Here is a 72089-nt window from a genome sequence, read left to right on the forward strand (position 1 = left end):
AGCAATCAGGCAAGAAAAAGAAATAAAGTGTATTCACTTAGGAAAGGAGGAAGTCAAATTGTCTCTATTTGCAGATGACATGATTGTATATTTACAAGACCCCATTGTCTCAGCCCAAAATCTCCTGAAACTGATAAGCAACTTTAGCAAAGTGTCAGGATACAAAATCAACGTGCAGAAATCACAAGCATTCCTATACACCAATAACAGACTTAAAGAGAGCCAAATCAAGAATGAACTGCCATTCACAATTGCTACAAAGAGAATAAAATACCTAGGAATACAACTAACAAAGGATGTAAAGGACCTCTTCAAGGAGAACTACAAACCACTGCTCAAGGAAATAAGAGAGGACATAAATAGATGGAGAAACATTCCATGCTCATGATTAGGAAGAATCAATATTGAAAAAATGGCCATACTGCCCAAAGTAATTTATAGATTCAATGCTATCCCCATCAAGCTATCTATGACCCTCTTCTCAGAACTGGAAAAAACCAAACCACCTTAAACTTCATATGGAACCAAAAGAGAGCCCACATAGCCAAGTCAATTCTAAGCAAAAAGGACAAAGCAGGAGGCATCATGCTACCAGACATCAAACTCTACTACAAGGCTACAGTTATCAAAACAGCATGGTATTGGTACCAAAACAGAGATATAGACCAACGAAACAGAACAGAAGCAACACCACACATCTGCAACCATCTGATCTTTGACAAACATGACAAAACAAGCAGTGGGGAAAGGATTCCCTGTTTAATAAATGGTGTTGGGAAAACTGGCTAGTCATGTGGAGAAAGCAGAAACTGAACCCCTTCCTGACACCTTACACTAAAATTAACTCCAGATGGATTAAAGACTTAAACATAAGACCTAACACCATAAAAACCCTAGAAGAAAACCTAGGCAAAACCATTCAGGACATAGGCATAGGCAAGGTCTTCATGACTAAAACACCAAAAGCATTGGCAAAAAAAAAGCCAAAATAGACAAATGGGATCTAATTAAACTCCAGAGCTTCTGCACAGCAAAAGAAACAATTGTTAGAGTGAATCGGCAACCAACAGAATGGGAAAAAAATTTTGCAATCTACCCATCTGACAAAGGGCTAATATCCAGAATCTACAAAGAACTAAAACAGATTTATAAGAAAAAAAAAATTCAAAAATGGGCAAAGGATATGAACCAACACTTTTTAAAAGAAGACATATATGAGGCCAACAAACATATGAAAAAATGCTCATCATAACAATGGTTAGAGAAATGCAAATCAAAACCACATTGAGATACCATCTCACGCCAGTTAAAATGCAATCATTAAAAAAACTGGGGACAACAGATGCTGGAGAAGATGTGGAGAAATAGGAACACTTTTACACTGTTGGTAGGAGTGTAAATTAGTTCAACCATTGCGGAAGACAGTGTGGCAATTCCTCAAGGATCTAGAAATAGAAATTCCATTTGACCCAGCAGTCCCATTACTGGATATATATTCAAAGGAATATAAATCGTTCTATTATAAAGACACAAACAGAAACTGGCCCCTGTGTGGCCCCTCTTTCCTGACCAATTCCTGCTCTCTGAGCCCCATCATCTTTATGAGGCTGAATGCCAGTGCTGCCATGCTGCCAGCTAAGAACTGGGGTGGGCATGGGTTTCTCCTTTTCCTGGCTGAGAATGAATATGTCCAACATCCCAAATCTTCCCTCACCCTGTGCCCTTTACTGACACATAGGGACTCAAAGCCACTTTGTCTCTGGACAACTCCTACCTACAGGGAGATTTTCATAAGCTAGTGACCATAGAGCAATACTGGAGTCACTCCCAGTCCAAATCACCACGCAGAGATACAAGCCAACTCCTTCTCTCACACAAAGGAAGTTTCAACTCATTGAGATACTCAAAATGGATGCCCTGGGCTTATCAAAACTTTGATGCAATACTCAATTTTGTTTAAAAGTCATACATACAGATATGCATGCATGTATATACTGTATACAAAGATAGGGTTTGAAAAAGTTGTTGAGAGAACATACACTAGAACATATGTTTGAGCAATAGTAGGTTTACAAGTGATTTTTAATGTCTTGTTTTATCCAATTTTGGTACAATAAATATGCAACAGTTTTAGAATCAGAAAAGACATGATATAAAAGTTGCTCATCAGACTAGAACAAATAGAAGAAAGAATTTCAGAGCTTGAAGACAAGGCTTTAGAATGAATCCAATCAGAAAAGACAAAGAATGAAAATAAATGAAGTCTTCAAGAAATATGGGATTATGTAAAACAGCCAACTCTAATTGGTGTTCCTGAGGGAGAAAGAAGTCTATAAGTTTGGAAAACATAATTTGAGGGAATAATTAAGGAAAACTTCCCTGGTCTTTGATACTTCCTTGGTCTTAGAGATATAGATATCCAAATATAAGAAGCTCAAAGAACTTCTGGGAAATGCATTGCAAAAAGATCATCACAAAGGCATATAGCCACCAGGTTGTCTAAAGTCAACATGAAGGAAAGAATTGTAAGAGCTATGAGACAAAAGCATCAGGTAACCTATAAAGGAAAATCTATCAGTCTAACAGCAGGTTTCTCAGCAGAAATCTTACAAGCCAGAAGAGATCCAGGACATATCTTTGGCTTTCTTAAACAAAATAATTGTCAGCCAAGAATTGTGTATTCAACAAAACTAAGCTTTATGAATGAAGGAAAGATAAAGATAAATTGTCTCTCAGACAAATGCTGAGGGAATTTGCCACTACCAAACCAACACTACAAAAAATGCTAGAAGGAGTTCTAAACCTTGAAACAAAAGCTCAATACCAAATAAGATAGAAGCTCCTTAAAGCATAAATCTTAAAGGGCCTATAAAACAATAACACAATGAAAAAACAAAGTATTTAGGTAACAACTTACAGAATAAATAGAACAGTACCTCATATCTCAGTATTAAAGTTGAATGTAAATGGACTAAATGCTCCACTTAAAAGATACAGAATGACACAATGGCTAAAAAAATCACCAACCAAATAGCTGCTGACTTCAAGAGACTCGCCTAACACATAAGGATTCATATAAACTTAAGATAAAGGGGTGGGAAAAGATATTCCATGCAAATACAAACTAAAAGCAAGCAGGAGTAGCTATTCTCATATCAGATTAAACAGACTTTAAAGCCACAACAATAAAAAAAGAAAAGAAAGACAAAGAAGGGCATTATATAATGATAAAAGGATTAGTCCAACAGGAAGATATTGCAATCCTAAGTTAATATGCACCCAACACAGGCACTCCCAGATTTACAAGGCAATTACTACTAGACTTAAGAAATAAGATATACAGCAACACACTAATAGTGGGGGACTTCAATTGTCCACTGATAGCACTAGACAGATCATCAAGACAGAAGGTCAATAAAGAAACAATGTACTTAGTCTATACCCTAGAACAAATGGACTTAACAGCTATTTACAGAACATTCTATAAAACAACTGTGGAATATACATTCTTCTCATCAGCACATGAAACATTCTCCAAGATAGACCATATGATAGACCACGAAACAAGTCTCAATAAATTTAAGAAAGTATAAATCATATAAGTATCTTCTCAGACCACAGTGGAATAAAACTGGAAATCAACTCCAAAGGGAACCCTCAAAACTATACAAATACATGGAAATTAAATAATCTGCTCTTGAATAATTTTTGGGTTAACAATGAAATCAAGATGGAAATTATTTGAAATGAATGATAGTAGTAACACAACTTACAAAAACCTGTGGGATACAGCAAAAGTGGTGCTAAGAATAAAGTTCATAGCATTCAATGCTGACATCAAAACATCTGAAAGTGCACAAATAGACAATCTAAGGTCACACCACAATGAACTACAGAAACAAGAACAAACTAAACCCAAACCCAGCAGAAGAAAAGAAATAACAAAGACCAGAATTAAAAGAAATTGAAAGAAAACAAAAACAATAAAAAAAATACGATGGCTGGGTGCAGTAGATGAAGAAAATGTGATATATACGTAACATAGAATGCTTCTCAGCCATACAAAGGAATGAAATAATGTCTTTTGCAGCAACTTAGGTGGAGCTGGAGGCCATTATTCTAAGTGAAGTAACTCAGGGATGGAAAACCAAATATCATATTTCTTGCTTATAAGTAGGAGCTGAGCTATGAGGACTCAAAGACACAAGAATGATATAATGGACTTGGGAACTCACGGGGGAAGGTTGGAAGGGGATAAGCAATAAAAGACTACATACTGGGTACAGTGTACACTGCTCAGGTGACAGGTGCCCTAAAATCTAAGAAATCACCACCAAAGAACTTAATGTAACCAAGAAGTACCTGTGCCCCAAAAACTATTGAAATAAAATTGTTTTTAATGGCTCATCATTTTAATTTAATTTAAAAGAAAATCATGTTGCATTTTAAAGTTTATTTTAGGGAAAACGTTGACCATGACTTTATCTTCATTCCATGAAGGTTCAATGAGAGGGTAATGATCATAAAAATAGTGGCTATGTCCAAATAATGTCTCGATGATTGGTATCACAAGCTGGTACTTTTCCAAAATATTTCTGAAAACTGGGCTAAGGCCCACAGCTTGGTGAAAACAAACAAAAAAATGTTGACCTTTTAGAGGACTTTGATTCCAAATAAGGGCTTTGATTTATAAGAAGGGTATTGCAAAAATTTATATTATCTTGAACAGTAGTTAGCTTCTCAATGAATATGTTCATATTTTCTGGGAGAAAAGAGTTTTGCCTTATAATCAACTTTAAAACAAATACTTCTTGAAAGAAACCTGCAAAAATACTTTGAGTCACATGAAAACCTCAGTGATAAACAGGGAAACGGTACAATGATGTGGTTTACATTCTCCTGGTAAACATGCTAGGGATGGGCCAAGGGCATTAAAATGTATAAATATTCACAATGAGCTCACTCCTCCCACCCAGGAATTCTTGGACCACTGTGTACAACTTCAGGAAATACATGGAAACTGATCCCAGAGCCTGGTGAAACTGCTTCTAAGGTCAATCTCTTCTGAGCCTATACACATAACTCCAGACCATGTTCCTTCACAGTAAATGGGCTCTGGGGTCTGCAGACAGATGCTTGCACCAGTGACATTCCCTGTTTCCTCTTTTTCCTGTCCCTGTTCTTTTTCTAACCCTCTTTCTTTCCAATTCTTTTGCCTCTTACTATTCAGTATCTGCTGAGACAAAATATTGTCGTGATTTTCTTGCAGTGGCCGGGGCAAGTACCTGAATTAGTCAAATAACGGAGCCATTAGCAGGTTGTTTGGACTTATATTATCCAGATCATTGCCTCAGGGATTCACCTGTAGATAGCCACAGGCTTCATAGCTCAGAGGTTTAGAACCACAACTTCTAAGTTGTAGTTTCTTCCTCAGTGCTTCACCAAAATCTTTCTCCAGTAAACAATGCGTTTTTCTCCAGTAAAGTGGTCTCAAAGTATGGTCCAGGGACCTGGGGGGTCTCCAAGATCCTTTCAAGGGATTCATGAAGTCAAAACTATTTTCATGATAACACTGAGACATTATTCGTCTCATCCCCTTATGAGTCGAGGATGGAATTTTCCAGAGGCTACATGATGAGTGATGTCATGACAGATTAAGTACAGAGCCAGCTATGAGAATCCAGCTGCCTTTTATTAAGGTATGCATTAAAGATATCTTAAAAATGTACAACAATGCCACTCTTCTCCCTAAATAGCCTTTATCTGGAAACTGTGTTTATATTAACATGTAATGGTTTGTTATTCTTATTTTTAAATAAATTAATAAGTTAATTTTTAGATTTATTTGTTTTAATTTCTAAAATGATAAATATCAATAGCTATGATCCACATAAACAAAAGCTGTTTGGGATTCTCAATTATTTTTCAGAACGTCAAAGAGGCATGACACCAGAAAAACTGATTACTGCTTTTCTAGTACAATTTAAAACAAACAATGTTATTAAATAGGCTCATTTTATTTTGGCCTTGTCCGATAGAATCTCTTTGGGGCTAGATGTGGCAGCTTTGTAAGGTGTCCACTTGGCCAGGCTGAACTACATTCCCACAGTTGCCTTTCTCGTGTGTTGCTGGCCAGAGGCAGCCAAAGAAAGGCTCTAGTGCAGTATTTGAAGCTGAGACATGAAGCAGCCACCACCGTGTAACTCACCATGTAATATCTGCTTCCAAGAAGTAGCCACTTCAAGTCATTCACATGCCGTTGGCTTTCACCCTTCATCTGTGGATGCACCTCCTTGGTATGAGGCACAGCCAGGCCTCCTGCTGCTCCACCTTCCCCGCAGTCCTCCTTCGGATACACTGACTGCTGAGCCAGCTGCGTGTGATGAAACCTGGCTTCTGCAGGACATGCGCACCATCAAGGGCAAAGAGAACACAGGAAAGGGCCTGAGTTTCCATCTGTTCTCCCGGGCTCCAACTGGTGCACTTCAGCATCTTCTTGCTCTCCCCATTTTATATCCATCTTATTTTCCAGGTACCCTTTCTATGGGTACCTTCAAGCTCCATCACCAAATATGAAGGCAACTGCCTTCACCAGCTCCCACACCTACATGAGGTCAAATCCTTGAATGGCACGTAACACACTAGAGCAATGAAGAGGATCTAACTAAAGATGGGGAAGGAAAAGTGTGTGTACAGAAACAAGAAATCATAGACATAGTTATATTGAAAGATACAATAACCTTCTCCTTCTCATTGTGATATTATCACACCTTTCCACACTTAGGCTTCTGAGGTTGTTACGCTGAAAGTCTCCCCTAACTACAGAGTCACACATAGAACTGCATCCACAAAGAGGTAGATTGATTGTGGGATGGTTTCATGGGTGTGTATTTATCTCCAAATTCATCAGATTGTCTATATTAACTAAACACAGTTTTTTTGTGTTACAATTATACCTCAATAAAGTGACAGCTTTTTTAAAAAGAGAGGGGAAGAAGGCTGAGCTCATTTGAAACAATGGCTCAGTCTGTCACACCTGGAAGCACATTTGTTATCAGGCCAAGGAAGTTGGAGAAAAGACCTTCATGGCATCATTCTGGCCATCTGTGCCAGATGAACAGCCAGCATCCTAGCTGGGAATAAATGGCAAGTGTGCCTGCATACATTCTGCCTCCCTGTCATTCTTCCCTTTAATTTCACTTTTGTTTTTCAAGTATTTGTTGAATTGCATGCCCTCCATGTGACCAGCACTGGGTTGGATTCCATGAGCAAATACATATATTTTTGTACTTGGGGAATTTGTTAGTAACCTATTGCTGCATAACAAATTACCCCCAAAACTTAGCAGCTGAAAGCGACAAATTTCTATTAACTCACAAAGTTCCTGAGAGTCAAAAATCTTGGACTGACTTATCTGGGTCTTTCTAACTCAGGATTTCTTATGAGGTTTCAGTCAATTTGTTGGCCAAGACTGCAGTTATACCTAGGTTTGACTAGGGCTGGAAGATCTGCTTCCAAGAAAGAGCCAGTTCAAGTCATTCACATGCCATTGACAAAAGGCTCAGTTTCTCATTATGTAGGCTCCTCCACAGGTGATACGGTTTGGATGTGCATCCCCTCCAAATCTCATGTTGAAATATGATCCCCAATATCAGAGGTGGACCTGGTGGAAGGTGTTTGGGTCAGGGAGATGGATCCCTCATGAATGGTTTAGTGCCTTTCTTGCAGTAATGAGTGAGTTCTCACTGATTTCACACAAGATCTAGTCATTTAAGAGAGCCAGGCAGTTCTCTCCTCCCTTTATCTTGCTCCCTCCCTCACCGTGTGACATGCTGCTCCCTCCCTCACAGTGTGACATGCTGCTCCCTCTTGTTTCACTGCCATTAGAAGCTCACTGAGGTCCTCACCAGAAGCAGTTGCCAGCACTACGCTTCCTGTACATTCTGCAGAATCATGAGCCAAAATAAACCTCTTTTTCTAAATTGCATTTTAGGTTTTGGGGTACATGTGAAGAACATGCAAGATTGTTGCATAGGTACACACATGGCAGTGTGATGTGCTGCCTTCCTTCCCATCACCTATATCTGGCATTACCTCTTTTCTTTATAAACTACCCAGCTTCTGGTATTTCTTTATAGCAACACAAGTAAACTAACACAGAAAATCGTTACCAAGGAGTGGGATGTTGCTATAAAGATACTTGAAGATGTAGAAGCAGCTTTGAAGCTGGGTAACAGACGGACACTGGAAGAGTTTGGAGGGCTCTGAAGAAGACAGGAAGACAAGGGAAAGTTTGGAACTTCTTTGAGACTGGTTAATTGGTTGTGATCAAGGTGCTGATAGAAATATAGACAGCGTTTTTCCAAGAAGCTATAAGAACAAACAAAATTTTTTAAAACCAGAAAGAAAGAAATATAGACAGTGAAGGCCAAGCTGATAAGGTCCTAGACAAAAATGAAGAAGTTATTGGGAACTAGAGCAAAGGTCACCCTTATTATACCCTAGCAAAGAACTTTGCTTCACTATGTCCATGTCTACAGTTTTATGAAAGGCTGAACTTAAGAGTGATAACTTAGCATATCTGACAGAAGAAATTTCTAAGAAGCAAAGCATTCAAGATGTAATCTGACTTCTTCTAACAATCTAAGACCAAATATGGAAGCAGAGGAATAACTTAAAGTTAGAACTTGTCATTAAAAGGGAAGCATAGTATAAAAATTTGGAAAATCTGCAGCCTGGCTATGTGGCAGAGAAGAAAAGAGCATTTTCAGGGGAAGAAGGCTAAGGAACAACCACTTGTTAGAGAGACCAACATAACTAAAAGGGAGCCAAGTGCTAATCATCAAGACAACAGAAAAAGTGCTTGGCGTTTCAGAAGTCTCGGAGGTAGCCACTCCCATCACAAGCCCAGAGGCCCAGAGGCAAGAATAGTTTCAGGGCCAGGGCCAGGGCTCCATTGCCCTGAGCAGTTTCAGGATGCTGCTTCCAGAATCCTGGTACTCCATCTCCAGCCTCAGTGAAAAGGACCACAGATACAGTTCAGGCCACAACTCCAAATGGCACAAGCCATAAACCTTGGTGGTTGCCACGTGGTGTTAAGCCTGCAGATGTGCAGAATGCAGAAGAGAAGGAGGCTTGGAAGCTTCCTCCTAGAGTTCAGAGGATGTATTGGAAAACCTGGGTGCCCAGGCAGATGCCTGCAACAGGGGTGGAGACCCCACAGAAAGACTATACTAAAGAAGTGCTGAAGAGAAATATGGGTTTGGAGCCACCACACAGAGTCCCTACCACCAGGGCACTGCTTAGTGGAACTGTGGGAAGGAAGCCACTGCCTTCCAGACCGGAGAATGGTAACGCCATCAGCAGCTTACACGCTGAGCCTAGAAAACCTGCAGGCATTCAACTCCAACCCATGAGAGCAGCCAGAGAGGTTGCACCCTGCAAAACCAGAGGGGCAGAACTACTAGGGCCTTGGGAACACACACCTTTCACCACTGTGCCCAGCATGTTGGACATGGTGTCAAGGAAGATTATTTTGGAGCTTTAAGATTTAATGTCTGTCCTGCTGGATTTTACTTGTGTGGGTCATGTTGTCCCTTTCTTTTAGCAAAAAATTTTTTTTTTGAATGACAATCTTTACCCAATACTTGTTCTATCATTGTATCTTGTAAGTAAATAACTTGTTTGTTTGTTTGTTTGTTTTAATTTTATGGGCTCATAGGAAGAAAGAACTTGCCTTGAGTCTTTGATGAGACTTTGGACCTTGAACTTGAGACTTTTGAGTTAATGCTAGAATGAGTTAAGACTTTGGGAGACTATTGAGAGGGGATTATTGTTTTTTGCCATATGAGAGGACAGGAGATTTGGAGGGCTGGTGGCAGAATGATATGGTTTATCCTCTCCAAATCACATGTTGAAATGTGATCCCTAATGTTGAAAGTGGGTCTCACACAACATCTGGTTGTTTAAAAGAGTGTGGCACCCTTTTTGTCTCTTGCTCCATCTCTCATCATGTGACACGTTGCTCCCCCTTCACTTTCTGCCATGATCAGAAGGTCCCTGAGGCCCTCACCAAAAGGAGATGCTGGCACCATGCTTCCTATACAGCCTGCAGAACCATGAGCTAAATAAACATCTTTTCTTTATAAATTACACAGTCTCTGGTTTTCTTTATAGCAATGCAAATAGACTAACATGATAGACTGTTAGTGAAATGGCAGTTGGCTTCTCCCAGAGCAAGTGATCAGAGAGAGAGAGAGAAAACAAGACAGAAGCAGCAGAGTCTTTTATAGCCTAGAATCAGAAATGATATGTCATCACTTCTGCTGTATTTTATTGGTCACACAGAACAATTCAGAAAGTAATCCACAAAGGCATGAATCTCTGGAGGTGGAAATCTTGGGAGGTTGAGAACCACCATGATGGCCATCTATCATAAGGAACTCATCATCTTATGACCCAGGAAAAGATAGAATAATGAACATATAATCCTTAGCAACTCAATTAATTCTTCTTTATATTTATTCATTGGTTCATTTTATTTTCATGGAAAAAAATAATGTGATGTCAGCAAGAAGGTATTTCTATCTTGTGGACAAGAAAAATAAATCAAAAACCATCTTTGACTTGCCCAAAGTCAGCAGGTAATGATGCAGCTGAGACTAGATCTTAAACTTTTAATTGACTATGTTTTCCTCTTCTGCTTTTGCATTACAGAGTGAGGCAATGAGGGTTCAGATGCAGTTCCCCGTGGGATGGAATAAAGAATGACCAGCAGGCAGAAGATAAAGAGAAGGTTTCTGCCATTTCAGAAGAATTTCCTATATGATCCTCCTCCATGATTTTCAAATTAGTAGTTTTCAAATAATGCCCTTTCTCTCTACCCTAAACAAGGTGTCCTGCTGCTAAAATTAAATTAATTTTTTTTCCGAATACTCATACATACACAATATTGGATAAAATTTTCTTTATTTTAATTTTTTCTCTCCTAAATTGTTCTCAAATTTAGAAGCTTGGTACCAATTATCCACTGAGAACTTGTAGAAAACAAAATAAATAAAGAACAAATGACTCATAGAAAAAAACAGAAACAGACAATATGTTCAGTTAATGCTTTGTGGCATTTTGAATGTATTTTCACATGCACTTAAGATTCTTTCACATTATGCAAATATATTTTCATAATTATTCCTAACTTGCATGCTTCATTAAATGAATTGAGATTTCCAATGTCTTACCAAGGCGTACTGTGACTATCTGGAGGTTAGCTTCCTGAACAAAATCAGTAGCACTGAAGATGAGATTCATTCTAATTCACCATCTCTCCCGATCAGTAGAATTCAGATCTTTGTCTTCCATAAAAATATATATTGGAGGAAAAAAAATTTAATGCTCTGCCCTGGATGATACAGACTAGGAAAATAACTTCCTAGTGGCATCCAGTCAGCTTGATTTTCTGGGGGCCACTATGCTCTCCTCTTAGTGAGACATCTAAGAGGAAGAAAAGTCTTCCATCATACCTGGAAATTATTTCTCTTCCTCTCCGATAATGTGTGCAAACTTGTCATTAGACATGCCTGTGAGGCTGTTAGCCTCTCCAGGGTAAGAATCTGCATCCTTAGCCTCCCACAGCACCTTGTCATAGAGAAGTGGTAAATAATTATCTGTTGAATGAATGACTGGCTCAGAAGTCTCAGAAGGCCTGATCCTATTCCCAGAGCTTTCTCATCACAACTTTTCTCAGCCAAGGATCCACAGGAGAATTAACCTACAGACAAGATTTCAGGAACCATTTTCTCTTTTTTACCAAGAGTTCTACATAGCCAGTACCATTGTAGATGGAGAGGAGATGAGCTAATTTATTATATATGGTAGTTACCTTAAAGGATTGGAGCTTTATTCTATCAGGAATCCTCATTGAGAAGGATTAACTAAAGTTTTAAAGATAATGGCTTATAGCAGAAGTACACAAATTAGAAGGTGGATATGGAGCCTGCAGCTCTACCTGGGAAGACACATCTAGGTACATTTGAGTTCCCTCAATGGCACAAACCTAAACTTCATGAGCATAGAAAGTAGGTTAATCATTTCTAGGGACAAGAGGACTTTAGGGATGGAGCGTGACTGCAAATAGGCACGAAGGATCTTTGTGAGGCAATGAAAATTATCTAAAATTAGATTTTGATAGTAGTTACACAATTCTATAAGTATACTAAGAATCATTGTATTAGACACTTAAAATAGCAAATTTTACAGTATGTAAATTATACCTTAAAAGCCATTTAAAAATATATTTATCCATAAACATCTCCTATAGGGACAACTAAAAACAAGCATGAAAAGAAAGAGTCCACATGGAAATGAAGCACAGGCTAACTTACAGCCAGTAGTGTCACACTATTGTTAAGAATAAAGGTGATGAAAACAACCATATGTTAAAGATTTTTAAACTTTCCCTCTTTAATGGTTCATTTCTCACATCCTATGAACATGTTCAATTTTAAAACTCCTTCAGCTGTCTCCGTTTTCAATTCCCACTGACTTACATTCATTCATGAAACAAATATTCAGCAAAAACCTATCATGTGACCAATAGTTTTCTCAACACACAGATAAATAAAACGTAAGACCTATCAACTCTTAAGAAACACATTCCTGAATGATAACAGCAAAAATGACAGAGTCAGGAACTCCAAAATTTCACTCATCCATAAAAGCAATTTCAAAAAAAAACCAAAAAACAAAAAAAACACAGGCAAAGTCAATGTTTTCAGAAATCTGGAAACTACCAAAACTTCGCTGAAATCTAGGGAGCACTTATCCAAAAACGAAGCCTAAATCTTCAGCAAAATCAATGAGCGCTGTAAGACTTTAACTTACTCTATTTCACCACCCATGACCCAGCTGAGTAGTAGTCTTGAAAATAACAACTTGCATTCCTAACACAGGTCCCAGAGGGAGTTCAAAGGACCTTATTTGGAAGGAATAGTTATATTTAATGTGTCTGGTGGTTTCCTGGAAGACATGCTCAAAAGGTTTGTATTTATTTCACCTGAATGTGAAATAAATCCTGGCCCAGTTCTAAAGCTGCTACCAGAGAGCTATGTCAGAAACCTTTATAGGCAAAGATTTTAATTGCTGTTGCATGAGGCAATGGATAATAGCACACAATAGACTAAGCAAAAAGCTTGGGAAGAAAAGCAGGGAATGAGGAGCTTTGGCGGGGGAAAAAGAGGTCTTTGAAAAGCTCCCCATATTTATCAGACTATGGAAAGCCACAGAAATATCTAGGGTGTGTAGACACACATGTAGGAAACACCTGAAGATGTCATAAACTCTTACCTCTAGCTGACCTTGAGGCTCTGTGAAAGGAGGAAGTGAAGGCTGTCAGATGTAAACTGCCTCATTAAATATTAAATGTGTACCCCAACACACAAACATACACACACACACAGCCCCTTACCAAATACTGTGAGGTATTTTTTTGTCTAAGTCATGGGAGGAATCTTTGTTGAATCATTAGCTGAGCATTAAGCTAACAGAAGAAAGACTTCAGTGACCACATATGACAAAGAACACAGACTACAAAATTTGTTCAGAAAAAACACTAAACACAAAAACAACTACTCCTACAAGAAGAGGCAACAACAGAATCTGAGGAAGAAGACATATTTAACATTTCCACATTGTAATATACAAAATGTCAAATTTCCACAAAAAAAATGAAGCATGCAAAGAAATAAGAAAGTATGACCCATACACATGTGGGAAAGCAGTCAACAGGAACTCCTGAAAAGGCCCAGATATTGGACTTATTAAGCAAAGACTTTATATAAAGTATTTTAAACATGCTCAAAGAAATTAAGAAAATGCTCTTTAAAAAAAACTGAAGGATAGGCCAGGTGCAGTGACTCACGGCTATAATCTCAGCACTTTGGGAGGCAAAGGCAGGTGGACAAGTTGAGCCTGGAGTTTCAGACCAGCCTCAGCAACATGGCAAAATCCTGTCCTACAAAATATACAAAAATTAGCTGGGCATGGAGTCTGGGACTATGTGCCTGTAGTCCCAGCTTCTTGGGAGGCTGAGGCAGGAGGATCACTTGAATCCAGGAGTTCGAGGCTACAGTGAGCCATAATCACACCACCGCACTCTAGTCTGGGTGACAAAGTGAGAGTGAGACCCTGTCTCAAAAAAAATAAATGTAAGAATAGTATTAAAATAAATAATGTGTCATCCAATAGAAAATATCAGTAAAGAGAAATTGTAAAAAAAAAAAAAAAAAAAAAAAACTAAAAATTCTGGAGCTGAAAAGTGTAACAACTGAAATGAGAAATTCACTACACAGGCTCAACTGCAGATTTGAGCAGGCAGAAGAAATAATCAGCAAACTTGAGAAGGCAATTGAAAACATCTGTCTTAAAAAGAAAGAAAAAATAATAAAGAAAAATTAACAAAACCTCAGATATCATTGGGATACCATGAAGCATACCAACATATATATATTGAGATTCCATTGGCATCATTTTGCCAGAGACCACAACCTGCAACCCCACAAACAGAGGCAATTGTGGAGCTCGGTCAGTGGCATCATGCAACCAAGAAGCCCAGCCAATAACCTACCTGAACTCAGAGCCCAGCCAGCAGCCTTGCCTGACGACAAGTCCCACTAGCAGACCCACCTGATGCAGAGTCCATCCAGCAGCCCCATCCAAGCTCAAAGTACAGACAGTGGTCCTGCCCAACTAGAAAATTAACAGCAAGACCCACCTACCCGAGGACACAACCTACTGGTCTGTCCAGACCCCAGGCTGGAATGAATGGATAAGGTGTATCCGTGCCAAAGTGAACTTGTAAAGGCTAGACAAGGTGATCACTTCTGCAAATGCACAGCAACAAACACAAGAATACAAAAATCACAAAGAGTCCAGGATGACACCATCAAAGGAAACTAATGAAGCTCCAATAATTTCCAAAAAACATGGAGATCTAAAAACAGTCTAATAAATAATTCAGAATAATCCTCTCGGGAAAATTTAATAAACTACTAGAAAACATAGATAGCTAAACAATATTCAGAAAGCAACACAAAAACAAAATGAGTAGTTCAACAAAGAAACAAAAAAAAACATAATTTTTTTTTACATCTCAAATAGAGATCCCACAGATTAGGAATGCAATGACTGAACTGAAAAAGTCAACAGAGAATTTCAACAGCAGACTAAATTAAGCACAATAAAGAATCGAAGGACTAGAAGATGGTTCATTTGAAATGATCTGATCAGAGGGCAAAAGGAAAAAACAAAGGCTGTGAAGAAAGCCTACAGGATTTATGGGACACAACTAAGAGAAACAAATATACATTATAGGCATTCCAGGAGAAGATGGAGAGAGAAAAGGACAGAATGTGTTTTTAAAAATAATGACTGACCTGTCACAGTTGTTCACACCTGTCATCCCATCACTTTGGGAGACCAAGGTGGGAGGATCACCTGAAGTCAGGAGTTCAAGACCAGCCCAGTCAACATGGTGAAACCCCATTTCTACTAAAAATACAAAAATTAGCCAGGCATAGTGATGCACACCTGTAATCCCAGCTACTTGGGAAGCCGAGGCAGGAGAATAGCTTGAATCTGAAAGAAAGAGGTTGCAGTGAGCTGAGATTGTGCCACTGCACTCCAGTCTGGGTGACAGAGTGAGACTCTGTCTCAAAAATAAATAAATAAATAAATAAATACTAAAACCATATTCAGAAAATTAAAACTGGATCCCTTCCTTACACCTTGTGCAAAAATTAACTCAAGATGGATTAAAGACTAAATGTAAAACCCAAAACTATAAAAACCCTAGAAGAAAATTCAGGCAATACTATTCAAGACATAAGCATGGGCAAAGACTTTATGATGAAATTGCCAAAAGAACAAAAATTGACAAATGGGATCTAATTAAACTAAAGAGCTTCTGTATATCAAACGAAATTATCATCAGAGTGAACAGACAACCTACAGAATGGGAGAAAATGTCTGCAATCTATCCATCTGACAAAGATCTAATATCCATAATCTACAAGGAACTTAATCACATTTACAAGAAAAAGAATGAACAAACAATCCCATCAAAAAGTGGGCAAAGAATATGAACAGACACTTCTCAAAAGAAGGCATTTATGCAGTCAACAAACATGAAAAAAAGCTCAACATCACTGATCATCAGAGAAATGCAAGTCAAAAACCATAATGAGATACCAACTCATGTCAGTCAGAATGGTGATTATTAAAAAGTCAAGAAACAGTAGATGCTGATGAAGCTGTGGAGAAATAGAAATACTTTTACACTGTTGGTGGGAATGTAAATTAGTTCAACCATTGTGGAAGACAGTGTGGTGATTTCTCAAGAATCTAGAACCAGAAATACCATTTGACCTAGCAATCTCATTACTGGGTATATACCCAAAGGAATATAAATCATTCTGCTATAAATACACATGCACACGTATGTTTACTGCAGCAGTATTTAATAGCAAAGACATGTAGCCAACCCAAATACCCATCAATAATAGACTGGATAAAGAAAATGCGGTGCATATACACCATGGAATACTATGCAGCCATAAAAAGGAATAAGATCATGTCTTTTGCAGGGACATGGATGAAGCTGGAAGCCATCATCCTCAGCAAACTAACAGGAACAGAAAACCAAACACCGCATGTTCTCACTCATAAGTGGGAGTTGAACAATGAGAACACATGGACACAGTAAGGGGAACAACACACACCAGGGCCTGTCAGAGGGTGGGAAATGAGGGGAGGGAGAGCATTAAGACAAATAACTAATGTGTGTGGGACTTAGAACCTAGATAACAGGTTGATAGGTGCAGCAAACCACCATAGCACATGTATACCTATGTAACACATCTGCAGGTTCTGCACATGTATCCCAGAAATTAAAGTAAACTGTTAAAAGAAAAAGAAATAAAAATAGTTCAACATCAGTGATCATTAGAGAAATGCAAATCAAAACCACAATGAGATACCATCTCACACCAGTCAGAATGATGATTATTAAAAAGTCAGGAAGCAACAGATGCCAGCAAGTTTGCAGAGAAAAATAGGAATGCTTTTACACTGTTGGTGGGAATGCAAATTAGTTCAACCATTGTGGAAGACAGGGTGGTGATTCCTCAAAGATTTCGAATCAGAAATACCATTTGACCCAGCAATCCCATTACTAGGTATATACCCAAGGGAATATAAATTGCTCTGTTATAAAGATATATGCACATATATGTTCACTGCAGCACTGTTTACAATAGCAGAGACACGGAATCAACCCAAATGCCCATCAGTGATAGCTGGATAAAGAAAATGTGGTACATATACACCATGGAATACTATGCAACCATAAAAAGGAAAGAGATTATGTCCTTTGCAGGGACATGGATGAAACTGAAAGCCATTATCCTCAGCAAACTAATGCAGGAACAGAAAACCAAACACTGCATGTTCTCACAAGTAGAAGCTGAACAATGAGAATACATGGACACAGGGAGAAGAGAAACACTCACTGGGGCCTGTTGGGGTAGGGCAGGGGTGGGAGAGGATTAGGGAAAAGAGTTGATTCATGCTGGACTTAATACCTAGATGATGGGTTGAAAGTTGTAGCAAAACACCACAGCACACATTTACTTATGTAACAAATGCACATCCTACACATGTACCCCAGAATTTAATTTAAAAATTTTTAAAGTGTAGAATGGACAATAAAAAATGGCTGAAAACTTCTAAAATTTGAGAAAAGAAATGAACATCCACACTCATGAGGCCCAAAAGTCCCCAAATAGGTTGAGCTCAAAAAGTCTTCACCAAGACACATTATAATTAAACTGTCAAAAGTTAAAGACAAAGAGAAGCTTGAAAGCAGCAAGGGAAAAGCAACTCATTACATAAATGTAAGCCCCAATAAGACTACCGGTAGATTTTCTTAATAGAAACCTTGCAGCTCAGGAAAGAGTTGGATGATATACTCAAAATAGTAAAAGAAAAAATACTGTGAACCAAGAATACTATACCTAGAAAAGCTATTCTTCAGAAATAAAAGAGATAAAGAGTTTCCCAAACAAACAAAAACTGAAGGAGTTTGTCACCACCAGACCTGCCTTATAAGAAATAGTAAAGAAAGTTTTTCAAGCTGAACAAAAACTGAAGGAGTTTATCAGACCTGCCTTATAAGAAATAGTAAAGAAAGTTTTTCAAGCTGAAATAAAAGAACAGGAATTAACAACATAAACACATATAAATGTATAAACCTCATAATAAAGGTAAATATATAATCAATGTCAGAATTCCCTAGTCTTGTAATAATGATGCATAAATCACTTTTAATTCTGGCATAAAAGTTAAAAAACAAATATATTAAAAATAACTGTAACTACAATAATTTGTTATTGGATGCACAATGTAAAAAGATATAACTTGTAACATCAATAAGCTAAAATGTGAGGGGGAAAAATTAAATATATAGAATGTCTGTATGCAATCAAAGTTTAAGTTGTTACCAGTTTAAAATAGCATAGTGACTATAGTTAACAATAGTTTTCCCTATACTAAAAATTTGCTAAGAGAGTAGATCCTAAATGTTCTACTACACAGAAATGTTCTACTATCACAGAAAAAAAGATAACTAGGTGAGGTAATAGATTAATTAACTTGGTTACAGTAATCATTTCATAATAAATATGTAAATCAAATCAACGTATTGTACAGCTTAAATTTATGCAATTTTACTTGTCAATTATACCTCAATGAAACTGGGGAAAAAACAAACGCTGGTAAGGATGTGTTGCAATGAACAACAGAAAGTCTCATTTATTGCTGATGAGAATGCAAAATGGTACAGTTACTTTGAAAGACAGATTGGCAGTATCATACAAAACTAAACATACTCTTACCATATGATTCAGCAGTCACACTTTTTGGTATTTACCCAAATGAGCTGAAAAATGTCTACACAGAAAGCTCTTCACAAACATGTACAGAAGCTTTTCTTGTAATTGCCAAAAGTTGGAAGCAACAAAGATGTCCTTCAATAGGTGAATGAATAAACTGCAGCATATCCATACAGTGGAATATTATTTAGCAATAAAATGGAATAAACTGTTGAGCCAAGAAAAGAGATGGAGGAATCTTAAATACAAATTATACAGCCAGCTCTGTTCTTTAATCAGGAGATAGAAATATAGTCTCAGAAAAGCAATGGACCAATTATTAAGTAAAAAAAAAAAAACAATCTAAAACAGCTACAGACTGTATGATTTCAACTATGTAACATTAAGCAAAACTGTATAAACTGTAAAAAGATCTGTGGTGGTAAGGGTTTTGGGAAGAAAGAGATTAATAGATAGAGCACAGGATATTTTTAGGTAGTGAAACTATTCTGGATAATACTGTAGTGATGGATATAAATTATCATATGTTTGTCAAAATCCATAGAATATACAACACAAAAAATGAGTCCTACTGACTTTAGTTAATAATAATGTGTATCAATATTGACTCATTAATTGTGAAAAATGTACCACAGTAATCCAAAATGTTAATAATAGGGGATCCTAAGGGTGGAGGAGTGAGGAGATAAATAGAAAATCTCTGTATTTTCCACTCAATTTTTCTGTAAACCTAAAATTGCTCAAAAGTAAATTCTATTTTTTAATAAAAGAGAAATTAAAACATTCTAATATTAAAAAAACTGAGTTTGCCACTAGCAGACCTGTCCTACAAGAAATTCTAAGAGTCCTAAAGCTGAAGTAAAATGACACTAAACAGTTAGTTAAATATTATGAAGAAATAAAGAACACCAGTAAAAGTAACTACATAGATAATATGAAAGACAGTGTTAATGTATTTCTTGTTTGTAACCCCTTTTTTTATATATAATTTAAAAGACAATTGCATAAAGCAGTAATTATAAATATATGTTGTTGAGCATGCAATGTATAAAGATGTAATTTGTGAAAATAATATAAAATGAGAGGAAATTGAGCTGTATAAGAGCTAAGTTTTGGGATGCTATTGAAAATTAAGTTGTTATTAATCTAAATAAATTATTATAATTTAAAATGTTAATTGCAATTCCCAAGGTAACCACTAAGAAAATAAATTTTAAAACATTGTAAAAGAAGTGACAAGATAATAAAATGGTACACAAGAAAATATCTATTTAACAAAAAAAATTAATGAAGGAATTGAGGAAGAAAAAAGATATACAATATAGAAAACCAATAGCAAAATGGCAGAATTATTTCCTTATCAGTAATTCTATCAAATATAAATGGATTAAACTATTCAGTTAAATGACATAGGCTGGCAGAATGGATTATTTTTAAAATGTAGTCCAACTATATTCTGTCTACAAGAATTCACTTTAGATTTAAAGACATAAATAGGTCGAAAGTAAAATGTTGAAAAATATTCTCTGCAAATAGTTATCAAAGGAGAGCTGGAATAGCTATACTCACATTAAACAAAATAGACTTCAATATAAAAATTGTTAAAGAGACAAAAAGGACATTATAAAATTATTAATATAAAAGGGTCAATTTGTCAAGAAAGTGTAACATTTATAAACATATATGCACCTAAAAGCAGAGCTCCACAATACACAAAGAAAAAATTGACACAATTGAAGGCAAAGAAAAAATAGAATTTAACAATAGTAGTTGAAGACTTTAAAACCAACTTTCAATGATGTCTAGAAAAACTAGATAGAAAATCAACAAGAAAAAAGAAAACTTAAACAATACTATAAGCCAATGAAATCTAACGAATATCTATAGAACACTCCACCCAATAACAAATGAATACACATTCTTCTGAAGTGAACTATTTTCCAGAATGGGCCATACATTAATTCAGAAAAACACATCTCATCAAATATAAAAACATAAAATTATGCCAAGTATATTCTCCAACAATGGAATAAAACTAGAAATTATTAATTGAAGAAAATTTAGAAAATTCACAAAGAGTGAAAATTAAACACTCCTAAATAACTGAGGAGTCAAAGAGGATATCACAGGAGAAACTAAAACATATTTCCAGGTGAATTAAAACAAAAACACAGCATACCAAAACACTGCTGAAAGAAATCAGAGATGACACAAACAAATGGAAAAACATGCTATGCTCATCAATAGGAAGAATCAATATCAGTAAAATGGCCATACTGTTCAAATTCACAGAGTCAGTACAATTCCTATCAAACTACCATGATATTCTTCACAGAGTAGAAAAAAACTATTTTAAAATTCATGTGGAACCAAAAAAGAGCCTAAATAGCTCTTTAAGGCAATTCCCCCACTGCCCCCAAAAAAGACAAAGCTGGAGGCATCATGTTATCTGACTTCATTTTTTTTTTTTTTTTTTTTTTTGAGATGGAATCTTACTTTGTTACCCAGGCTGGAATGCGAGGGAGTGATATCAGCTCACTATAACCTCTGCCTCTGAGGGTCAAGTGATTCTCCTGACTCAGCCTCTTGAGTAGCTGGGATTACAGGCATGTGACACTATACCCAGCTAATTTTTGTATTTTTAGTAGAGACAGAGTTTTGCCATGTTGGGCAGGCTGGTCTGGAACTCCTGACCGTAGGTGATCCACCGGTCTGAGCCTCCCAAAGTGCTGGGATTACAGGCATGAGCCACCGCACCCAGACACATTACCTGACTTCAAAACCTAGAGTGACCAAAACAACATGATACTGGTACAAAAACAGACATATAGACCAATGGAACAAAATAGAGAGCCCAGGAAGAATGCTGCATGCCTATAACCATGTGATCTTCAACAAGGCCAACAAAAATAAGCAATGGGGAAAGGATTTTCTATTCAGTAAATGGTGCTGGGATAACTAGCTAGCCATATACAGAAGATTGAAATTGGACCCCTTCCTTGAACCATATACAAAAATTAACTGAAGATGGATTAAAGACTTAAATGTAAAACTCAAAACTATAAAAATCCTGGAAGAAAACCTAGGAAATGCCATCTGGACATAGGACCTGGCAAAGATTTCATGACAAAGACGTCAAAAGCAATTGCAACAAAACCGAAAATTGACAAATGGGACCCAATCAAACTAAAGAGCTGCTTCACAGCAAAAGAAACTATCAACAGAGTAAACAGACAACCTACAGAATGAGTGAAAGTATCTGCCAACTATGCCTCTAAAAAGGGTTTGATATCCAGAATCCATAAGGAACTTAAACAAATTTACAAGCAAAAAACCAGACAATATCATTAAAAAGTGGTCAAATAACATGAACAGACACTTTTCAAAAGAAGACATGTATGCAGCCAGCAAGCATGTGAGAAAATGCTCGAAGTCACTAATCATTACAGAAATGCAAATCAAAACCACAGTGAGATACCATCTCAAACCAGACAGAATAGCCATTATTAAAAAATAATAATAATAACATGCTGTGGTGAGGTTACAGAGTAAAGAGAACACATAGACACTGCTGGTGGAAGTGTAAACTAGTTCAGTCATTGTGGAAAACAGTGTGGCAATTTCTCAAAGAACTGAAAACAGAATTACCACTCAACCCAGCAATCCAATTGTTGAATATACATCCAAAGGAATACAATTCATTCTGCTGTAGTGACACATGCACACATATGTTTACTGCAGCACTATTCACAACAAAGACATGGAATCAAACCAAATGCCCATCGACAGTAGACTGAATAAAGAAAATGTGGTACATATATACCATGTACTCCTACACAGCCATAGAAAAAGAACAAGATTATGTCCTTTGCAGTAACATAAATTGAGCTGGAGATCATCATCATAAGCAAACTAACGCAGAAACAGAAAACCAAATACTGTATGTTCTCATTTATAAGTGGGAGCTAAACAATGAGAACACATGAAAACAAAGAGAAGAACAACTGGACACCAGGGCCTAACTTGAGGGTGGAGGGTAGAAGGAGTAAGAGGATCAAGAAAAAATATCTATTGCATATTATACTTACTACCTGAGTAACTAAATAATCTGTACACCAAACCCCCATGACATAAAGTTTACCTATATAACAATCCTGTACATATACCCCTAAACCTAAAATAAAAGCTTTTTAAAAAGATGCTAGAAAAAGAGCCAACTAAACATAAGCCAGAAGGAAAAAAAATAAACATTATAGGAGAGATAAATGAAGTAGAGAAAAGAATGACAATTTTAAAAATTAATTTAAAAAAATGAGTTCCTTGAAAAGATCAACACAGTTGAGACGTTTTGGCTAGACTGGCCAAGAAAAAAAAGAGTAGACTTAAACTATTAAAATCAGGAACAAAGGAAAAGATGTTGCTAATGATTATAGAGAAATTAAAAGCATTGTCAAACAATACTGTGAACAATTGTATGCCAACAAATTAGATAATCTAGATTAAATGGACAATTTTTGGAGACATACAAGCCTTCAAAATTGACTTAGGAAGAAACAGAAAATCTGAATAGACTATAACAAATAAAGAGATTGAGTCAACCATCCAATAGTTTCCAATAAAGAAATCCCAGGACTAGATGATGAATTCTACCAAATTTTAAAGAAGAATTAGTAGGAATGCTTCTTAGACTCTTCCAAAAAAATAGAATTGAGAAAACTTCCTAACTCACTCCATGATGTCAGCATTACCATAATACCAAAACCAGATAAAGACATCACAAGAAAAGAACACTGCAGACCAAAGTCTTTTATGAATGTAGATGCCAAAACACTCAACAAAATACTAGCAAACTGAAGGTTGGGCACGGTGGCTCACACCTGTAATCCCAGAACTTTGGGAGGCCAAGACAGGCATATCACTTGAGGCCAGGAGGTTGAGGTCAGTGTGACCAACATGGTGAAACGTCGTCACTACTAAAAATACAATAATTAGCGAGGTGTGGTGGCACACACCTGTAATCCCAGCTACTCAGAAGGCTGAGACATGAGAATCATTTGAACCCAGAAGGCAGAGGTTGCAGTGAGCCAAGGTAGTGCCATTGCACTCTAGCCTGGGTGACAAGCAAGACTCCACCTACCCCTCCCAAAAAAATAAAATACTAGCAAACAGAATCCAGGAGCATATTAAGGGGATTATACATTATGACCAAGTGAGAGTAATCCCAGGAATGTAAAAGTGGTTCTAACATATAAAAATCAAAGTAACACACCATATCTATTGCTAGTCAATAGAATAAAGGAAAAAACTGATTCCTCAATGTGTTGCATTATGGATTCAGGGCTTTCCACACCCCAATAAACTGCCCTAAGATGACCAATTACAAATTCACTGCAGAATTTAATAGATTTTAATCTTTCTGTCACTTGAGCCCTCAAGGACATGAGACCTGTTGCCCACATGCTTCTGGTTCTCCTCATGCCATCCAAGCATTTCTTTCCAGTCTCCTTCATGAGCCTTCCTGCTTACTCTTTGACAAATGACCTTCTCTGTTCATACTCTAACATCTCCCTGAACACAGTCATTCACTTTTTGGTTTAACTGCCACCTTATATCCTATCCCAGGATTCTCCCCTGACCTCCAGACCCATGTATCCCTTTGCCCCCTGGATAATGCAAACTGGATAATTCTAAGCTGTTCAAGTTCCATGTGGCTAGAATTGGATTCCTTATCTTCTACCCAAAACCTTCTGCTATGCCCTGATTATTTGATATATTTAAAAGAATAAGCACAAGCCTGTTATTAAATAGTTCAACCCAGTTGTCCAAAGCACAACCTTGGAAATCACTGCCAACCTCTTCCTCAACACTCAGCATTCAAGAGATCGCTAAATCCTGAGGATTAGTGACAAAGCTCTTCTGTATCTGACACAGCTCTGCCGAAATCTGTACCGTCTGTTTCCTAGAATATAACTTTAGGCTCCTAAATAAATGCTCCTCTTTTTTTTCCCTTCAATCCATTGTCCACATTGCAACCAAAGTGATCTTTCCATAACTAATGTAACCGATGACTCCAAATAATACCCAAGATACACAAACATATACACAAATAACAGTAACAGCATTGTTTCAATGCTTAAACATTGCTGCATTCTTTCAGATCCAGCTAAAACACCCCACTTTTGGTTAAAAGACTTAAATTTTCTCTTAAAATCCCATACATATGAGGACACCCTCTTTTGTGCCCCAACGCTTCTCCCCAGCACACATGCACACCCCATGCCTCCTACCTAGCTATGGTCAACCACTCAATACACATCTCTCCTGCATGACTTCAAGGTCTTTGAAGAATGAACCTTATTGTTGTTCATTTCCATATCCTTAGCGTATATATCATTGTCTGATATGTTGTGAATTAAGAGCTCAAGAGCTATTTCTACATAGTCAATGGATTATTTTGAATTACAATACTATCCCAGACAGTATTAAAGTCTGCTACTTATTCTGAGACCAACACAGGACACCATAATTTAATGTACACATGGAGAAAGAGGAGAAAATATGAGGAAAGCATCTAACGTTTGGAAAATTATACTTACTGGGACACTAAAGAATATCTCAACTTGAAAAATGGAGGCTGAAGAGGGATTAAAATATATCCTCAAATATGGTGATTACGGTAGAAAAGAAATCGTTGCAGGCCAAGGAGACCAAGCCTCTGTTCTACTCCATCTAGCTGTGGGAACCCACTCTTTCTAGGCCCAAGCTTTGGTTCCTGTTAAACTCTAAGGCTAGGCTCTAAGCTCCCTTACAGCACTAGTGCTCTATGATTCTAAAGTTATACATCACATTAAAGCAGAATAAAGAAAAATACACAGGTGTCAGTACGAGGGACTTTGTTAAACCCAAGAAAGTATTTTCCCAGACCAGAACTGATTTCAGAGTGGAGTGACTGCAAGCAGGGCTATACAGACTTGTTTGCTGAACGCCCTGATCAACAGGGGAGTCTTCAGTCATCCCGCAGGATTCATGTTGCGTTCTTCCTGGAGGGAGCAGAGCGGTTGGAGGGAGAGTTTGAGACAGATTACCCAAACTTGGACCTCTGTTATTTTCATAAACATTGTGTGTCAAAGAAGGTCTTCTTTTCTGGAAAGATCACACCAACTCCTCAGGGCATATAGAAAAAAATCAATAAGATGAGTCATCATCAATGCTTCCTGTCATCAGAATAATCATGAGTGATAATTCTATGAAGAGTGGCATGTTATGGGGTGTGAGGGTAGAGGGCGCTTTTGGTAAAAAGATAGCAGAATTTTATCTTAAAACTAGAAATCCAGATATAACTGGGAATATATTTTCATAGCAGTGTGAACTTCCCTCCACAAATCAGCTGCCAATGACCTCCGTGCTTGATCTTAAGGAAGCTGAATGCTGGGGAGAATTCACTCTTTGCTGAAAAAAAGACAGAAAAAATCCAGATGGCAGCTTATGGCCTCAGTCAATCTTCTGCCATGAGTTCTCTCAAGTCTATATTTAGCATGATCTGATTGAGTAAGATCACATGCTCAGAGTAAAACTCAGCCCAGAATATCAGCTATGATTTACTTCCAGAGGCAGTAATAAATCTCCCTGTTGGAATTTTATTCAGTTGCTGCTGGCTAAGTTCTTTGTCTGTTTGTATTATGCCCTGAAGCTGTAAATACATAGAATTAAAATGGGCAAGAGATATCTGTATTTATATCGGTTTCTGTATCTCTATATCTATCTGCTCTACTGTCTGCCTCCTGCAGAATGAGATTAATCCCTTTAAAATATTATTATTAATCACAGTCAGTTGCTCAAGACAGCACAATAGGGGGATTAAACAGCTTCCAAGAACCACCTACTTCACTGTGGATTTCCCACCAAGAAAAATAAATATTGAATTTTTCTCAGCTACTGAAAATGGCAATTCCACCACAGCAGCAGAAAAATAACCTTAGTAGGTAAAGACATTTGAGCCAAGTTAGACTTTGGGAACATAGCAACCTAGGCTGAGATGAAACCAGAGGAAACTAGCCTCTTTCCATTTATGGGAACTGAATTTGAGCTGGAGAAGAAGAGTTGGGCACATCTTGGAAATGACAAGTTTAACGTTTGCATTCCGGTGATCATAGCCTGCCCTACCTCAGGACGAGGATGTGTGTCTGTCCTTCCCAAAATAACCCTGAGTCTTTGCTGGCCTGGATAAGCATCCTCACCCAATGATTCAGGAAGGGCTGGATGGAAAAGGGGCGCGTCTAGCCCGTATCAGATGAGGTCACATCATTTTACTGGGCTCATGGGGCTCAGGTTCGGTGCCCATTCAAATATAGCCAGATATTTCTTCCCAGATAAAGCAGAAGACTCCACATCTACCCTGTGTACCCCCACCATAAACCAAGTTAGATTGGAAACTTCAATCGACCTTTCTCGATAAGGATTATTGATAGAATAAGGCTCCAGTCCACTAAGGCAATCAAATATGTAACAAATTAGCGTATCTCCTCTCCATCTACAATAGTGCTCGCTATGTTGCAATCTCGGGAAATGGAGAATTAGTCATTGAAAACACTTGTCTGTAGCCTAATTCTCTTTTGGGACCCTGATTGGAAAAGGCTATAATTAGAAAGCTTCAGGGATAAGATGAAGCCTTCTGAGACTTCTGGACCAGACCTGCGGACTTCAGTCTAGAACATATAGTTGGAGACTGAGGTATTTCTGGATCTTATCCAGTCTTGGCATGGGAAGCATGCCTTTTGCCCCACAGTGGGGCCTGTCAAGATTTAATAACAACTGCTGACCTCGCTATTGTAATGCAGGCCTATCACCATGTTACTCCAGCTGCCTACAATACCTGTTCATACAGAGGAAGCATGTCAGTGATTCACCTTGGTTTTTGTCCTGTATCTAAGAATTCAGAGTGAGTTCCATGATGACACAGTGGGCTGAAAATCTTAGTCAAGTGCATTTAAAAAACTTGCTTATACTATTTCTTTTTTTTGTTAAAATACACTCTCATTGGCTTTATGTTGTGAAGATTACAAATGTGGGTGGATGAAAAAGAAAGACCTGAGTCTAGTATTGCTTTGTGTCTTAAAAGCTATATGTCCTCAGAAACATTACTTAGCCTCCCTAGACTGAACATAAGGCAGTGAAGGACAGTGATCCCTGGGGAATGGAAAACAAATAAGGCGAGTCCTCCAGTTGCCCAGCTTCCCACCTGAGAGAGTTGCCAGGCCACAGGGAAGGAAAGAGGAACTCAGGAGAAACCCAGTGGATGCCCTGAGTTGAAGATACAGAGTTGAGAGTCCAGGAGGATGAGGCTCTAGAGTTCACAGGACAGAATGCCAGAAAGAAGACAGCTACATGGAGAATTCTGGATACCTGCAGAGGGTCACCCCAATAACTCAGCAGAGTACTTATCACCTGTGTGGTAGGACTCCAATCAAGGCAAATTAGAAAATTAGAGGATTAGAGAGAATGGAACCCAACACTCACCCAGGGCCAGTTCTACTGTGTGCTTCCACCAGCAAGACTGAAGGACCTTACAAATCATAGATGCAAAGGTGGAAAACTCACAGAAACTCTGCCTCAGTAGTGAGGAATAATTACTCTTAGACTAAACACTGTTGTGGCTGTGACTAACAAATCTTAAAAAGACTTGAAGGAATCAAACTGTGTCTGTGAATGTTAACTGTGTCCCAAAACAAAGCTCATGTATATTTATAGGAATACAAAAATATCCGTCATACAATAAGGTTAAATTTACCATGTCTTGCATCCAATCAAACAATACTAAGTGTGCAAAGAAGCTTGAAAATACAACCTATCATGAGGAGAAAAACCAATCAATCCAAACCAACACAGAACTAACACAGATGGGAAAATTAGCAGAAAAGAACATTAAAAGTTATTATAAACATATTCTATATGTTTTAAGAGTTGAGTAGAGACATGTAAAATATTTTTAAAACACCCAATTCAAACTTTTAGACATAAAAACCATAATGTCTAAAAGAAACAAATAACCTAGATGAAATTAGCAGAAGTTAGGCATTGCAGAGGAAAAATTTAGTGACCTTGAAGGCATCACAGTAGAAACCACCCAAATCAAAACAATGAGGAGGGAAACAGCCCAAGAAAATGAAATGTTAGCAGTAAGTTGTAGAACAACTTCAAAAGGCCTATTACATATTTAATTGGTGTCTCTGAAGAATAAAGAAGTGAAGAGGACAAAAAAATATTTTAAGAAACAATGGAAATTTTTTTTCCAAATTTAATGAAAACCCACAGATGCAAGAAACTCAGTGAATACCAAGCACAAGAAACATGAAGAAAACACCAAGGCATTTCACAATCAAATTGCTCAAAACCAGTTGATATAGTCTGGATATCTGCCCCTGCCCACATCTCATATTGAACTTTAATCCCCAGTGCTGGAGGTGGGGCCTGGTGGTAATTGTTTGGGTCATGTGGGTAGACCCTTCATGGCTTGGTGCTGTCTCCATGATAATGAGTAAATTATTGTAAGATCTGGTCATTACTCCTGCTTTCTCCATGTGATGTGCCTGCTACCCCTTCACCTCCCACCATGACTGTAAGCTTCCTGAGGCCTCCCTAGAAGCCGAGCAGATATTGGGACCATGCTTCCTGTGCAGCCTGCAGAACCATGAGCCAATTGAACCTCTTTTCTGTATCAATTACCCAGCCTCAGATATTTTATTATAGCAATGCAAGAACCATCACACCAGTGAAGATAAAAAATCTTAAAAGAAGTTAGAGAAAAGATAAATATGGACAGAGGAAAGAAGGTAAGTATGACAGCAAACTCCTCATCTGAAACTATGCAAGTGAGTAAATAGCGAAGAAACATCATTAAAGTGCCAAAGGAAAAAAAATGCTGGTTAATCTAGAACGTAACACTCAGCAAAAACACCTTTGGTTTTAAAAAGGTAAAATTCAAACTATTTCACATTTATAAAAATGGAAATAATTTGTCACCAGCAGACCCAGACTTCAAGAAATGTTAAAGGAAGTGTTCAGGCAGAAAAATATGATACCAGATGGATGAATACAGCCGAGGAATGAAGAAGACCAGAAATGGTTCCCTTTGGATAAACATGTTTTTTCCTATTATTTAAATGTTTTAAAAATGTAATTGTTTCAACAAAATAACATGATCTATTTTGAGATATATGACATATGTATTAAAAATATGCAGTGACAACCACATAAAAGGTTGGGAGGGAGTCATAGAAGCATACTACTGCAGCAATCTTGAATTATTCATGCAGCGTTTTAATATCATTTGAAACTAGTGCCTAACAAATATATCAAAAACCTTAAAGCAACCACTAGACAAATAAAACAAGGAGCTATTGCTATTTATCCAACGAAGAGAAAGAAGACATGAATTACCCAGTACTGGGAATGAGACAAGTGGCATTGCCACAGATTTCACATACCTTAAAAAAATAATAAGGAAAAACTGCAAATAACTTTGTGCAAAAAAAAAAAAAAAAAATTTGACAACCTAAGTAAAATAAGCAAAGCTTATGCAAGAAGAGAGAGATAATTTGATAGAAATAAAAGAAATATAGTCAAAACAATTAAAACTCAACTCTTTGACTAGATTCAGAGACTCTCTGGAGTTTGCCTAGAAAGTCAAAAAGGGATAACTGGATTCTGCATTCACTTGTTATCTAATTTCAATCTTATAAGCAATGTCATTACCATAAAGGTTGACCAAGGCACTCACGTATTTAAAAAAAATAAAAAGGAATTTGTAGTTAACACTGTTCCAACAAAGAAAACTCTGGAAAATTTAAGAGGAGAGAATATTCCTGATCTATTCTGTGAAAACAGCATTAACCTGATATCAAAACTAGATAACAATATTACAAGAAAAGCAAACTAAATACCAATATGCCACATGAACATAGATGCAAAAATTCTAAACAAAGTTTTGGCAAATCAAAGCCAACAATGTATTAAAAGGATAATATATCATGAAAAAGTGAGGTTTGCCAAGAATGAAAGATTAGTTTAATATTTGAAAATCAGTGCAATTGAACATAACATTAAGCTTTAAAATGTAAAAAAGTAAAGCAAAAACTACATGATCATTCAAAGGTACAGGATGAACATTTGAAAAAAATCCCACATCAATTCATGATCTTTTTTACTTAAAAAATTAGAACTAGAAAGTCCTCAATCTGGTTAAGAAAAACAAAATAAAACATTGCTATGGTGAATATGTCCTCACCAGACTCATATGTGGAAACCTAATCCCCAATGTGATGGTATTTAGAGGTGGGACACTTAGGAGGTTGTTAGGTCTTGAGGGTGGAGTCCTCATGAGTTGGATTAATGCCCTTATAGAAGAGGCCCCAGAGAGCTCCCTCATCCCTACCACCGCATGAGGAGGCAGCAAGAAGACAGCAGTCTAGTAAGTGGCCCTCACCAGCCACCAAATCTGCTTGTACTTTGATCTTGGGCTTTCAGCCTCCAGAACAGTGAGAAATAAATTTTTGTTATTTATAAGCCACCCTGTTTATGGTACTTTGTTATAGCAGCACAAATGGACTAAAAAGACATCTTCAGAAAACTGATAGCTAATGTAACACTTAGTGGTGAAAGACTAAATGCATTTCCCCTAAGATCAAAAATAAGACAAAGATGCCTGCTCTTATAACTTCCATTCAACATTGAACTGGAGGTTTTGGCCAGTGTAAGCAGTGAAGAGAAAGAGATTGAAGACATCCAGACTGAAAAGGAAGAGGTAAAATTATTCTATTCACAAATAACATTATCCATGTATAAAAATTGGTGAAATCCAAGAAAAAAATTAAAAAGCAAACAACAAAAACATAAGATCTAGTGATACACCTCCAGAATTTTAAACAAAATGTTTCCATATGGTAGCCTCAAGAAACTCAAGCAATATAATCAAACAAATAGTAATAATAAAACCCACTATTCCACCTGCCTGACATTTCAAAGTTCTAGAGTTTGCCCAGGAAGTCAGAATGTCATGACTGGAGTCTGCATTACTCTGCATTTAGCAAGCCCATCCCCACAAAGATCGTCGGAGGAACACAAATGGAATGCCCTCCATAGACAAGGAGCATGCACCTGGCCCAGGAAGGAGTTCACAGCGACTATGAGCTACCTCAGGCATCTGCACCTGTCTCTTCTCCTTTGCCCATCTTCACCTGTATATTTTGAGTTAATAGAGGGGCGTTTCCAAGGAAGAGCAGTTTGCTGAAGTAGATGCCCAAAGGGCCCTGCTACCTCTAACACATGCTCCTTTGAACATCCTTTGCTGGGCTCTGGGTCAATAGAACAGTGATGGATTTCCAGAGATATTTGCTAAAAACATACCTTTTCTCCATTCTTTATCGTAATAGACTCAGCCCATGTCAACAGGTCTGTGGGTTTTTTTGTTTGTTTTTTTTCTTGTTTTTTTTTTTTCTTAACAGAGTCTCACTCTGTCACCCAGGCTGGAGTGCAGTGGCATGATCTCGGCTCACTGCCACCTCCACCTCCCGGGTTCAAGCTGTTCTCCTGCCTCAGCCTCCTGAGTAGCTGGGATTACAGGTGCCTGTCACCAAGCCCAGCTAATTTTTGTATTTTTAGTAGAAACAGGGTTTCACCATGTTGACCAGGCTGGTCTTGAACTCCTGACCTCAGGTCATCTGCCCACCTTGTCCTCCCAAAGTGCTGGAATTACAAGCATGAGCCACCGAGCCTGGCCTTTGTTCTTTTTTTTTTTTTTAGTTAAACAATTTAATTTGAGATAATTGTAGATTCACATGCACATATAAAAATATGTAACACAGAGAAGATCCATGCACCTTTATCCATTTTACTCTAAAGCACCATATTCTGATACATCTACAAGTTCATGTAACCGCAGCTGTAACTTTTAGCTGCCAGGAACTCTCGGCCAGCAAGAGGATTCCAACCTGAGTGGGGGGTGCGTGGGAAAGAAAGAAGACAGACAGATGGGGTCAGGAGGGTTGAGGAGTCAGTGCTCCAACAACTTTACTTTTAGAAGCTCTGTATATATACATTTTTCAGACTTATTTTCCTCAATTGTTATAGCTAGATAAGTAATCAATGGATAAATCATGTGCTCACAACTATGCAAGGTGAAAGATTAACAAATGCCATACGTGCTCATAAAAGGTTAATGATTGTTTATGTTTATGCTAAAGGATTGTTCCTTGTGAATGCATTCTTTCTCTAGTTTATCTTTAAGGCGGTTCTCCTTTTTTCCTGGATATCTGATCTCGAGTTCCTCCTTCCCAGAGACACTGTATCTGGATTCTAGCTTCCCTGTATTGTGAAACTCACTCTGCAAGATTTCAAACAGGAAGGCTCCCAACATTTAGCAAAATTTCCAGATGTTCAATGGCCTTTGGGAGTGAAAGAGTCAACTTTCTAGACATTAATTTTTGTGGTTGATAGGCAAATGAAAATCTATGGAGCCCTCCTTGATCTTAAGGGAGAATCCAGGCAACTGTGGCAGGCATCTCAGACATCTGCCATCCTTGTCTGCCTGACAGCTTAAGAACACTTAAGTGTCCCTAATGTGAGTCTTCTCAAAAAAGAATCCAGATTTTTTTCTGAATTCCTTGCTCAGCTTCCCTTGCAGCTAGGGTATGGGAATGTGACTAACTTCTACCCATTGGACGCAGGGACATGAGACTCTCCTGCGTAAGCCAGTAGTGTGAGACCCAGCTGGGCACAGGTCATCCTCACCTGTCCTCTTCAATGACGCCAAGGTCATTACAGTAGGGAAGGACAGAGGAAGTGTTCCAGTTGAAGATGTGACAACAAAATGCAAATATGCTCTGATGAGATTCCAGGTCTATGAGGAATATTATGGGATAATGTGTGATATTTGACTGTGGTCTGTGGATTAAATGATCTTATTGTATCTATGTTACTTTTCTGATTTTTAATAGTTGTGCTATGGTTATATAGGAAAATATTCTTTTTAGGAAATATACACTGAAATATCAAACGGGTAATAGGATATCAGATCTGCATCTCACCCTCAAATTGTTCAGAAAAAAATGTAGAGGGGTTTGTATGTGTGTATTTCTGTGTGTGTATGTGTGTGTGTGTTGCGATGAGATAAATATTAAATTTGGTCTTTGTCCCTGGTTCCTGACACTGACTTCTAAATCCCTTAGAATTTTTTGAGTGATAGAAGCATGTTTTGTTCTAATGAGGCAACTCTTGGTGGACCCCCAGATAGCTTGAGGATTGGAGCTAGTGGTCAAAGAGACCAAGCCTTCATTGGAAACTTGGAACTTCTGTCCCCACCCCTGACCTTTTAGGGAGGAAGGAAAGGCTGGAGGGTGAGTTAATCACTAGTGGCCAATGATTTATCAATCATGCCTATGTAATTGAACCTACATAAAAACCCCTAAATTATGGGGTTCAGAAAGCTTCAGGACTGGTGAATACATGGAGATGGTGGGAGGGTGAGGTGCCCAGACAGGGCATGGAAGTTCCCCGCCCTTCCCCCATACCTTGCTCTATGTGTCTCTTCCCTCAGGCTGCTCCTGAGTTGTAACCTTTATAATTAACTGGTAACACTAAATGAAGCACTTTTCTGAGTTCTGTGAATCATTCTAGCAAGTTATTAAACCTGAGTGGGGGTGTGGGAACCTGAATTTTGTAGCTCAATTAGACGGAAGTGTAGGCAACCTGAGGACTTGATTCTTGCAACTGGAATTGAACTGGGGGCTATCTTGTGGGACTGAACCCTTTAACCTGTGGGGTCAGCTAACTCCAGGTAGTTCGTGTCAGAATGATGGGGTCCTAATCAAGGAAAAGGAGATAGCCTGGTGGGACCAAGGGAAAACAAAAAAAGAAAACAAATAAGCTCTAAGTCTGCCTTTCTTCATAGTCCAGGGCACATAACCCTCCAATGCAAATAACTCACAATCTTCCTGTGTCCAGCTGTCGCTAGATACTTGCAAGCCAGTTCACTGCAACCTCAGCATTATCAGTACTGCACAAACCCTTCTTGAGCATATAGCATAAACACTATTCTATAAAATGACCACCAAGCCTTGTCTCCTTGCAGTCAGCTCCTCTCTTGCTGATTCTGCCCGGTGCTTTCTTGTAACGTATTTTCCTACCTCCTCTAATAAATCTGCCTTTTTTTGCCTACAACTGTCTTGGCAAATTCTTTTACCCCTGCACCACTGGCCCAGACAGTCACTGCTCACCCACAACAGAATAGGGCTGAGTTACTGGACACCCAGTCTGTGTTTGGAGAGTTGCAGAATTGGTTGTTGGTGTGGAAAAAACCGACACACTTGTGTAAGTCAGAAGTATGAATTTAAAAAGATGTGTTTGTGTATGTGTGTGTGTGTTTACAATTACATCTCTATCTATAGAGACAGAAGGAATGATGAGGCAAATATGGTAAAATGTGAAAAATTGGAGAATCTGGCTGAAGAGTGTCAAGAGCTCTTTCTATGCTTTTTGTAATTCTGGAAAAAATGCTGTTTTGCTAATATCCTTCTAGTATGACACACTGCTCCCTCTCATGGAAGGAACCACTTCTTTCACCCAGTTTGTCCACTGGCAATCACCGTATTCTTCACATTTAATTTGAACACATTTTACCAGGTGTATATATACCAGGATATGCAAGTGTAATAGTTCTCAATGCTGTGTAACAAATTACCACACACTTAGGGTTTAAAACAACACTTCACCAGCTCACAGGTCTATAGCTCAGAATTCTGCAATGGCATAGCTGAGTTCTCTGCTCAGGGTCAAACAAGCATGAAATCAAGGTTTCGACAGGCTGAGTCCTCATCTGAAGGCTCTGGGAAAATATTTGCTTCCCAGCTCATTATTCTTGTGTCAGAATTCAGTTCATTGCAGCCATGGGCCTGGGGTACCTGTCTCCTCACTGACTGAGTACAGTGGAGGCAGAGAAGGGCTGGAGTGACTAGTTTAGCCCACCAGACAGTCTCCCTATCTTAAGGTCAACTAAGCTGCATAACCTAACCTAATCACGGGAGTAGAATTTGTCACAACAGACATTAAGTGAAAATTCAAAGTCCCAGGATGTGCATAATCATCAAGGGTGTCTTATAATTCTGCCCACCACATACTTCTATAGATAATAACTTAACATATTTAAAAAATCACAAACCAAACTGTAATAATGGATTAGTCAATACTTGCTGCCAGGAAAATTATTAATCTCATTGAGGGAAAAAAAATCAGTGTTCTAGTCTAACTTCATGTTACATATCAAGGTAAAGAATGAATTAAAAGGTAAAATATAAATCTGAAATCATAAAAGTGTTAGAAAAACTAGGTGAATAGTTATCTTCCTTTTGCATAGGGGTGGGAGATTTTGCATGAAAAAAAAGCAGCAAAAAACTAATAGAACTGAAATTACCATAAACAAAATTAAATAAAGCAGTAAGCAAAGGGGAAATGTCCACATCAAATAGGAGAAATGTTAATATTCATAATAATATTTCAAGAGCTCAAAAATTGGTGAGAAAACCCTAATTGAAAAATAGGCCTAGTGTGGTGGCTCGTGCCTGTAATCCCAGGACTTTGGGAGGCTGAGGCAGGAGGATTGCTTGAGTCCAGAAGTTCGAGACCTTCCTGGCCAATACGGTGAAACCCTGTCTCTAGTAAAAATACAAAAATCGGCTGGGCATGGTGGAACACACCTGTAGTCCCAGCTACTCAGGAGGCTGAAATGAGAGAATCACTTGAGCTCAGGAAAGCAGAGATTGCCATAAGCCGAGATAGTGCCACTGCACTCCAGCCTGGGCAACAGAGCAAGATCCTGTCTCAAAAAAAAAAAGAAAAAAAAAGAAAAAGATAAACAAGAGACAGAACCTTAAAAAAAGAAGAAATACAAATGTATAAACAAGTGCCTGTATGAATGTTTGCACTCACAGTCATTAAAGCCCCACTAGAATGGCATGTTTTACCCACAAAACTGTAAACGTTGAAAATGCTAACAGCCTATGACAGCGAGGGTGCCACAGGATGCCCGCTCCACTCACTCTACTGCTGTTGAGATTGTGAACTGGGACAGCATGTCTGAAAATGAGAATTTAACGATGTGTATCCAGAAATTAAAAATGATTTAAATCTCTGACCTAGTCATTCCATTTCTAAAGATATATACAAGGGAAATTAAATGAAAAACAGACAAAATTATATCCACACAGTGATGACAATAGGGCGGTTCCTAATGGTCAAAAAAGGGGAACAGCCTAAAAATCCAACAGTGAACTATGGCTCAGACACGGAGTATTACGTAGCCATCAAAAAAGAGTTTGTGAAGAATTTTTATGGAAAATGGCTTTTTGAAAGCATAAACGTTTGAGAAAGACTGTAAGGGAAAGCAGGATGTTAGCTGTGGTGGCTGTGGAAATCTGGTTTGGTTTTCTTTTCTCTCGGGGTATTCTTAACTTGGAGTTATGGGCCCCCTGGTGGTGAAGGGGATCTATAAAAACCCTCAACAGTCATATATTTGGGTGTATGTGTAATTTTCCCACTTGTAAAACAACCCCTTGAAATGAAATTACGTGGCTCTAACCACCAAGAAAGCTGAGTCGTTTTTTTCCTCAAGAACGCAAAGAGCCTGAGGACCTACACATTCTTTTCCCCACCACGGCCTACCCTTTCCAGGGGCAAAAGAGAACCATGGTGCCCACAATCCCACCTGCCAAGAATCTGCCCAGGCAGTTCCTCTAGAGTTTCTGGACAGGTGGAGGAGGCTGCAGGGCGCTGCAAAGGAAAACCGACTTTCCATTTGGCATTTGCAAAGCCTTAACGCTGGCCGGGTTTGTCTTTGCTTTTTTGTCTGTTTGTTTGTTTGTTTGCTTTTGCACCTTTTTGTTTGTACATTTTATTTTCCAAAGGGCAGAGAATTTCCTGGCTCCTGCCTGAAAGATGCAGATGGAATAAGTACCTGCATCCCCAGTGGAGATTTGTTCAGGGTCCTGAGGCTGCAGTATTATCTGCACTTGTTCCTGCTTCATAAAATCACAAGAATAAAAATGTTAGCAATCTCATCTTCTTTGTCTGTGAATCGGTTACTCTGAGAGGGTCCTAGGCAGAGGCTTTTGGATCTCCCTTTTGCCCTAGAAGCCCCTTCCTGCACAAGTGTGCACCCCACACCCGCCACCGTTGCTCCTGCTGAGCTGCCAGCCCCGGGCCTGAACGACCAGAGGCTGAATGACCGGACAAATCAATAAGATCCGATGGGCCGAGGGGACACATAGCCCCCAGTGCCACTCTACAGCCTCTGCACAGATGCCGATAGGTCGTTTTTAAACAAGACTTTTGATTTTTTGACCACAGAATGCACTATACACCCGAGTCTCACTGTGTGCAGATTTCTTTCTTGAGGAATTGCAGAGCTGCGTGGAAAGAGGCTGCCGGCAGGCTTGTGCTGCCTGGGTCAGCGTCATCCATGTGCCACTGATCAGGGCTCAGAAGTCTTCGAAGAGAGTGTCTTGGTGTCTTTCCAAAACCCCAAAGCTCTGTATTATGTGGCATCCTAAGACTAGAATAGGAGACCCCAGAGCTCCCCAGCTCCTCCTGAGATCAGCTTTTCCGGGATTGAGGAGGAAAGCACGACACTGGAACGTGCACCTTACTGACAATAATGTCCTTCCTCTGCTGGTAGCTGAGGCCTGAGAATGAGTTTGAATAGTCTGGGAATGCCCCTGACCCACTGACCTTTCACCTAGCCGCAGGTGGTGCACTTTTATTTTTATTTTTAGCAACTCCTGCTCCTGCTCCTGATCATTTGAACCCTTCCTACATATCGTTCCCCTCTGTGTGCCCATTGCTGCGGGTTCGTTATGTGGGTAAACGTGTGCACAGGGGTTTCGTGTACAAGTAATTTTGTCACCCAAGTACTAAGCATAGTACCCACCAGTTATTTTCCGTAATCCAGCCTAAACCTAAAATAAAAGTTGGAAAAAAAAAAAAAAACTACCTATCAGGTGCTATGCTGACTGCCTGGGTGATGGTATCATGGTCGTATTCGTACCTCAAACCTCAGCAACATGCAATTTACCCACGTAACAAACCCGCATACATACTCCCTGAACCTAAAATGAAATGAACAAAATAACTCTGTCACAGATGGATAGAAATTATTTCAAAACATACACCAAAAATGCCAGGACCTCATGCCCGTTTGCCACTTGGTTAAGCCAGTTATCCTGTGTGACTGTTATATGAGTTTCCTTCCAACGTGAGCCCTGCTCTTAACAGAGAGTCGTTCCTGACTTGGCAACTCTGCTTTTCGGTGGGTGATGAGGTGCCCCTCACTCATTTCCAAAGTGCACAATGCTTCGTGAGGTGTCATTGCTGGCATGCAGCGAGGAATTTCCTCCATGAAGCCCAGCTTTTGTTTTACATAAAAATAGATAAATTTTATGTATGATACATAATTTTTAACTTACAACAAAGTATAGCTGCATAATTGTATAATGGGGTTTTGTGACGACGGATAAGGTAACAGTAAAGAGCACAAAATTGAGCTACCATCCCTCCAACTGCGACGCTGCCCACACGAGGGAGCTGGTCCACAGTCACAAGTGTGGCATGTTCGTGGCCTCACACCAACGACGCAGCTTCTGACCTCCATCCTCTGCCTGAAATCAAGTCTATTCTACTGCTAATGGTAAGGCTCATCTCAATTTCAGAATTGGTGTTAAAGAGTGAAAGAATTCTGTGTGAAGACTCAACAAAATACTGTTCTCAAACTGTGCATAGCTGCCTTGGGATCCTGGTTCACTGGCCTTGCCAGGAACCCACAGAGCTGGCTGGTAGAACATGATGCCCACACTGAGTAGAGAATTCCTGTTTCTAATGAAATCTTCCACACAGTTGATGGCCTGCATACCCTGGCCTATTTTCCACAGCAAACAGAGTCCTTCCAGAAGATTCATCAACTCAGCGGCATGCATTACATATGCACACAACAGACCCTTTCCCTCTCCATTACCACTTCTCAGCTAACTGCATTTGGCCTAAGACAACTTGATGGCTAGAAAAATCAATAGTGTGGAGGCCAGCCATGCCCTGCCAGTGGATCCATTATCTGTCTCTTTCCTACTTCCATTTGCAGAGGGAAATGCTTTCTTAGTGTTATGCAAATTAGAGAAAGAAACAGTATCTGCCACAGAATGCTGTATTTGTCAAAATTGCCTCTTTGGTGGAAATTTGTCATAAAGTGTCTCTGACCAAAGGCTAAAATCACCCAAGACTCTGGATTCACTTTCCCTCTTCCTGCTCCAACGAGAGCATCAGCACGGAGGTACATGCTCTCCAGGGGACGTGGGTGACAGTGAGCAGAATATTTTCTTGACCCCTTCACAGGACTCATGAGAAGGGTGCCCCTTTTATTCAGCCAACCATGCTTAACCCTTCGCAAGAGGGAGCACACAAGCAAACCAGTGCAGGAACCAGCCAGCCAATTCTGGTTTCTGCACAGGCAGAAGCAAATCTATTACTCCAGCTCACCACACTCCACCCCTCACCAGAGGGAGCGAGTAGGTGAGCCAGTGCAGGAACCAGTCAGCCATTTTGGAGCCAGCAGAGGAAACTCCGTGCAGGTCCTGCGGCAGCATCCAGGTGGGGCTGCCTGCCCTCCCACAGGCCCCAGAAGGCATGTTGCAATACTCTTAGCTCTGCCGCCCACAGACAGCAGTGTGTTATCAGCTCAGTGGGACTTTTGCTTCATTGCATGGGGCAACTGCCCTTCACCAGTGAGGGCAAAGGACTAGTGTGACAGCCTTTTTGGGTACCCACATTTGGTGAGTCTCAAATTCTTGTGAGTGCCAAAGAATAATGAGGTCACATGAACAGATTGAAGGATGGTGAATGTAGAGAATTTTATTGAGCAAAGCAAGTGGCTCTCAGCAGAGAGGGGAACTGGAAAGGGGATGGAAAGGGCAGGTAACTCTCCCCTGAAGTCAAGCTGCCTCTCTGCCTCCCTCCTCCGAAATCAAGTTGCCACTCTCTGAAGTCCAGTCATTCCTCTCTACCAGCTAAGTCTGGGGTGTTTATAAGCACAGAATGGGAGATGACGCAGGCCATAAGTAGTTTTGGAAAAGGAAACATTCAAATGGTAAAAGCACATTATTCAGAAAAAAAAACAATAGAGAGCGGACAAATAGGGATAGAAGTTATCACTTCGAGCCGTGGGTGTCAGGCGTTTTGGCTTGAAGGTGGGGCTTTGCCAGGGACTGACCCCTGTCTGCCTAGAGTTTCTCTGCCTCCTGCCTCTATCAAGAAAAAATAGTAAAAGTGAGTGAGGTGACAGCCGTGCCCTATTCCAGGTGTCAATGTACAGTGGGGCATGGGCAAGGCAGTGGGGCCAGGGCTGCCCACTGGGCCTTGTCCTCAGATGGCCACAGTGGGTAGCTCACAAGGAATTTGAAAGGTCTTCCTCACTGCCTTCCATTGATTCTGGAGCTTGTGTGTGCCAGCCCTCCAGTCCCTGCAAGGCCACCCTCCCTGAAGGCATCTAGAACAGGGGAGATGCTATGGTTGCCCCACACCACACTCAGCCCCGCCCTCAACCAGGCTCACTCCAGGGGGACAGTGTATGCAAGAGGGGTGCCTACCCACCCCTACACCAGGCCAAGCTGGTGGGGGCTTCTGGAGGCATCACAGGTGTGCATGTGGGTTCTAGTTCTGCAGAGAAGAGGAAACTGGAGCCTCTCCCCTGTGCCCTTTGTGTATACAGCCCCATTTTCAATCTTGCTTACCAGCCTTGGCACCATCCCTGGGAACATTCAGTTTTTAAGCCTCTCTGCCTCTCTGTTTAACTCTGGCCCCCTCGTCACACCAGAGCAAATCCTGGAACACAGGATATCCTAGCAGGACATAGGATCGACAGAAAGAGGCTACAGAGTGCGAGAACAGACTAAGATTTGGAGCCCAAACTCAGTTCCCCTCAAGGTCTCTCCATGGAACCAAGTGAAAATAATGCCCCCACCCCGATCTCTCTGCTCACACTCTTCCAGTGTGGACATACGCACCACGATCTGCCTTGAGCAAAGGAGAATTCTGGGCAGCATAAGCTATTGTGGCTAAATCCAGAATTAGGGCCCATTTTCCTAGGGTGATATCCCCCTGCCCACAGCTGTTTGCCTTCCCTGCCCACGTGTAAAGCAGGGACTGAAGCCCAAGGCACCCTGCTCCACAGCCCAGCAGGGCAGACAGATGCATATCAAATCTCTCTTTACTTTGTTCGATGCTCTTGAGTATCTTTTCTCACTAATTTCTGTAGGCAGAAAAGGGACAGCGTAGAAATGTGTCATCTCCCACCCACAGACCTGCACAGTCAGGAGAAAGGTAAGGATTGTTCTGCCAGCTCCTGTTCACTTTGTTCATTATTGAAGACTTTAAATATGAGGTAATGAGCCAACCTGGACCCTGTTGAAGTATACAAATAGTAGAATTTAAAAAGCAGAGCACGGCCCCTCTGCACGAAACCCTGCGTGGCTGCCGGGAGAGAACAGGCAGGACCGACACCACTCCAACCTCCCTGGCTGGGCGCTGCCTTCTGGGAAGCTCAGCCCATGAATGGCATTAGTTCCTGTCTTCATCCATTCAGGCTGCTGTAATGGAATACCATAAACTAGGTGGCTTATAAACAAGAAAAGTTTATTTCTCATAGTTCTACAGGCTGGGAAGTTCAAGATCAAGACACCAGAAGATTCATTGTCTGGCCAGATGAAGGCCCCTTCCTTAGAGATGGTGCCTTCTCACTGCGTCCTCACATGGTAGAAGGGGAGAGCCAGCTCTCTGGGGTCTTTTTCAGGGGGGAACGAGTCCCATTCATGAGAGCTCCACCCTCGTGACCTCATCCCCTTCCACAGGCCCCACCTCTTAAGGCCATCACACTGGGGAATTAGTTTCAGCATAGGAATCTCGGGGGACACAAACATTCAGGCCATAATAGTTCCTTTCCCATGTTCTCTAGTGCATTGACCACTGAAGATCACCAAACTAATCATTTCCATCTGTCCCCTACCTCCACCTGTCTCTGTCTTCTCTTGCCCTCTGTCTCCTGCCTGCATAGGAGGGACCTGCTCAGCAACCTGGAATCTAGATGGAAACATCTTCACAGAGGCAATACACCTAGCAAGAGCCGGGGCTCCAGCCATGGAGGACCCTTCAGAGTCTCTCAAGGCTGTGTTTGGTCCGGGACACTGCACAACCACCATGAGGGTGAAGAAGGGGTTCTGAGAGGACCTTGTGTGTCATGCTGAGCACGTCCACACCCTGCAGATGACCCCTAAAAAGGACCAGATCCCACCACCTACACCTGGGGAACCCTCAGACCAGCCCTCCCTGTACACCCAGGGACACTCCGGACCAGGTCCTGACCCACACATGGGGACATGGGGACCAGAGGCCCACCCCTCACACTCACGGACATAGGGACCAAGCCAAATGTCCTTGTCCTCTTCTACCATGTGCCTCAGGAGCTTAAGGCAGAGTCTTGTGCGCCTGGAAAAGCAGATTGCACGAATCGTGTTTTGTAGGGAAATAAACTTGCAGGGGCTTTTTGGTGACAGGAAACGCTGTTCTCTGCCTGAATCTTAAATTTGTTTGCGAAGCATCTTTCTGAAGATGGTCTGTCTTTCAAGGGTCAGAGCTTGGTTTTCTAAATTCAAAATTATAATTGCTTTTGATGCTATCAAACAGGCCATGTTTTTTTCTCATTTCCTCCCTCCCTTCAGCAGTGGGCCAGAACCTGACAGCAGCCTGGTGCCTGGGCTCCATCACTGGGCAGAAAGGACCCGAGAGGGTGTTTGGGAGAGTTAGAGTGCAACCAGGAGCACATCCTCATGCCCACCCTTCCTCTGCTGCTCCTTAATTTCCTTGTCTTGGCTCTTGTCTCCACTGCAACTCCATAGAGGAAGCATGCAGCCCTCACCCAAACACACCCTGCAGCCCTGGCCTCAGTGTCACCCTGTGCTGTTGGCACCCAACCCTGGCTGGCTGCCAGCAAAACTGAAGAGGAAACCACGACCCACAGCAGTCCTTCAGATCTGCTGAGAAATAGATGAGTCATTCCAATTTGGAAGGAAAGTCAACCACAAGTTGGTGGTATTGGTGGGGGCACTATCTTTTAACAAAAAAGTTAACAGAAAAATAAACCCACTGAGAAAATGACAAAACACTATAAAAAAAAAAAGGAAAGAAAAGAAAGACATTCAGATGTAATAATAGACACAAACCACCTAGGCAAAGACCATTAAGCCTGTAAAGAATGACCACTGTGAAGCACCGAGCACTGGCTTAGTGTTAAGCAAACAGGTGAATGGGTTATATAAAGGAGGTGGAACTAGGGGCATCTTTAAATCTTTAACTTTAAAGTTAAGGCCTTCACTTACCACCTCATTATCAGTGAAGATGGTATGTTGCCTTCTACCTTATTGAAAACACTAATACCTAAAAAACTCCAAAGGAAAATTATTTTCATCCTGAAACTATACATTTAGCAAAGTATTCATCACATGTAAAGACAGACTAAAGAAATTTTCATATGCATAAAGACTCATAAAATTGACCTTTCTTGCCCCTTCCTTAAGAAGTTACTGAAAATAATCTCCAGTAACATTAGGAAGACAAGGAAGCAGAGAAACAGTAGGGCCCACTCAGAAGAGTAAGAAGCAGCTCCGGGGTGAGAAATGGGCCACAGGCCTAGAGAGCAGGCAGTCCAGATGTGATGGGTTTATAGAAGTATGCTTAAGGGAAGACTTGGGGAAAGGAAGAAAGTTAGTAGAACAAATTATAAAAACTGACCTTTTAGGGACAATATAAAAATATGTGGCTAGAAAACTACACAAGCAAAAAATGAGGCAATTAAAAACTCCAGGAGAAACAAAAAGCTCCGCAAAACAGGAAGTGGACACATTGTGTATTCACCTCTTGGGGGGCCTCAGTGAACAATATGCAAATAGCTATCCTAGTAATAAAAATATCGATTATTGATTTAACTGTCTAAGATGTGAGAGAAGACAAAAACATGAGGCAAGAAAATCTGTCATTACAGAAAATCATTTCACAATGACTTTCTAAAATTGATCAAATCAAGAAGTAATTATATGAGGATGCTGACTAAAAGCCTGGAGGTGACTACCAGAAGAAACTGCTAAGAAGAAGTTTAAAAGTGAGTGACTCTGAGAAGCTGGGCTGGGGGGCCTTGGGGAGGGCCAAGGGGACATGCTTTTCATTGTGAGATTTTCGGTTCTGTTTGATTCTTTGAATAATAAGTATGTTTTACATTAATAAATATGTATTTATTGATTTTAATAAGTAAATATTCCCAATGGATGAACACACCAATATCTGGCCTGTGAAAGGGCAGAAAGAAGTAGGACAGAGATTGGTGGTGAATGTGATGCAATAAATAACCGAGGCTGGAGGGCAGGACCTCCAAAGGACAGGTGCAGGCAAACCCTTGGAGACAGGTGCAAAATTCAGGTGGAAGGGGGAAGGTGAGGGGGGCCTTTCATTCAAGTCCCGTCCAGTCTCCACCCTACTTGGAAAGGTTTATTGTCCAATGTGGTATCAATTCAAGTTGAAATGTTTTCACTTTCATCACTCCTTTTTTTACTCTCCTGAGCAATACTAAGAAATATTTGCTTTTGGTATTCCTGGACACTTGGCAAGGAGTAGAATTTGTTTGTAACACTACGGCTGTGTTTATGCACAGGCTGGAACACACTCAGGGAAACCGTGCCACAAAATCCCAAGAAATGTAATTCCCAGTGGTGAAAATAAACGTGGTTTCTTGAGAAAATGCTACATATAATCATCACATGTTTGTCTGGATTCAAGTGAATGTTAAAATAACTTCTCTGGGAAAAAAAATCATCTAGGATAAGTGCATAGAATTGACAGTTTTCCAAGACAATGATGGTGGAATTTCAGCTCTTTCTGTTATTATTGGTGTGTCTGGCTCAAAAAAAAAAACTTAAGAAAATAATTTCTCTATGGAAAACTGAGTTGATATGCTGGGGTGTGTCTTTACTTCTGATGTACGTATATGTGAGGAAGGACATAGCTATGTAACCTATACTTAATAAAATGAAGCAAGAATTTGCTTTCTCTTTAATTTATCAAGGGTTCAGTGCTTAATGACATGTAAGCAGTGATCTTTGTGTCTCACCATTCAGAAATGAGATGCCATGAGTTAAGTCTTCAAATAAAGCTGAAGCTGTTGCCTCTAACCCTTCACCTTCTTCATCAGGATCCATTTCTGAACTGACTTAGAAGTACCACAAGAGAGGCAGGTGCAGTGGCTCACACCTGTAATCCCAACACTTTGGGAGGCCGAGGCAGGCAGATCACTTGAGATCAGGAATTTGAGGCCAGCCTGACTAACATGGTGAAACCCCATCCCTACTAAAAATGCAAAGATTAGCCGGGCATGGTGACACACAGCTCTCATCCCAGCTACTCAGAGGCTGAGGCAGGAGAATTGCTTGAACTCAGGAGGTGGAGATTGCAGTGAGCCCAGATTGTGCACTGCACTCCAGCCTGGGCATTGCAGTAGGACTCTGTCTAAAAAAAATAAAAATAAAAAAAACAGAAACAGAAATGCAACAGGAGAAAATACACACCCATATCTCATTGTAGTGCAGGAGACTAGCCACAGGTGAACTCCCCAGTCCTGAGAGCCTCTAGGAACTTGGGCTAATAGCTCAGACGGCTCAGACGCAGGAGGATTGATGACCCATCCTCCCTGAGTTGATGGTGGTCTCTTAGCCTCAAACACGCTTTTTCCCTCTGGACATTAGATGACTATTCAGGCTGTCATAACAAAATACCATAGACTGAGTAGTTTAAACAACAGACTGTTATTTCCCATAGCTCTGGAGGCTAGAATTCCAAGATTAAGATGGCTGGCAGGATTGGTTTCTGTAAGATGGCCGGCAGGATTGGTTTCCAGGCATAGCTCTCTTCCTGGCTTGCAGACGGCCGCCTTTTCGCCATGTCCTCGCAGGGCTTTTTCCCGTTGAAAGCGCATGCTTCCTCTTCTTATCAGGACACAGCTCCTATCAGATTAAGGCCCCACCCTTATCACCTCATTTAAACTTAATTACTTCCTTATTCCAAATGCAGTCAGTGATGAGTTCTAGAACCTCGTGCAAATCACCCCAACAGTCCTTGGCTTCTTCTGAGATGATTTCATATTTAGAAATACTAAAAACAGACTGGCTGTCAGGCTAAAGAATTGCTTCTTAGTTCCACCAGCTTCTTCCAGTGATGCTTTCAGATGATTCTGCAGGCAATTGGGTTGCTTCCACCCGATGGCTTGGAACAGAAAGTGCAGGCATGGAGGGAAGGTGGCCACATGTTTTAGTTGGCTCAGGCTGCTGAAGCAAAATACCATTGACTGAGTGGCTTACAGATAAAAGAAAATCATTGTCTCGTGGTTCTGGAGGTGGAGAAGTCCCCATCAAGGTGTCAGCTGATTTGGTTCCTGGCAAGAGCTTTTCCTGGCTTGCAGACAATTGCCTTCTCAGTGTGCTCTCACACGGGGGAGAGAAAAGAAGCTCTTTCTCTTCCTTTCCTTATAAGACCACAGTCATACCAGATTAGGGCCTACCCTGTGGCACATTTAACCCTGATTGTATCCTACAGATCCTCTCTCCAGACACAATGACCTGGGGCGGGAGGGCTTCAACATATGAATTTGGTAAGTGCAGGACACAATTCAATCCACAGCAATGATAAACCACCATCAAACCACCACCACCACCATGACCAAAGTCTAGCTTTCATCCCAAAGCATCAGAGCAGCACCATCTCAGCATCATCCTAAGATTTCATGCTCCCAAAGTGGAGGTGTCTGTGTAGGGTGGAGTCATCCATGAACAGTCAGACCCCTCATATGCTGATCAGAGACCAGTGGGGTAATAGAAATCCATTTTAAGGCCAGATTACCAAATACCATTATTCCTGCTCAGACCTAAGGAGAGTGAATTATGGATTGGGGGAATTCAGAGAATGTTTCCTCTCACTCTTGGCAATTGTACCCTGCTGAAAGAGGGAACCCTGATATTCCAAAGGAACTAGGAAGGTAACACGGAGCAGGTCTCTGTGAGCATGCCAGGCATCAGGGCTTTTGTCCATGTTTGCAGTCAGCAGTAACGAATGCAGCGCCAGCAGAAACTTGAACAGTGCTGCACATGCTTGGAACCCCAAAACCACCATGGGAATGAGCCCAATCAGGCCTGCCAGGGAACAAGAGCCCACAGGGAGCAGCATCAAGGTGCCCCAGCTGCCTGGCTGCCCACTGACCACAGACACATGGAATTGTCCAGGAGAGACCATCGAACTGGCCCAAACTAGAAGAAATGCCCAGCCAGCTCCTAGACTGGTAAGCCAAAGACAAGGGGTATTGTTGGGCCGAGTTCAATGGCTCACACCTGTAATCCCCGCACTTTGGGAGGCCAAGGCAGGAGGATCACTTGAGGTCAGGAGTTCGAGACCAGCCTGGCCAAGAAGGCGAGACCCCATCTCTACTAAAAATACAAAATTTCGCTGGGTGTGGGACACATGCCTTTAATCCCAGCTACTCAGGAGGCTAAGACACAAGAATTGCTTGAACCCTGGAGGTGAAGGTTGCAGTGAGCCAAGATTGTGCCACTGTGCTCCAGCCTGGGTGGCAGAGCAAGACTGGCCAAAAAAAGAAAGGAGAGAGGGAGGGAGGGAGAGACAGAGAGAGAGGAGAGAGAGAGAGAAGAGAGAGAGAAAGAAAAAGAAAGAAAGAAGGAAGGAAGGAAGGAAATGGGTATTATTTTAAGCCTCTAAGTTTTGAGACACTTTGCTCTGAAGCAAATGGAGCGTAACATTGGCTAATGGTGCAGTCTCCCCACTTAGACTGCTTTTCTAATGAAGTTCCCTCCTCAAACAAAATTCCATTTCTTTGTACAAATATAGGACTAGAGAATAGCAAAACCTCCTGCAACTCAAATATTCTTCCAGAAGCCAGGTCAGGGATGACAGAAGTAGTGAATGAGAACCAGAATGAGCTCTGAGGTGGTGAGTGGTGACAGAAAAGGAAGCCAAAGCCCACAAGGAGATGTGCCAAAGCCACCCCTCTCCACGGGCTGCAGCCACCAGAACCAGTCACAAATGTGGTCATCTTGCCCATGGTTAGGCTCACCTTGAAAAACAGAACCTTCTCAACTGTGGACAAAAGCACAGACATCAGCAGGTGCTTGTGTGCAACGAAGTCCATTCCACAATATGTTCTTACTGATCTGGAAACAACACAGTCACAAATAAATGAGTTCAGAAAGTGGTTGCTTCATTTAAAATCACTCACACTCACTACTGCCAAACTCCCCCCAAAAGTGGTTGCCCTGGCTTTGTCTTTGGACACACTGGTGTTGGAGCTCATTAATGGGGAACTCTGTGTGGACCCCCAGCCGGCTTTGTCCTCTTGGTTTCAGTGCAGCTCCAGTTAGGCCTCGCCCCTTTCCTGCAGCGGACGTCTGCAGACAGAAGCTCCTTCCGAGGCAGTGGCTGGGACAGCAGCTGAAAGACTTAACTTGGTGGACACTGTAAGCCAGTGGATGAAAAGGCCAGTGTGGGGATACAGATTAATTACAAAAAGAAAAATAGCAACTGTCCAGAGGAGAAAGCTGCAGACAGCACCTTCACCAAGTGAGCCAGGTTAGCATCATCAGTCATGCCACATACTGGCCTTATGTACCCTCTGATACCATGCACTGAGGAGGACACCATGTCATTCTTATGATATTCTTGCAAAAAATAAGGGAGAAGGCATAAGCTACATTTAATCAGGAAGAATGTGCCACAAAATCATGACCAGTACTCTTCAAAAGTCTAAAGTCCACTAGAGACAAAGAAAAGTTGTGGAACCATTCCAGACTAAAACACATCAAGGACATTTGATGACTTAAATACAGCATGAGATACTGGATTGGGTCCTGGATCAGAGGAAGACATTAGTAGGACCACGGACGGAATTTGAAGAGGATGTGTGGATTAGTTAACAATACTGCATCAATGCCAATTTTCTGCGATTGACCATCATAACGTAATTATGTGAGGTGTAAACCGTGGGGAAACTGGAGTAAGGCATATGGAAATTTTTTGTACTGTTTTTGCAACTTTAAGTTCAAAGTTTAATCCCAGCACTTTGGGAGGCCAAGGCAGGTAGATCACAAGGTCAAGAGATCAAGACCATCCTGGCCATCATGGTGAAATCTCGTCTCTATTAAAAGCTGGGCATGGTGCCATGTGCCTGTAATCCCAGCTACTTGGGAGGCTGAGGCAGAAAAATTGCTTGAACCCAGGAGGCAGAGGTTGCAGTGAGCCAAGATCATGCCACTCCACTCCGGCCTGGTGAAAAAGAGAGACTCTATCTCAAAAAGAAAAAAAAAAATAGTTCAAAGTTATTTCAAAATCAAGTTTAAAAAGTTAAAAAAAAAAATCTCTGTGAAATTTAACAAGAAGGGGTAAAAAAAAAAAGTTATCACCACTGTTGGCTGACATCTATCTTCTTCTTTAAATTTAGTAGTAAAGAAATGATCATTTTTGGCCAGGCATGATGGCTCATGCCTTTGGGAGACCGAGACAGGTGGATCACCTCACATCAGAAGTTTGAGACCAGCCTGGCCAACATGGTGAAACCCCATCTCTACTAAAAACACAAAAAGTTAGCCAGGTGTGGTGGCTGGCACCTGTAATCCAGCTACTTGGGAGGCTGAGGCAGGAGAATCACTTGAACCCAGGAAGTAGAGTTGCAGTAAGCTGAGATGGTGCCATTGTACTCCAGCCTGGGCAGCAAGAGTGAAACTCTGTCTCAAAAAAAAAATCATTTTTAAGTTCATTTGGCTACCGGCCCTCAGGAGGTTAAGAGACAGCCATGTGGTGGACATTTGTTTGGGGCCACCCTGCATCACCCACTCACCCACCCCCTTCTCTTGCCCCAAGTTTTCACTGAGGAGTCTGTTCTTCCCTTGACTTGCAGTCATAAGATTCTGGGGAAGGAGCGGCTGACTCCAGCCATAGGAAAGAGGTGTGTGGCCCAAGCGTACTCAGTAGCATATTCTGTCTCTTTGGCCCTGGTGACACTCCACGGAGGGCATGTGAAGCAGGAAGACTTAACTCTGAGAGTTTGGCTTAAGCATCAGGAGGCTGACTCTCACGACCAGCCCCACCTCCACTGGACTTGAACAAGCACAATGGGGACCAAAGCTACCTCTGTGACCAGCTGCTGCCAGGCAAGAGTCTATCCCAGCAAGGAGTCAGCCCTGCAGCTGCAGAAATGAGTCTTGCCACAGCACCCCATCCCTGGTCAGGCCACACCTGACTCCATCCTGTGGACTCTGTAGCTAGAAGAGGTCAGGAAGCTCCCCGTTTTTCAAGCATTCTGGATTGCAGGGACCTCTGGCAACAAGAGAGCCATGTTTAGCTGAGCTCCATCTCCTGCTGAGAAAGTCAAGATCGGCCAAACCACATGCAGCAGTATCAGAGTCCTGGGTTATGAAAGGCGGCATCAGTGGGGTAGTGAGGACAGGAGGAAAGGGCAGAGAGGCCACCAGTGTGCCTTTTCACTGCTGCCCCAGATGGCCTCGGCATCCCTGAACGTGGTCAGCCCTTTCCCTGTGAATCAGCTCCCTGCATGCAGTCCAGGTTGGTCAGAGAGGCCTGAGCTCCAGTCGATGCTGAGCTTCTCCACTGGTACCTGTGCTGTAAGGAAGAAAGGAGATGGGGCTGAGCATCCAGCCTTCCGGAAGTCGAGGCCAGCTGCCTAGCAGATGACCACGAGGGGGCAGTGTGGAGCAGCTGATGGCCTGGGCCACGGTGTCCTGGCTGACCAGCCCAACCTGACTTCCCAATCTGAAATCCAGCTCGAGGGAGGAGGAGATACACAGCCAGCAGGCAACAGCTAACCCTGAGTGGCAGGGTGTCGGATTATGTTTATTTCCAAAATTTCCTGTAATTGATAAGTAACTGATTACCAAATAAATTTTATTAATAAAAAGAAAGAAACCAGGTCAGTAGATAGCTGTTTTTCTGCATTATTTGTATCGAGTTTTCCGAATTCACACATTTGTCCAACTACCAAGATCCTGGACAGGCGGCAGGGACCACTCCAGGACCGGCAGGGACTGCTTCAGACAAGGGAGATTTGCACCCCTGGGAGCTGCTGTGCCCACCTCCACCTGGCATCCAGCGCAGTCCACCTGGGGTCCAGGAACCCTCGCCTTGAGGACAAGTGTCTCTTATCCTGCGTCCAGTTATTTTGGTTGTCACGGAACCCCATTTTCTCTTGGAGATTAACAGTGCTGCGCTTTGCGTGTTTGAGGATGTTGCCAGGGCTGCCCTCCACCACCCCACCCTTAACTTGTCTTCATAGTGACATTTCCCAAATTCTTAGTCATTTCACGTGAAGCCTTCCCAATTAATCTACATCCACCTCAACCGTTAAGACAGTGGACACGGAGCACAGTGAGGACTGAATATAACGGTGGGTCCTGCGCCCAGGGGCAGGTCCCACAGCAGGACACTGCGGTTCCAACAGTGACTCCTTGCTGCGGGACCCACCGCTGGGCCCACGGTTTCTAAGCATTCATGACTCCCAATCCCCAGGATTCTTTTTACCGACAGGATCATGTGCTCCGTAGTTCATATGTTGGTGTCCTAAAGCCCGATGTGTCTTGGAAATGGCACTTGGGAGGTCATATTGGATTAGAGATTCGCACTTTTGAAATGAGGTCCTAAGTGTGAGTACCTGATCCAATATGATGCATCCTTAGAGGAAGAGCAGATGCACGGTGCTGTGCTCACTGGCTCTCCTCTGTCTGTCTCTCTCTCTCTCTCTCTCTCTCTCTCTCTCTCTCTCTCTACCAAAGCATAGGGGAAAAGCCATGTAAGGACACAGTGTCCACAAGCCAGGAAGCAGGGCCTCATCAGAAACTAGATTTGCCAGCATCTTGATCTCAGACTTCAGCCTCCAGAACGGTGAAAGAATTAATTTTTGCTGTTTGAGCCCCCCGCCCATGGTATCATGTGGGGCAGCCCAAGCTGGTGCCTGCAGGTCTCAGGACCACAGAAATGCTGACCTGGAACAGGGGCCACCATGTCCATCGTCTGTGTGGGGCTGTCTGCGCCCCTGCCCAGGGGTGCGCCACAAACACCTGCTGCACAGCGTGGTCTCCTGCTGCCCCCAGCCACAAACATACACATCCCGCCCATGGGCAGTAGAAATAAGCATCCAGGAAAGGAATCGGGGAGCTAATTTCTGTTCCTGATGCCAAGAATTGCTCAGAAATCCCCGCACTTTTGACCTCTCACTTGCCTGGGGTTCTGCCGGACCTCCTCTCCGGATGGCAGCTCTGTGTGCTCCAGACTGTTTCAGCACAGTCACCCCATTCCTCTGCCTCCCCTTGCTCCTCACAGCTGGGACGCCTCTCAAGGACCCTCCCTTACCCTCTACCTGGAGGGCAGCCATAAGCAGTAGCCTGGGGCTTGGGGGATGGGAGCTGGGACCCCCTACCTACCATTCTATGGGGGATGGCTCACCCCAGCAGGGGATAACGCTGCAGGGAACACAGTATCGGAGTCCCGTAAGCATGGCCAAGAAGAAACACTGCATGGAGAACTCAGGCAGGAACATGGCAGTGGCTGTGTCTGGTGCACAGGCACATTTGATTGTACATTTAAAAATAACTATAACTATAATTGGATGGTTTGTAACACAAAAGATACATGCTTGAGGGGATGAATACTCCTGATGTGATTATTACATCCTTGTGTCAAAACGTCTCATGTACCCCATAAATATATACACCTACTATGTACCCACAAAAATTAAAAATTAAAAAATTAAATTTTTTAATTTTTAAAAACCCAGAGAACTCAGAGGAAAGCAGGGCCAACTTCCCTGCCTGGGGCTGCCTCTCGTCCACCCCATAGTCCCGGGAAATGAGCTCTGCCCCTTCCCCTTGTGGGGCTGTTGGGGAAGGGAGCAATCCCAGCCAATTAGACAGGAGTTGAAGAGCATCCTTCTGGCCCTGTGGGCCCCAAGAAGGAGCATGGCTGCCCCTCCCACACCTCCATTCTTTCTCTCCCCTTCTCCCCACCCTGCAGAACAGCAGAAAGGTCTCCCTTGTCACCTGCTGGCAAACTGGAATTCTCTCTCCCTCCTTCACCAAGCACCCCTGGGAAACTTTATCTTCGCAGATAAGCTCTTTGCTCACCCTGCAAGGGGAGAATGCAGGGAGCTTGGTCCCCTCCCGGCGAGGGAGGGGGATGTGTCCCAGCTCCCAGAGAGAGAGGGAGGGTGTGTCCAATCTCCCAGCGAGGGAGTGGGGGTATGTCGGAGCTCCCGGCAAGAGGGGGGTGTGTTCATGCTCCCGGTGAGGGGGGGTGTGTTCATGCTCCCGGTGAGGGGGGGTGTGTCCGAGCTCCTGGCAACGGAGGCGGGGTGGTGTCCGAGCTCCCTGCGAGGGTGGGGGTGTGTCCGAGCTCCCAGCGAGGGGGGGTGGGTGTGTCCGAGCTCCCAGCGAGGGAGGGGGGTGTGTCCTGGTGGGCAGGTGTGTTCTTGAGCGACTGTAGTCAGTTGGGCATGTGTGTCCTTGTGCAGGTGTGTCTGGGTGGGCAGGTGTGTCCTTGGGCAGGTGTTTCTGGGTGGGTGGGTGTGTCCTGGTGGGCGGGTGTGTTCTTGAGCAGCTGTAGTCAGTTGCGCAGGTTTGTCCTTGTGCCTTTGTGCAGGTGTGTCTGGGTGGGCAGGGGTGATGGAGCAGGGAGTCAGAAGGACCCAGTGATGTCAGGATGAGGGGCGATAACGTGTCCAAGCAAAAATAGCAGAGGCTGACTCTGAGCACCATGGGCCTCTTATTCCCTGGAGTTCTCCTGTTGTGAACAATAGGACCTGGCAGAGGGGAAGGAACCTTCCACCTGAGGTCTGGAGCTGCCCACTTCTGGATAGAGAGTCAGGTGCTTTGTAAACAGTTCAGGTGTTCCCTAGACATCCTCGGATGCTTTCTAAATGACCAAGGGCCCACCTGGCCTGAGATCCCATGAGGAAATAGAGGTTTCAGGAGCAGCTGCTTAGCTCAGGGATGCACAGAAGCTGCTGTGAAGTTCACCTGTGCATCTGTGCCCATCACCTCCAAAACTACACCCCTCTTATAGCCCACGGGGAGCTGCTGTGGCAGCCCCATCCTACAAGTGACAAGTCTGAGGGCCCAGCTCTGCCAGACAGCTCAAAGGGCTAATCTGGAAAGAGTCTGTGAACCAAGGAGCCTCAAGTCTGAGATTTCTTTTCTCTTTGGGGACTTTGCTATTCATGCCAAGTGCAAAATAAAATGCCTAATTCTGAAAGAGAGGAGATAGACCAGAGAGAGCCAGGTAGAGCCTGGGTAAGACAGAGATGGAGAGAGGCATGGGTGGGGAGACAGGGAGAGATGGCTGAAGGAGCCTGCCAGGGCACAAGAGTGTGCTTCTGCCCAGCCTCTGCCCTCAGTTGCCAGCATCCAGAACCTCAGGAGGCTGAGGCCAAGGGCATCCACGCCCATGTGCACAAGCCTCCATGACCCTAGTGCCTGACCCTCAGCACTCAGCATGTACTTTCCTGGATTCTTAGCCACCTCAGGGCTGATGTAAGAGTTCTAAAAATTTCTATGTCAACACCAAGCAATAGGGAAGCACGTAGTCCACATGTCCCTGCTGTATGCATGGTATTTCCTCTTCTCCTGAGGCTTCCGGGGAGAGCCGGACGCTGAGCACAGTGGAGACAGGGGGAGGGTCTCGGGACTCTTTGATTCAGCTTGCTGTCAGTCTCTTTGCTGACATCTACCATCAAGCGGATGAGATTGCTCTTTTATGCTATCTTTCATAAGGGTGACTTTTATGCTATCTTTCATAAGGGTGAGCAATGAGGGCCCAAAGGTTCTGGGCAAAGGAGATTGGGGTGTAAGGTGGGAGGTGAATCAGAGCAGTGGAGTGGACTGCTGGGATCCCTGTGCTCTAAATCACATACTGTGATTGAATGGCCAGGTCCCTTCTTCACCCAAGGTTGGCCATTGAGTCCTGTCCACTTGGAACTGTGTATAGGCCTGTGGTCCAGAGGGGAGGTGAGTCTGAGAAGCATAACCAGGCTGGCTCGAGCCTCATCTTGTTGAGGATTGGTGGCTATCCTGGTGCTTAGGGCTCAGGTCAGGTGTCCTAGAGAGATCTCCTTTGTGTTACCAACTGACGCAGAGATAGCTCTGCCCTAGGCAGGACAGCAAATCCCCCATGATATTCTAGGTCCTGGTCCCTAAAAGGGTTGTATGAAGGGTCCTCACACCGTCCAAGGAGGTCACTGTCTGCCCTGCCCAAATCCAGGGCCAGCCCAACCCAAGAAGCACACACCTGGAAGCCTGCTCCACTGCATCCCACTTCTTGCCAAGACAGGGGTGGCCAGGGCATGGCCTGGGAGGAAGGAGGCCACAGGGACTGGTCATTGTTGGGGGAGGCAGTTTCTCTCATCTTCAGGGGAGCAGACCCAAGGCCACCAGATCCATGTGGGTGAGACCCCTCCCCAAGCACAAAGACCTCTTAGGGCCACCCTCACTTGCCACCCCAACTGCTGATGCCACCCCAACTGCTGATGTGTTACAGGAAACCTCTCAAAAGACCCACCAAGCCAGAGTTGCAGTCTGCAGCCCTCCACATTTTGAGGCAGTCCTGGCTGTCTTTCTCTGCCACAGGGAGGTAGAGAGCCTGAGCTGGCTAAGACCAAGAGAGGTGTTGAGCTGGCCAAGACCCAGGGGTCCCTGGCCCACTCCACCACTGGTGGGGGTTGGAGCTTGCTATGGGGTGGAGGACTCACAGCACCTGTGTTGGTGGGGGCCCGAATGTCCCAGCCTGCTCTCCCTCTCTCTGTCTACCTTGCTCACATCCTTGGGAATTGTTTTTGGGTGGACAGTCCCTCCATTCCCATAAGGCCCCTGCCACCTTCCAGAATAAGCCTCTCTTTTGCACGTGACAGCCCAGAAGGTATCTGCATGTACCCTGAATCCTAGCCCTCTACTTGCTGGGGTAAATACCTGCAGCTCTCTCAAGTGTGTCTGAACAAGGACATGGCTGGGTTCTCACCCTCATGGGACAGTGTTCTGGAGCCCTGGTGTGTCCCTGTCCCTCTGGGGGTGCAGAGACCTGGAGACCAGAGGCAACAAATCCCCCAGGGGTCCTAGTCCAGAGTACCTGCCCATGTTTCCCTGCCCTGCAGGTGGGGTCCCCTCTCTGGCCTGACAGCCTCTCCTTCCTTGTCACTCCTGTTTCCTAGGCCACTTCTCCTCATCCCCAGAAGAGGCTTGTCCCCAACCCCTGACAAATTGGATGGTGATAGGCTGGGAGTTACACCTGGTAGATCCTAAAGTGAGAAGCTTCCCTTCTCCCTGGTAGTCCACTTGGGGTGACTGAGTGGTCTTGGTTAACTCTTTCCTTCCACAGAGTGGAGCCTGTGAGGGGAGCCCAGTGAGCAGTGACACTTCCTCCAGGAAAGCCAGGAGAAGCCCTGGCTTGTGCTGGGAGTGATGTGATGAGAGAGGTGTGCTGTGAGGGGTGAGCTGGGACATGCTAGGAGGGGGCTAGTTGGGGTTTTGTTAGGAGGAGTGAGATGGAAGGAGTCTGGGAGGGGTGGTCTTAAAGGGATGAGTTGGGAGGCACTGTGCTGGGAGGCACTGTGCTGGGGGTTCTTTAGGAGGGGTCTGGGAGGTGGTGCGCTGGGAGGGGTGCATTGGGAGGAGTGTGCTCAGAAGGGGATGGGAGTGGGTAGGGCCTGTTCCTGTTAGCACAGTTAGGCTGCTGGTCCCAGAGCTTGGAGAAAGCTTCAGAAGCTGCTACTTTTCTGTCTCAGTCCAGAGAAATGCTCTTGACGTGGCCCTGGCCCTATGGTTCTGGTTGTGTGGGTGGGAGGCTGCAGGCCTCACTTCTTTTGCCTGTGCTGTCTCTGATTCCACAAAAGGCAGATGGCTGCACAGACCACTGCTTCCTCCTGCCTCCTTCCTTCCCGGGGTCTCTGTGCACTCAGGGACATGCTGGGTGCAATTAAGGACCCTCATTCATTGCCTGAGATCTATGAGCTGGATGCTGTGTTGCCTATTTTGCAGAAGAGGAGATGGAAGCCCCTGGATACACAGCTGCCCCAGGAGCAGGACCAGCTACCAGCCCAGGCCACGAACTCCAGAGCTGTGCCATCAGCGCTGCCATGCCTGCTCTCTGGAGCTGTTTCAAGGACTGGAGGGAGGGTGCTCGTGCCCTTTTCTGGGAGCCACAGGATTTCCCATGCTGTGGACTCCACAAAGCTGGCCTGGGAAGTGACATGTCCTGGTCTGTCCGTGATTCCTTTGGAGTGAGACTTGCCAGCATCCATGATGGCAGGTGGCGGGTTGTCCAAAGCGGCAGCTGCCGTGGCTCCTGCTGCAGTGCAGGGCAGAGAGGGGTGTGGGTCCTCTGGTGCGGATGCTGAGGTAAACAGTCCCGGGGCCTGCCGCCCTGAGAGCCACTACTGTGTGGGGCCTGGCAGGGCCCAGCCACCCGCTAACGGGGGAACTGCAAGGTCTGCCACGGAGGGGCCCCAGTGCGGAGCTGGGTCCAGGACAGTGCCGCGATTGTGCTCAGAGGGCGGGGTCTGGGCCCCAAACGTGAAAGCGGAGCGGTGGCCGAGCTTCAGTGGCCTTGGTTGGGAAGCGGGAGTGGCACCTGCTTCTCAGACCTGGCCAACTGCAGCTGCTGCGCCCTCCCTGCTGTGAGGCCAGGTTCCTGGGCCCAGGCCAGAGGCTCAGCAAGGGGCCTGAGGCTGCGTCCCCAGAATGCACCCCACATCAGCCGCAGCCGGGTCCGGGTGATAATCTTTTCCCAGAGGCACTACCTGGCAGGCTTCTCAGCCAGGTGAGGGGGAGTGCCAGGCAGAGCTGGGAACTTGGAGCAATGTGCCCCCTTTCCGGACACTGCCCTAGCCCAGGAAGGGATTGGAGCCCTGCCCCAGGCTGCAAGGTGGCAGAGAGGGCAGCAGGGGCGGCTGTGGGAGCAGTGAGGTCGGCAGTCTGCTCCTTGCCCCCATGTCCCCAAGGCAGCTGACTGTACCACCTCCACCCTTGCACTGCCTGGCAGGACAAGCTCCCTGCTCCTGAGCCTTTGCTGCAGCCTAGGCCTCGCTCCCTGTGGTGTCTCGGGAGGTCTCCAGTACCCCTTCAAGGTACAGCCTGCATTGGTAGGACTGGCCCTGGGAGCAGTGGGTTCCTTCGAGATTGACCTGGGCCACCATGCCACCTGACATGCACATTCCCACACACAGGCGCACACCTTGGCATGCCCACCTACACTCCCACATGTGCACACACACTCTTGCGTGCACACTATCATACCCATGCACAGTCCCACATGTCTAGGCACACTCCCACACACCTGCACACACCTGTGCACGCTGCCACACACAGGCACACACTCATGCCTGTGCACACTCAACATGCCCTGACACGCCTGCACACATTCCCACACTCGCGTGCATGCCGGCACACACTCCTACATGCCTGCAAACACCATGACATACTTATGCACACCATCACACATGGCCTCTCACGCCCACACACACACGTGCCTGTGCACACTCCTGCACTCCCCTGCACACTCTACATGATCGTACACACTCCATACGTGCACACACCTGTGGACACACACTTCTGCAGGCCCTTGCACACTTGTGATAGTGCACACACACCCCACACCTGCACACGCCTGCGGACACACCCACACACTCCCATATGCCCTTGCACCCTTTTCATGACGGTGCACACACCCCACACCAGCACACGCCTGCGGGCACCCCCAACACACACATGCACGCCCTAGCACCCTTTTCTTCAACGGGCACACCCCCCACGCCAGCACAAGCCCGCGGGCACCCCCGCACCCTCCCGCACGCCCTTGCACCCTTTTCCCCCGCCGGGCCCGCTCCCCCACGCCGGCACGTGCCCCTGGGCCACCCCGCACCCTCCCGCGCGCCCTTGCACCCTTTTCCCCCGCCGGGCACGCTCCCCCACACCGGCACGCGCCCGCGGGCACCCCGCACCCTCCCGTGCGCCCTTGCACCCTTTTCCCCGCCGGGCACGCTCCCCCACGCCGGCACAAGCCTGCGGGGACCCCCGCACCCTCCCGCACGCGCTTGCACCCTTCTCGGGATGGGGCACACTCCCCCACGCCGGCACACGCCCGAGGGAACCCCCGCACCCTCCCGCACGAGCTTCCTTCTCGTGATGGGGCACTCTCCCCCACGCCGGCACACGCCCGCGGGCACCCCCGCACCCTCCCGCACAACCTTGCACACTTTTCTCCGCCGGGCACTCTCCCCCACGCCGGCACACGCCCGCGGGCACCCCCGCACGCCCTTGCACCCTTTTCGGGATGGGCCACACTTCCCCACGCCGGGACACGCCCGCGGGCACCCCCGCACCCTACCGCACGCCCTTGCACCCTTTTCCCCCGCCGGGCCCGCTCCCCCACGCCGGCACGCGCCCACAGTCACCCCCGCACCCTGCCGCAAACATTTGCACCCTTTTCATGATGGTGCACACTCCCCCACGCTGGCACACGGCTATGGACACACCCACACACTGCCACACGCCCTTGCACTCTGTATGACCCCTGCACTTGCTCACACACCCACACACAATCGCATTGTCTTGCACACCTGCACACACCCTTGCATATCCATGCGTGCTCTCGCACACTCCCACACTTGTGCACAACCCCATGCACACTCCCGCACCTCCACACACTCCTGCATGCCCAAGGACACTACTACACACATACACACCACCGCACTTGGGTGCACACCCTCTCACACCTGAACATGCCTGCTCATGCTCTCACATGCCCTCGCACACTCCTGCACGCCCCTGCTTGCCCCTGCACACTAGCACACCTCTACACACTCCCATACACCCGTCCATGTCTGTGCAGGCTTCCACACACACGCACACTCTCCTGTGCACTGCACATGCCATTGCACACTCCTACTTGCACACACACTTGTACATGGCCATGCACACCTCCCACACTACATTACTGGGCCAAGGCACAGCTGGCATTCACAGGACAGGCCCTGGAAGGGGCATGTTCATGCGAGATTGGCCAGGCCATCATGCCAACTGCACCTCTTCCTCTGACGCTGTGGTGACGCTTCCTCAAGGAAAGCCAGAAGAAGCCCTGATCTCAGGGCCCTGAATCAGCAAGAGTGCACTGGGAGGGGCAGTGAAGGGAGAGGGCTGGGTGGGGTGTGTTGGGAGGGATGTGCTGGGAGGGGTGTGCTGGGAGGGGTTGCTGGAAAGGGTGAGTTGGAAGGAGGTGTGCTGGGTGGGCTTCATTAGGAGGGGTCTAGGAGGAGATGCGCTAGGAGAGGTGCACTGGAAGAGAGCTAGGAGAGGATGTGCTGGGAGGGGTGTGCTGGGAGAAGAGCATTGGGAGCGGTGTGCTGGGAGGGGTGTGCTGGGAGGGGGCTGGGAGGCGTAGGGCCTATCCCTCAACACAGTCAGGCTGCAGGCCCCAGAGCTTGGACAGAGCTTCAAAAGCTACTGTTTTTCTGTCTCAGACCAGAGAAATGCTCCTGAATTGGCCCTGGGTGCATGGTTCTGGTCGGGTGGGTGGGAGGCTGCAGGACTGGCTTCTTGTGCCTGTGCTGTCTCTGATTCCACAAAGGCAGATGGCTGCACAGACCGCTGCTCCCTCCTGCTGCCTTTCCTGTCATCTCGTCTTCCTTCCCGGGGTCTCTGTGCACTCAGGGACATGCTTGGCAATCGAGGACTCTCATTCATTGCCAGGGATCTAAGAGCTGGGTGCTGTGTTGCCTCATTTTGCAGAAAAGGAGATGGAAGTCTCCAAATACACAGCTGCCACAAGAGAAGGGCCAACTACCAATCCAGGTGCCAAACTCCAGAACTGTGCCACCAGCCGCTGCCATGCTCGCTCTCTGGAGTTGACTCAAGGACTGGAGGGAGGATGCCCGTGCCCTTTTCTGGGAGGGACAGGATTTCCCATGGACTCCACAAAGCATGCCTGGGCAGTCACATGTCCTGGTCCCTGCGTCCTTTGGAGTGAGACTTGCCAGCACCCATAATGGTAGTGGCGGCTTGTCCAAAGCGGCAGCTGCCATGGCACCGGCTGCAGCAAGGTGAGGGTGAAGGCTGTGGGTCCTCTGGCACAGACGCTGACGCAAACAGTCCCAGGGCCTGCTGCCCTGGGAGCCATTACTGTGTGGCCTGGCCGGGTTCACCCAACCGCTGGAAGGGGAACTGCAAGGTCCTCCACCGAGGGGCCCCAGTGAGGAGCTGGGCCCAGGACAGTGCCTTGATTGGGCTAGGAGCATGGGGTCCACACCCCAAATGCAAAGGCGGAGCGGTGACCAAACTTCAGCGGCCTGGAGTGGGAAGTGGGAGTGACGCCTGCTTCCTGGACAGGCCAGCGACGTGGCAGCTGCTGGCTCCCTGCCGGGTATCAGTTTTCTGTGCCCACAATGGAGGCTCAGCAAGGGGCCACTGGAGGCTGCATCCCCAGGATCCACTCCACGTCGGAGTGTGGCAGCTGGCCGGGTCCCGTCCACAATTGGGTCCCAGAGGTGCTACCTGGCAGGCGCGCCAGCCAGGCTTGGGAAAGTGCAGGCCACAGCGGGGAACTTGCGGTGATGTCGCTCCCTTTCCGGACACTGCCCCGGCCCAGCAAGGGCTTGGAGCCCTGCCCCAGGCTGCAAGGTGGCAGAGAGGGCAGCGGGGGCGGCTGTGGGAGCAACGATGGCAGCAGTGGGCCCCATGTTCCCAAGACAGCTGACTATACCACTTCTGCCCTCGCATTGCCTGGCAAGATCCACTCCCAGGCCCTGAGCTTCTGCCGCAGCCTCGGCCTCACTCCCTGCCCTGCCCCAGGGGCTCCCAAGCACTGACCAAGGAGCAGTTGGCATTCTGAGGACCGGCCCTGGGATCAGCAGGTTTCTGCGGGATTGGCCAGGTCCACCATGCCACCTGCACCTTGCTCACTGCCACTGTGGGAAGACGCAGAGAAGGTGCACGGGCCGGCACTGTGCACTCTGCAGTGCCAGAGACAGGTGGGAACTCCTCCCCTCCCAGTTGGCAGGGCTATAGTTCCCCAGGCACAGCTGGAGTCACCCAGGTCTGAACTGCTTCCCAGACCTCCCAGTTTGTGCTGACTCAAATGTTGGGGAGGGTCTGGGGTCGAGTCCAGGCCCTGTTGGAGCCCCAGGCTAGGGGCAACATTGACATGCTGGCCCCTGCCACCTTGGCCCCTCCAGACTTTGGGTGACAATGAGTGTGGGAGGGAGGCTGCGATGGGGGTTGGGGGACCTCAACACTGGCCTGAGGGTGCCCCTTGGTGCCAGCGGCCTGGGTACCACGGGCAGCAGTGGAGAGGCAGATATGGACAGGAAGTGTGGGGGTCCCTGATAAGTCCCCACCTGCAAGACAGGGAGGGCCTGAAGGCTGGGGGCCAGGTGGGGACTGGAGTGAGGACTTGTGGTGCTCTTCCTACAGGCCCATACCCTATGGACCAATCAGTAAGCACTTCCTCACCTCTGAGGTCCATAAAAGCTCAAAGCTTAGCCAGAGCAGGGCAGAGGACTGAGATGACTGGATGACTGGCTGCAGAGAGGAGCCACTCACTCCAGGGCCACCTCTCTGCTGAGAGCTGATCACTGGAGGAGAGGACCTGCCTACAGAGAGGAGCTGCCCCTGGGGGCCTCCTCTGAGCTATCCTAACACTCAGTAAAGTTTATCTGCATTTTGCTAACCTTCCACTTCTCTGTGTATCTCATTCTTCATGGACACAGGACAAGAACTTGGGCAAAGGTGCCACCAGCTGCAGAGGTTTCTGGCCAAAAAATGGTACCCTAAATATGCTGTAACACCCACAAAGACAGAGAGAGGCCACCCCTCCCCAGGTTGGTAGACCTCAGGCTGCCCAAGTTGAATCTGACTGGGGCCCTCTTGGGTTCTGGGTGCTCCTGGAGATCAGGAAATCATAGAAGAATAATTCTCATAGGGAGGGAGGTGTCAAAGATCACAGCAACATGCAGCTGAACATATGCTTCCTGCTGTGCCTGGTGGGGCCAGCAGCAAGGATCTGATGCCAAAGGCAATGTCTCTGCATTTCCTAGGGTGCAAACCTGACCTTTCTAACCTGGGTACATGCTACATCCAGCCACATCTGGGAGTTGGGCCTGCTCTGGTGTGAAGTCTTTTAGCCCTGACACAGTTGGGGCCATCTGAGCCTCTTGGGGCAGGGCCTAAGGCCTGGTGTGGTCTCTGTGGCACAGGAGGCCAATACAGATGAGAAGTGGGTAGACAGATGCATGGATGAATGCAGAGTGCCTGACCCAGGCTGCATTGCTCACTTCTATTCATACACAATTAGCGAATGCAGGAGAGAGCCAGAGAGAGAAGGAGATGGTCCAGCCATGGTGTCTCTGCGTGGAGGCCACTGTGTCCTCAGGGATGCATCTCTCTCCAAATTTAAACTTTGGCTCCCCACCTGATTGCCGCTTGAAAGCCTGGTTCTGAAGCTGTTTGGTGCTGAGCCTTGGGAATTCTAGAACCTCCAAAGGATACTGCCCTCCTGCCCACTCTCCCCCAAGCCCTCTGCCAGCTCCCTCAGCTCATAAATCACCCCCATCAGAAATGCTAAGTCATGAAGCAAAGTGATAGAACAATTCTCTTAACCTTGACAACTTTTTTTTTTGCACATCATTTGAGGTTTTCTGAACTTGTAATTTGTGGGCCTTCTGCTGGCCTTGTCCTCTCCCTTTAGTGGGCATGGTGGCCACCAGCCCCCTGCAGGGTGTGTTTGCAGACAGGAACACTGAGCCATCTATGTCAGTTCACCTAATGGATTCTGAGCATGCAGGAAGGAGCAGAGCCTTGGGAGACTTCCCCCTTGGTTCTGTGTCCTGCTGCTGCCATGCGGCTCCCAAGAAGCTCACCGTGTGGTGTCCACCTCTTATAGCAAGGAGCTAGGGTGAGCCATGGGAAGAGCCACCCTAACCCCTTTCTTTAAGGATCCATGAGATGATTCAGAGCAAGAAGGCCCAGCTGTGAAGCCATGTCCATGGGCACATGCACACACACACACACATACACATGCACACACATTGGTTATAATTTATAGCATCTATGAAAAGTCAAAACAGAAAGTCCATTCTTGTGATGGAAGGAGGTGAGGGAGAGGCATTCTGGAAACACCTTGGCCTGGGGCAGACACAAAGCCTGGATGAGCTCATCAATCCCCCATCCTGATGGTCATGATGTGACTGGTGGTGATGTGACCCAGTGCTAACTAGAAATGTGCCTGATGGTATGGGACCACTGCCGGGCACACAGCAGGCATGTTGCCCACCTGCTTAGGTTGAGAGGGAGGTGGGAAAAGGAGAAGAAAGGAAAGAGGATGAGAGGGTTAGAGTAAAGAGGGAGAGAGGGAGAGAGAGGGGGGCGGGGAAGAGAAGTAGGCTGCTAATAGGAAAAACAGGCAACTCTTGGAAGCCATTTCTCCAGCTTCTCTCCTAAGCTCATGGAGAGAGAGAGAGAGAGAGAGCAAGGGTGGATTTTCTGTGACTTGTCCCTACAAGAAGCTGAAGGGGGCACTCTTAGCGCCTGGCTGGCCATGGTTATATTGGACATTCCTCAGGCAGTGGTGTGTGTGCTGAGGGAGAGTTGAGGGCCAGAGTCCCAGGGTCTCACAAGCACCAAAACATGGCCCAGGATCCAGGTGCTGCAAGAGAAAGCTGCAGCTTGATAGTACTCTGATGGCAGAGGAAAGACTGGGACACCCGAAGTTTATGCCTGGGGACCCTCTACCTCCAAAAGACTCAGATATCCAGATGCTGTACAAACATCTCAAGGCTCACAGATTATATGGGACTTGTCCCTGGAAGAAGCTGAAGGGCGGCGTTCTGAGTATTCCCCTCAAATACTCAGACACCCAAATGCCATAGTGCTAACAGAGTGCACAGACCGTCCCTCCCAAAACCCCCAGACCCCAGATGCTGTGGAGCTCCAAGGGAGTGAATGGCCCTTAGCACTGAAGCCAGAGCCTAGATCACAGAACACTGCCCTCAGCTGTTGGATTTGCTCTTAGTTCTCTCTCTCCTTTTCATTCCCTCCTCTCCTTCCTAACTATTCTTATTTTCTTTCTTCTTTGGGCTGCAGCTCAACATGGTCTGGGAGCAACCCTCTGAGCAGCATCTATGAACATTGTAGAAAACTGTGGTTGAGATGGTGAAGCAGAGACAAGTTTTGGTTCTGACCACCATAGACAACCCCTGAGGCCCCTCAAGGTTCCCTGCAGTGGCACTTCCACACTCTGATCTCACATCAGCACTAGACAGGGACCACACAAGCCGGGAACATGAGGCTGTGCCATACTCTCTGCCACAGGAGCCAGTTGCTGCCTCTCCCTGCAACCTGCACACGGCATGCCCCAGGTGTGTCCTCAAACTCTGCCCCATCACCCCTCTCCCTGCAGCCTGGGGTGTTAAGGCCTGGGCTTCCTCCCTGGCATGTGGCTCCCCGCTCATGACATGTCTGTGGTTTGCCTTGGCATCCATGGGATGCAGCTTTGACCATCAGAAATAAATGGGTACATTGGTGACTTAATCTTACACTCTGCATCTACAGTGAAATGAGACTTGAAATACAGGCTCATGCAAACACAGAAACCCCTTGGGGTGATCGACAGTAAGTGGAAGAATAGGGTCTGTAGAAACCTTAGCACCAGCAGCCCATGGAATGGACAAAGCAGGCAGTGCTCCATCCTGGGAGGAGTATAGGCAGGTCTTGGTGGTCATCCCTCCCTCCAGGTGCTTCAGAGGCTGGACTCTGAGTCACACATGACCTTCCAGCCTTGGACTAGCATAATTCTCATCTTGACAGTGTGGGGGTTGTCTGGGGTTCTGCCTTCTCCCAGAGAGGGATGGGGGTGTGTCTGAGCTCCCAGCGGGGGATGGGTGTGTTTCTGATCTCACGGCGAGGGAGGGGGGTTGTGTCCAAGCTCCCGGATAGAGAGGGGGGTGTGTCTGAGCTCCTGGTGAGGGAGGGGGGGTGTGTCCCAGCTCTCCGCAAGGGAGGGGGGTGTGTCTGAGCTCCCTGAGAGGAGGGGGTGTGTCCGAGCTCCTGGCGAGGGAGGGGGGTGTGACCGAGCTCCCGGCGAGGGAGGCGGGGTGTGACTGAGCTCCCAGCGAGGGAGGCGGGGTGTGTGACCCAGCTCCCTGAGAGAGACGGGGGTTGTGTCCGAGCTCCCGGCAAGGGAGGGGGGTGTGTCTGAGCTCCCAGCGAGGGAGGAGGGGTGTGTCCAAGCTCCCGGCGAGGCAGGGGGTGTCTGAGCTCCCGGCGAGGGAGGGGTGGTGTGTCCGAGCTCCCTGCGGGGGGGAGGGGGGGTGTGTGTCCGAGCTCCCGGCGAGGGAGGGAGGGAGGGAGGGAGGGATGAGGAAACCTGGCCCAGTGGGGAGCTAGAGATCCAGGGTCACCGCACAGCTGTGAGCCCACAGCATGAGAAAGAAGCAGCCACCTGTTGAACCTGGCATAAAAGAAGTCGAGAAACCTTGAGAAGTCCAGGTCCATCACTGTGGGCTTGCATGTCAGGAGGGCTCCAGCCCATTAGGTTTTTGTTTGTGTTTTTTAATTTTTTAATGATTAATTTTTGCAGGTACATAGAAGGTGTATATATTTATGGGGTACATGAGATGTCTTGATACAGGGATGCAATGTGTAATAATCACATCATGAAGAATCGGAGTATTCATCCCCTCAAGCATTGATCTTTTGTATTACAAACAATCCTATTATAGTTATAGTTATTTTTAAATGTGCAATCAAATGATGATTGACGGTAGTAGCACTGCTGTGCTATCAAATACCAAGTCTTATTTATTCTTAGTATTTTTTTGTACCTGTTAACCATTCCCACCTTCTCCCTGACCCCACCCCCCTTCCCACCTCTGGTCACCAGGCTTCTACTCTCTATCTCCATGAGTTCAACTGATTTGATCTTTAGCTCCCACAAGTAAGTGAGAACATGTGATGTCTGTCTTTCTGTGCCTGGCTTATTTCACTTAACATAATGACCTCCAGTTCCATCCATATTGTTACAAATGACAGAATCCCATTTTTTTAATGACTGAATTATACTCCATTGTGTATATGTACTGTTCATCTGTTGATGGACACTTGGTTGCTTCCAGATCTTGGCTGTTGTGAACAGTGCTGCAGTAAACATGAGAGTGTAGATATCACTTCACTATACCAGTTTCCTTTTCCTTTCTTTTGGGTGTATACCCAGCAGCAGGACTGCTGGGTCACATGGTTCCAGCACATTGTTGATGAGCAGACTCCCAGAATGGAGGACAGGGATGGTGCAGGGCAGGGAGAACAGCTGCACTCTCGGGGTGTCCAACTCCTCTTCAATATCTTTCTCTCACCTAATTCACAGCAACGGCATCAAAGGAAGAAGGGGGAGGGTGAGCTTAGTGCCAGATCTTTTAATGACCTCTTTTTAAGCTTAAAAATGTAGTTTCAACATCAAAGAGTCCTACAAAAAGAAATGATTTAAAGTAAGTTATGCAACATGTGCCCTTTGGAAAAACAGCACTGTCCTTGGAGTTACACCCTCAGGATGGCAGAGGACAGGCCCTACATCTGCGAACACATGTGCTCAGACCACCGGGCCCTTGCCAGGATCCCCCACCCCAGCCCTCTGCAAGTTTCCAGTCTTCACAAAAATCCATTCAAGTCTGGAAAACATTCCTCTCCCCCACAAGCTGGCTCCTTCCCTCTATTGAGATCAGCTAAAAATCCTCCTTCTTAGGACCCAGCCCCAGATATGCTGAGTAAGGAAGTCCCACCTCAAAATCTCCACCGCTCCATTCCTTACTAAAATTCCTGTGGACAAAAGACAGAGCTCAAAGTCATCCCTCTGTGCACTGACATAAATGCCTACCTGATTGCCTCCTTTGGAAAGACTAATCTGAAACTCAAAAGAATGCAATCATTTGTCACTTATCTGCCTATGACCTGAAGCCCCCTCCCTGCTTCAAGTTGTCCCGCCTTTCTGAACCAAACCAATGTTCATCTTACATATGTTGATTGATGTCTCACACCCTAAAATGTATAAAACTAAGCTATGCCCTGACCGCCTTGGGCACACGTCATCAGGCCCTCCTGAGACTGTGTCACAGGCAGGTCCTCAACCTTGGCAAAATAAACTTCCTAAATTGATGGAGACTTGTCTCAGATACTCTTTGGTTTACAGTGTGGTACCACATTTGTTTATCCACTCATCAGTTGACAGACGTATGTGTTGCTTCCAGTGTTTGACAATGGTGAATAATGTTGCTGTGAACATTTATGTACATGTCTTTCTAGGGCATATGTTTTCAGTTCCCTTGGTTAAAAAAAAAAAAGTATATATATATATATACATACATACATACATATATGAGTGGAATTGCTGGATCATATGAAAACATTTAACTTTTTAAAGAAACCACTAGACTGTTTGACAAACAGCCTGCACCATTTACAATCTCAGCAGGAATACAGACGTTCCAGAGGCTCCACATCCTCATCAATGCTTGTTATTAACAGTCTTTCTCATTCTAGCCATGCTAGTGGCTGGGACGTGATATCTCACAGTGCTTTCGATTTGCATTTATTTGATAACTACTAATGTTTGGCACCTCTTCATGTACTTTTTGACCGTTTGTATATTTTCTTTGAAGAACTATCTATACAGATATATTGCTTCCTTTTTAAAAATTGTGGCAAAATGCTCATAACATAATGCCATCCTAACCGTTTTAGTGTACAGGTCAGCAGTGGTAAGTATGTCTGCACTGGTGGGCAGCCCATCTCCAGAACATGTTCATACCCACTGAAAACCACACCCCATTTCCCCTCTCCCTACTCTTGGCAACAACCAGTCTACCACTTCCATGCATTCGACCACCCGCTTGTAAGTACAATGAGTAACTATGCAGTCCCCCAGTGTCAGGATCCTGTATAAAACACGTCCATTTTATTATGGAACTCTTTGGAGCACTGATCGCTGTTACAGTATTTCTCCAACATCACCCAAGATATTGTGAGTATTTCGGGTTTCAGGACTACTGTATGGCCAGGCACAGTGGTTCACACCTGTAATCCCGGCACTTTGGGAAGCTGAGGCAGGGGGATCACTTGAGCCCAAGAGTTCGAGACCAACCTGAGCAACATGACAAAACCCCTTCTCTACAAAAAATGCAACAGTTAGCTGGGCATGGTTGCTCATACCTGTAGTCCCAGCTATCTGGGAGGCTGAGGTAGGAGGATGGCTTGAACCATCTCATGGCTGAGATCTCACCACTGCACTCCAGCCTTGGTGACAGAGCAAAACCTTGTCTCAAAAAAAAAAAAAAAAGACTATTTTGTGTCCTTCAATCAATCAATCATAGGAATAATTTCAATTCATGTTCAATAGCAAGCTAGTAATTGCCCCTCAAGTGGGAACTCCCTAGTAAATCTGCCTTCTGGCAATATTAACTGGACATATTAATGGGAACCAGCAAGGTTAACCAGGCCCACACAGGGTGCTAATTTCAATAGTGCAGAACAGAGACTGCAGGGCAGGCACCAAAGTCTCTGCACACGGCCTCTTGTGGGACATGGACTGAGGCTTATGACACCAGCCTGTGAGCACCTCCCAGCCACACCTGAGTTAGATCCATCTCTGCCTTGGGCACCTCTTCACGAGGAGGACTGAAGAACAATATCGAGGGTGCCATCAAAGTGCTGGGCTTCCTTCTCCTAACTCAGCTACTCTTAGGGTGACACAGAGGATAGAGATCTAAGGTGTCCCTCATTAAAGCAAAGCTCAGCCTCACCTCCCACCACCCAGGGCACGGCACAGGCCAATCACCCTGGGTTTTGCCAGGGTCGGCTGCTCCTTCTGGCCTGCAGGAGCTTCAACTGCTGAGGGCACAGCTCACCTGTCCGAGGGTATCTCCGCATGCCCATCACCCATCACACATGTGACTACCTGCAGACTGTGTCACACATGTTTAATGCCCAGCTGCAGGAGGAGCCGCTGCTTAGGAGTATTTTCTGATTTCTGCTCTGTGAATACTCCCCCATGGCCGTTTCGGGCCCATTTCATACTGTGACATGGTAAAAGCCCCATAAAACTGCATACCTCAACCATACCTCGGCTTTCTGTTGAAACTGCTCTCTATAACTCAAATGTGAATAAGTAATTAAGGACTGTAATTTCCACCCTACCTAGACAATGTGTAAACAAATGCTAATCTTGACTTTTGTGAACCACTTAAGTAACAATCAGAATGTCAAAAGTCCCCTGGCCCTCGGAGTGTCTGGAGCCCCTCACCCTCATCTTTGCCCAGGAATCCACTGGAATGTCCAGAGCCCCTCACCCTCATCTATGCCCAGGAAGTGATTTACAGAATCCACTAGCCCTCAGAACGTCTGAAGCCCCTCACCCCCACCCCTGTCCCTCACCCTCACTCCCGAGGTGGTTTTGGGGGTATAAAAGGTCTTGACACCCTCCTTTCGGGGCCACGGGTTGGAGAGATGTGAGTCCTCCATGGCCGCCGGCAATAAAGACCCTGCAATTTGGTGTACTTTCATCTTGGTGTTGACTTTCTATGCTCGGGCCACTCGGGCCAGTACAACAATACTATGGGTGGGAAGCCAAAGAGGGGTTCGCAGGAGGGCCCTAGGAGCGGTCCCCACCTGGTCTCCACCTATCCACAGAGTCACAACATGTTTGTTCCCAGGGCAGGCACAAGGGCTGAGATAGAGAAAGCCCCATAACACGATAGAGGGTATGAGTGTACACCCCAGAAACAATGGAAACAAAAGTGTTCAAGATGCTAGTGCTCTTAGAACTGAACTTAGGGTCAGTCATTTAGAGACATGCCAACAGGAGTCAGATGCATTCTGTCTGGAAGTGGGCTACGGGGGGGCTAAGGGAGGGAGAACCAAAATTCTCTGGGCG

The sequence above is a fragment of the Aotus nancymaae genome, unplaced genomic scaffold (genome assembly GCF_030222135.1).
Source record: "Aotus nancymaae isolate 86718 unplaced genomic scaffold, 86718_ANA_hifiasm-v0.15.2.pri h1tg000041l, whole genome shotgun sequence".
In the NCBI taxonomy this organism is placed as follows: Eukaryota; Metazoa; Chordata; class Mammalia; order Primates; family Aotidae; genus Aotus; species Aotus nancymaae.